Raw genomic sequence first — 72089 nt, 5'->3', positions numbered from 1 at the left:
AGATTTAATGTATTATGGTATGAATTATATTATGGAATACTTTTAGTATTATTTTTTTACGTAGTGAACAGTAATTTAAGAATAAAAAATTTTAATTTTATTTAATATTATTTTTTAAAATTGATTATATGAATTAATTGAGATAAATTATTATTTATTATATATATTAACATGTGAAATAAGTAATAAAAATTAGAGATTTTTTGAACAATAAGAAAAACGTTGGATAAAAAAAATTTAGGCAGAAGGTAAAATTGGAAGAAAGGAAGGTTGAAATATATTGAAGGAGTTCTGGTGGATTTCAGTTTCAACAATTCCCCACCCAAGACTCCATAAGTGTACCATCTACTTTTGGATGTTTCTTTAACTTCCTTGTCTCTTTGTCTTAATATAAGAAGATAATGCCAATTGTATGGTCATTGGGTTTGAAAACAAAACAAAACAAAACCACGTTTTGGAAGCACTTCGGACAGCTTTCTTGCAATTCCCACGCTTACCCCACTTGGAAACAAAACAAAACTGAGGGAATTGTTTTGTCTTTGTTAGGGCATGTTTGGCTTCATCTAACCTTTGGGAATATGTGAAAGGAAAGGGATGTTGAGAGGCCACCTCCTGATTCCCTATCCACCTTATGCCAAGACAAAAACAGTAGCATGTTGGCAAAGTTTCTACAGAGAGAGAAAGGCTCAACTTCTCATGAAATTCCATATTACACTGAAAGAGGGAACGACAACAAATCATTAAACGACAAAACCTTCCTTCACCCCCTCCTTTACAATACTCGAGCTTTTTAATTGAGGTTTTGAAACCCATTTTTTACTGTCTTCTTTTTTCATAAACCAGACTCCAGAGATTAAAAAAAAAAAAAACTATAACCCAGAAAAAGGGAAGGCTTTTTTCAAAGGAGCTTGAATTACAGATTCAAATCTTGGGAATCTTTATGTACTTTCATTTGGGCTCTTGATCAATTGCAAAACCCAGTAAGGATTTGGCTCAACCCTTCTGCTGTTATTACTAGGCTGGTCTATTGGTATTCATTTTTTCCCCCTCTTCTACTAATGTTGCAGCTTTTTCTTTTCTTTTGAAATTTGTATGAATTGATACTTTCATGAACTTGTCTTTTGAAAGAATTTATCTTTCATTGTTTTTTCCAGAAGACAATTGGGGTTGTGTTACATTTTTCTCTTAGATCCTAACCCTTCCATTTCTTAGACCTATTTATCCTTTTCTCTTTGGATATTTGATCTGATGCTTTTCTTAGACTTCTAATTTTTGGCATAAAAAATGCTCTAATTTTTTTTTTCTTTTTTTTGGGTCAAATCTTGTGAATGTTCACTATCTTCTGGTATTTGAGTTCATGAAAATTTGAATATTGCATTCAAGTTTGATATTTTCTCCTGAGAAAAGACCAGAACTTTTTATAGCATACATTGTCTTTTGGCAATTGTAGTATAGTTTTGCGTCTTATATCCAAAAACTTCAAGTCTTTTTCTTCTGACGTTGCCAATGTTTCAAGACGAATCATCGTCTGTAACATCATCTCCTCTCCAAGTTTTCTCCATGATGTCACTCTCGCCCAACTTTGGATCACCATATCCATGGCTTAAAGAGCTAAAATCTGAAGAAAGGGGTTTATATTTGATTCATTTGTTGATCACTTGTGCTAATCATATAGCAACGGGTAGCCTCGAAAATGCAAATATTGCCCTCGAGCAAATATCCCAACTTGCTTCTCCTGATGGTGATACTATGCAGAGAATGGCTGCATACTTTACTGAGGCGCTCGCTGATAGAATCCTAAAAGCCTGGCCTGGTCTCCACAAGGCCCTCAATTCCACAAGGATAACTTTGTTTTCAGAAGAAATCCTTGTTCGGAAACTGTTTTTTGAGATGTTCCCCTTTTTGAAGGTGGCCTTTGTTCTTACTAACCAAGCTATAATTGAAGCAATGGAAGGTGAGAAGATGGTTCATGTAATTGATCTCAATGCAGCTGAACCTGCACAGTGGATTGCACTTATTCAAGCTCTGAGTGCAAGACCAGAAGGCCCACCACATTTGAGAATTACCGGGATTCATCAACAGAAAGAAGTCTTGGATCAAATGGCTCATAGATTGACTGAAGAAGCTGAGAAATTGGACATCCCATTTCAGTTTAATCCCATTGTTAGCAAATTAGAGAATCTTGACATTGAGAAATTGTGTGTTAAAACTGGGGAGGCTTTGGCAATCAGTTCTGTTCTCCAACTGCATTCCCTTTTGGCTTATGATGATGAACTCCTTCGGAAGAAATCACCATTAGCATCAAAGAATTTGAATGGAATTCACTTGCAAAGAGCCTTCCAAATGAACCAGAGCGCTTTAGCAGAGTTGCTTGAAAAAGATATGGTTAATGGATATAGCCGTAGCCCTGATTCGGCTTCATCATCACCACTGTCTTCAACTGCTTCAGTGAAGATGGATAGCTTTCTTAATGCATTATGGGGTTTGTCACCTAAACTCATGGTGGTAACAGAACAAGATTCTAATCATAATGGATCTACTCTAATGGAAAGGCTATTAGAATCTCTTTACTCTTATGCAGCATTGTTTGATTGTTTGGAGTCTACCATCTCAAGAGCATCTTTGGAGAGACTTAAAGTGGAAAAGATGCTTTTTGGTGAGGAAATAAAGAACATAATAGCCTGTGAAGGAGCTGAGAGGAAGGAGAGACATGAAAAGCTGGGGAGGTGGATTCGAAGGCTTGATTTGGCCAGCTTTGGAAATGTTCCTTTGAGTTACCATGGCATGTTGCAGGCAAGGAGATTGTTGCAAGTTTATAACTGTGATGGGTATAAAATGAAGGAAGAGAATGGATGTGTATTAATTTGCTGGCAAGATCGACCACTTTTTTCAATAACTGCTTGGAGGTGTAGGAAGTAAACTATGGAAACATGTAGGTTCCCGGTATCTGAGCTTTTACTTTCATTTTGTCAAATGAAATCAAAAGGATTTTGTTCATCTTTTAGTGCATACTTTTAGAATGATTAGAAAGCACCCCCCATATAATCCTAGTCTTGGGTGAAATTCCCCTGGTAACTTTACATTTAGTTTTCATCTAAGGAAACTCAATACTGATATTTAGCGTGTAGTGGTTAAATCTTAACTTTTGAGTGCATGTACGGTTAGTTATCTTGCTCTCTGTCTTTGTTTCTCAGCATGATGAAATGAAAGTTTGATGAGATTTAAACAGATCAGTCAACCAGGAAGCTTGAAATGCTTGAAACTAGACACTATGTCCTGAATTATTTTCTATGCAATATCAGCCTGCAACTTCTGCTCCTAATGAATCTCTGCAAGTTCTCACTCTCGAAACGAGTGAAAACATTTTTTGGTGTTCTTACAGTTGCTTGTTTTCTCACTATTCTTGCATCCGAAAGAAAATGCAAGATATATAGCAGGTAACTTTTTTTTTTCTTTTGAGAGTCTAGCAGCAGGCTCTCCTGTATATCTCCAGTTTTATGCCTATGGAGGAACTTTATAACCTGAAACAAACTCATCACCAAACATTAGCATCTACAATTGCAATACGAAACAAAAATGAGATAACAATTACAAACGAAAAACAATGAAAAACATTTGAGTTTCATGTGTAATGATCATCTCTTAATTGCAACAAACTGAAATTCCTTTGACAATGAATAATCAAGGTTTAAGCAGTCGGCCAAACATCTTCCCAGTTTCTATAGCAGCGTTGGGATAGCAATCTTTCCAACATTTTTGGACGCATGCTGCTTTAATCGGCCCTGAGTATTGATCACTTTTGGGCACACAGGCATGATAGCATCCAGCTAGCAAAAGCAACCATTAAAAATTTGTGGTTATAGTTGAATCTGAAAAAAATTCTGTGATAATTCTCCCAAAACTAACCAAATCTATAAGATCAGAACTTAACTTCATTCAATGTTTAAACCCAAATACATTAGTCCGACCTTCAACTCAAACTTTTATTTTCAAACCAAATAACCCTACACTCTCTCAGCCCAATCTTAAATCCAACCCACTTATGCAACCCCAATCACTTAAATAATATCCCAATTATCCCAAATCAAGGACACTTGACAATCAACCGTCCACTATGGTCTTGATTTGAGGTAATTCTTTTTTTCGGAATTAGTAGTTTCCATTTTGCAATGATACAACTATCTGCAAACAGTTTACATTTAATCAAACATTGAAGTTTTTAGACCCCAAGCATTACATGTTTGATATTCCCTTCGTTTCAAATTGTTTAAACGATATTAACTTTCAAGAAATTTTAAAAAAAATCGATTTTAATGTATTTAATATTAAAATTAATTTTTTTATAAAATTAAAGGTGACTTCTAAGGTAAAATCAAGTAACACAAGGATGAGAAGCTCTATTTTGTTTTCTTTTATAATAATTTAGTGGGGGGCAAAAACAGAGGAATTTATTAAAAATTAAAAGAAATATACAAAAAAAAAAGAAGAAAATGAACAAGATTCTATTCGAACAAACAAGACAGATAAAACCAACAGCTCACGTATATTTACATTTAAGGACCAAACTTTATATTTTTATCACCAAAATTGCAAAAAGTTGCCTAATTATAGATATGAAAAGATTTATTTTAATTTTAACACTAATGTTGAGTAATAAATAATTTAGTTCCTATATGGTTCATCACTTGTGATAATTCAATTCTTGTGCTTAGGAATCATTTTATTTCTGGAATGTTGCCGTATTTTCTACTTGCATTATTTCTCTTTGCCGAAAGGGTCGGAGATCCCCACAACCTTTAAAGGTATATAAGCTTCGTTTATATCATTCATTCGATAAAATGTGTTTTTTTTGGCCGATCAAATAGAGTTAATATTATCGTAACGGTTTTATGTTCATCCGACGAATTTAAAAACGAAATAAAAAAAATGAAATTATCACCAATTTTTTTTTATTAAGTGCGATTGGTCACCTATTAAAACATATCATTTTAATAAAGTTTTAAAATTAATTAAAATTTATTAAAAAATAATTTTATGATATGCGAAATAATCTGGATTTAGAAGTCGTTACACGTGAAAAAGGATTAGCACCCTCACAACACCTGTAAAAAACGGTACCAATTAATCACGTGTTATCCTTTAATTTTGATAAAAATAGTCTAATTTTCGGTATTTAAAAAAATAATTTTTCTTGATTTTTTTTATTTATTAGAAAACTTTTTTTTTTCGAGAAAAATAAATTAAAACATTTTTATTGAAATAATTCTTAAAATGTTTCAGTACGTTGGTAACATTAGAAGAATTTTTTCTCACCTCGAGATTTCTTAAGCATCGTTTCTCGGAATGCCTTAGAATCTCATCTTTGGATGCTCAAATTTACTTTTCGTAAAAAATGTCATGCATACAATGCAAAATGTTACAATATTTATGCACACATTTTATTCTCCCTTGTTAGAAATTTTATTAATTATTTTATTAATATTTATTTTTAATTGAAATTTTAAAGAAAAAAATTTAATTATATTGAAGATTTTCTATAAATATTTCAATACACTGGTAATATTTAAAAAAAAATCTTTTTATCTAAGAATTTTTTAAAGCATCTCTACTTGAAATACTTTTAGAATCCATCATTGGATAAAATTTCTTTTCTTCCTATTTTTATGACTTATATTTTTAATTTATTAATCAATTTTTATTTATTACTTAAAAAAAAAAGAAAATGTTTACTGTATTGAAAATTTTTTTATAAATACTCTAATATACTGTAATATTTAAAAAAAATCTTCTTACCTAGATATTTCATAGGCATCATTATTCGAAATACTTTTGAATCTCATCGTCGGATAAAAATTTCTTTTTCCTACATTTTTTATTAGTTTAGTATTATTATTAAATTTATTTTTATATTATTTTGTTTTTAAAGTTTATTTTAAAAATTAACAAAATTATATAAAAAATTTAACCACATATTTCATCATTTAATTTAACAAATATAAATATTTTAATATGCATAAATATTAATAAAATAATATATAAAAAATAAGAAAAAGTCATAAAAAATTTTTTTTTACCTCAACCGGACTGGTCAACGATCCGGTCAACGTGCGGTTTGGTTCGAGGGTTCGGCTCGATCTGGGCACTGTCTGGTTGGTTCAGCAAGTCGGTATCAGTTCGATTCGGGTTCAACGATTTGGCTCTGGTCCAGTCAGACCGGTCAGAGGCTTATGGAGAAGCGGGTCGCGGGTCGCGGGTCGAGTGCGTGGACCCCGGGTCAGGTCACAGGGTTGACGCGCGGATCTTAGGTGCTTAAAATGACGTCGTTTTAGGTGTTTATTGAAACAACGTCGTTTTGGCTATTAACAGCTTATATAAAAGCTCAATTTTTTTTTTGGTCATTTCTTCCTTTCTATCGAAAAAAACCTGTTTTTTTTCTTTTATTTTTTCAGTGGACCTGGGCCTGTGGCCGTCCGTCGCGACAGTCGCCGCAGTCTTTGTCAGGGGCGAGCTCCGGCTACAGTCGTCAGTGTCAAAAAATTTTAAAAATATACCCACAAACTCCTTTCAACCTCCTAAACTCAAATTCGACCTTCTTTTCACCAAAAAGAGTTTTCACTTCCTTAGATCTGCTTTTAAAGTTTTGGTGAAACTATTTTTTTTGTATTCTGACTCTTTTTTTTTAAACTGACCATTTTTTTTCTTTTTTGTGCATAAAGCTCTCGGCGTTGGGTTCCTCACTACGGGGAGGACTGTTAATTATTTTTTGGATTTTTTTTTGTAGAATCTCTCCTTCGTTTTTCTTTTTCTTCTCCCCTTTGGGTGATTGGCCAAGAGCTCTATTTATAGAGCTCCGATAATGCCCCGTGCCTAAGGGAATGACACAAGGCTAGGCATGGGGGTGCAAGCATGACCCCCCATGCCTTTTTTATTTTTTTTGACAACATCTGATAATGGTAGGGTTAGGTGATCAGAGGGGTAGGGGGTAGGGCATGGTGGCAGTGGTGCCGAGGAAGGCACCACTGCCATCCTCGATTTTTTTTTTCTGTTCTTTTTTTTGTATTTTGTATTATTTTTGGTTTTTTTTTGTATTTTGTATTTTGTATTTAATAATAATATTATTATTTTTTTGGACAAATTTGATGTCTACAACTGTCCCTCTTTGCACATTGCTGATAATCAGTAATAGGGCAAAAACAAAGACAACAATTTTATTCGAAATCCAAATGGATTTTTCTTTTCTCTTTTTTTTTTCTTTTTTGTTTGAACATAGACTACTCAAAAAGTTTTTCTCGTCAAATCGAAAATGCTCCTCTCACTTGAGGCTCGACAACTTTAAAATCTCTTTTGAAAAAGCTCATCTCAACAGAGGTTCAACAACTTTAAAAATCATCTTGAAAAAAGCTCCTCTCAGCAGAGGCTTAACAACTTTAAAAATTCTCATCTTGAAAAAGCTTCTCTCAATAGAGACTTAACGATTTTAAAAATTTCATCTAAAAAAAGGGCTCCTCTTAGTAGAGGTTCAACAATTTTAAAAATCTCATCTTGAAAAAGATCATTTCAGTAGAGGCTTAACAACTTTAAAAAAATTCTCATCTTGAAAAAGCTCATCTCAGTAGAGGCTCAACAACTTTAAAAATTTTTACCTTGAAAAAGCGCATCTCAGCAGAGGCTCAATAACTTTAAAAAATTTTCATATGAAAAAGCTCCTCTCAACAGAGGCTCAACAACTTTAAAAAAAATCTCATCTTGAAAAGGGCTAAAGCTACTATAAGTAGAGGCTCAACAACTTTAAAAATCATCTTGAAAAAAGCTCCTCTCAGTAGAGGCTTAACAACTTTAAAAATTTTTATCTTGAAAAAGCTCATCTCAGCAGAGACTCAACGACTTTAAAATTTTCATCTTGAAAAAGTTGCTCTCAGCAAAAACTCAACAACTTTAAAATCTCATATGTTCTTCAAATCGAGTTCTCATCTTTGAACAAGTAAATTTCTCTCTTTTGAAATCTTTTGTTTGATTTTATTTTTCATTAGGAAATAGAAAGTCTCTGTCCTTATTAAAACTACTCATGGATGTATGTACTGAGTGCTCTAAATGTAATGCATGTAATGCAATCAAAATTATTCATTGTAGTAAAAAGGTTCTCGAAATCTCTTGCTTTTTAGCTTCTTTTATCAGAATTCTTATATGACCAATATGTTCTTAACATCTAACCACAATATTTTTCTTCTTCAAAAGTCTACAACATCAATATCTTGTCATGTTTTTCTCATCCTTTTTCATTTGCCTTTGTCAACTTTTAAAAAGTAATGCTAAGATCTTTCATGTTTGTTTTTCTTTTCATTATTTTAAGTTCAAGACTAATAAAATGCAAACACATTCGTATGACAGACAAAAAATGAGAATAAAAGAATGGATATGTGTTATTTTCGAAAGAAAGATAGCATATTTTATTAGACTAGTAACAAGTGCATGAAAAAGTAATTGAGTTGAAACAAAGATGCCTAAATAATGATCATAAGATAATCATGAACAAAATATTCCCAGATTCTTTTCCTAAAACTAAATTAGATGACTTCCTTGATCCTTTAGAGTTCATCAAACTACACTTACCCCTGTATAATGGAATAATGCTTCTTATTTGCATTCAAGCTACCTTTTTCAGGTTTTCAGCTTAGATGAGTCATTATTTTTCATTTTTTATCTTTTTTTTTTCTTTCAAGCAAAATATTTTTCACAGCATCTGAATTTATCGGGGTAGGTAAATCACTTCCGTCTATTTCTATCAAAATCAATGCCTCACTAGAAAAGACCTTTTTCACTACATACAGGCCTTCTCAATTTGGTGTCCATTTTTTTCGATTACCATGTTGATTTGGAAGGATCTTTTTCAGCACTAAATCTTCTTCTTTAAAGCAACGGGGATGAATTTTCTTGTCATGTGCTCTCATCATCCTCTTTTGATATAATTGATCATGACAAAGTACTGTAAGTCTTTTCTCTTTAATGAAGTTCAATTGCTCATAGCGATTTCGAACCTATTCTACTTCCTCTAATTCTACCTCCATCAGGACCCTCAACGAGAAAATTTCCACTTCAACCGGTAGCACAGCTTCCATTCCATATACTAAAAAGAACGGAGTGGCCCCAGTAGATGTTCGAACTGATGTTCTATAAACATGTAAAGCAAAAGGTAACTTTTTATACCAATCTTTATAAGTATCAGTCATTTTTTTTAGGATTCTTTTGATATTTTTATTTGTAACCTCTACTGCCTTATTCATCTTTGGACGATATGGTATCGAATTACGGTGATGAATCTTGAACTGGGTGCAAACTTCATTCATCATCTTGCTATTCAAATTTTTAGCATTATCAGAAATAATTGTCTTTGAAAGCCCATACCTGTATATTATCTCTTTTTTTATGAATTTACATACCACAGATCGGGTCATACTAGTGTATGATACGGCTTCTACCCATTTTGTGAAGTAATCAATCATTACAAAGATGAATCTATGTTCATTTGAAGCTTTTGGAGTGATGGGATCGATGACATCCATACCCCATATAGAGAATGGTCATGGAGGAGTCAAAACATACAATACTGTTAGAAAAGTGTAGATATTGTCAGCATAGATCTGACACTTATGGCATTTTGTGGCATAATTAATACAATCACTCTTCATTGTCAACCAATAGTACCTAGTCCTCATAATTTGTCTAGCCATCATATGACCATTTGTATGTGCCCTACAAACTCCATCATGGACTTCTTCAATAATCCTCTTCACTTCAGCTGCATTCACACACCTTAAGAGTACTTGATCTCGACCCCTTTTATAGATAATGTCTCCATCAAGAAAGAAACTCATAGCCAACATTCTAATAGTTCTCTTATCATTTTTTGTTACATGTTCTGGGTATTGCTGACTTTTAATGTATTGCATGATGTCATGATACCATAGTTTCCCATTAACTTCTTCTTTAACACCTGAATAATGTGCTGGTTCATCCTTCACATCCAGCTTGATGGGTTAAATTTTAGTATTTGCATCTATTTTAATCATTGTAGCTAGAGTAGCCAGTGCATTAGTAATTTAGTTTTCCTCTCTAGGTAAATGCTCAAATTGAACTTTTTTGAATTGTTTGACCAACTGAGAGATGTATTTATGGTACCGTATCAACATAGAATCTCTGGTTTTCCATTCTCTTCGCAACTAATAGATGACTAGAGCTGAATCTCCAAATACATCTAATACTTTGATTTTCTTTTCGATTGCTGCTTGCAGACCCATAACACAGGTCTCATACTCAGCCACATTATTTGTGCAATTAAAATTTAACTTGGCTATAATAGGATAATAGTGCCCATCGGGAGATATTAAAATTACCCCAATACCATGACCTAAAGCATTAGCAGCTCCATCAAAATACATCTTCCAAGACTCTTTAACAAGTTCATTTTCTTTAATGGCCATCACATCTTCATCAAGGAACTTCAGGTTCATTGGTTCATAATTTTAGGTAGCATGATTAGCAAGGAACTTAGTTACGGCATTTCTTTTTATAGTTTTTTAAGTCACATAAATGATATCATATTCTGAAAGCATAACTTGCCACCACACTATTCTTTTTGTCAATGAGGGCTTTTCGAAGATATACTTAATAGGATCCAGCTTTGCTATGAGTCAAGTAGTGTGATAAAGTATGTATTATCTAAGCCTTCGAGTTGTCTAGGCTAATGCACAGCATATCTTCTCTAATGGTGAATACTTAGACTCGTAATCAGTGAATTTTTTGCTCAAGTAGCAAATTGCTCGTTCTTTCTTGTCAATTTCATTTTTTTACCCCAACACATATCTCATTGAATTTTCATACACTGTTAAATACAAGATCAAAGGTTTTTTTGAGATTGGTGGCATCAACACATGTGGATTTGACAAGTATTATTTAATCTTATCAAAAGCTTCTTGACATTCATCATTGCATTCTCCTGGATCATATTTTCTGAGAAGCTTAAAAATAGGATCGCATTTGTAGGTGAGTTGAGATATGAAATGAGCAATATAGTTTAATCTCCCTAAGAAACCTCACACTTCTTTTAGGGTATGAGGAGGAGATAAGTTTTGGATGGCTTGTATCTTATCCAGGTCCACTTTGATTCCTCTTTTACTGACCACAAAGCCTAATAATTTTTTTGATTTAGCACCAAATGTACATTTAGCAGGATTCAACTTCAGCTGAAATCTTCTCAACCTATCAAACAGCTTTTTTAGATTGACTACATGATCTTCTCCTTCATGAGATTTTGCAATCATATCATCCACATATGCTTCTATTTCTTTATGCATCATGTCATGAAAGAAAAGTCACCATTGCTCTTTGATAAGTGGCACTAGCATTTTTTAACCTAAAAGGCATGACTTTGTAACAGAATATCCCTCACATGGTCACAAATGTAGTTTTTTCCTTATCATCTCGAGCCATCTTGATTGAGAAGCCATCCATAAAGGAAAATATGGAATGCGTAGCAGTATTATCCACTAGAGTATCGATGTGAGGTAGAGAAAAGTTATCCTTAGGGCTTGCCTTATTCAGATCTCGATAATCGACACACATTCTCACTTTTTCATCTTTCTTAAGAACTGGCACTATGTTGGTTACCCATTCAGGATATTTTACCACTTTTAAAAATCCACCATCAAATTGTTTTTTCATTTTCTCTGTAATTTTGAGCAGCATCTTTGGTTTCATGTGCCTTAGCTTTTGCTGCACGGCTTACATCCTGGTTTTAAAGGTAACTTGTGCTCTACAATATCAGTGCTGAGTCCTGGCATATCTTGGTAAGTCCACGTGAACACATCTACATATTCTCAGAGTAGCTCTTCTAGCTTTTATCTTTCAACTGGTAAAAGAGATATACCAACTTTAACCTCTTTTTTATTTTCATCATCTCCTAAATTCACTAATTCGATAATTTTCTGATAGGAATCAATTGACTTATCTTCATGTTCTATTAATTTTAACAAATCAAGAGGTAGTGTGTAGTTATCTAAATCTTTCTCATTATCAAGTTCATCAACATGAATTAAGTTTTCAAAATCAAATTTGAGATTATTGCCATGATTATCTTCGTGTTCATTGTTTGGGATCCTGCAAAGGGTAAGATGAAGAGAATATTGACACACAAAAATAAAATGACAAAAAAATGATGGAAAGAGAAAAATGAAAAGCAAGATGGAGATAAAAATAATAGAAGAAATACGGATGCATCTTTTAAGTCTTTTATTAAAATGACAAATATAAACACACCACAAAAGATCTCCTAATACTCGTAGAAAGTAATTAGGGATTTAAAGTTTCACAGTACATTACTTTTTCAAAGTTTTAATGATAACAGATAGCTCTACAACTTTCTAATTATCCAGCTCAAAATCTGGAGGATAAGGATACACGAATAGCTCTTCACTTCGATTATTCTTTTCTCCATCATCCACCATTTGAATGACCAGCTCTGAAAATTCTTCCATGAATCCCGCACTTAGGGCTCCCGATAAATTTGGATAAATATATCTTTTCGAGTGAAAATAATCATAGAGGTATGGAATGATCATAGACTCCGACTCAGGCTCATATCCCTTAAGATTAGCTATCCTCTTACCTCTTTTCTCATTCACCATTATTATTTTATCCCTTTTTGTTGGCTTATATCCCAAGCCAAATCTATCTCTCTTTTCATATATGGTTGATGGCTTCGTGATTCCTCACAGGTTCCTTTCAAGTCCGGTTTCAGGTCGTCATCCTATTTTGGTAAGCTGTTTGACTATCATTTTAGTTATCGTAGACAAGTATGGTGAATACAATTTAAATCTTTCAGCTATATATGTTGTATTGGTAATCTCGAAAGATCTATAAGAGCATTCCAGAGCTTCATCTGTTGATTCCATATAAGGAGTATTTATCAGTTGAGTTACCAATAAATCTTCTTCTCCTGCCACACATGTTAGCTTTCATTCAACAATGAATTTGACTTTTTGATGTAATGAGGATGGAACAGCACATACCATATGGATCCACGACCTACCTAATAAACAACTGTATTAAGCAAAGATGTTCATAACTTGAAATTTCATGTTGAAAGTGCATAGGCCAATCTACAATGACGCTTTTATATCTTCCAACACCTCTCTTCTAGTTTCATCAAAGGCTCTCACTATCATATGACTAGATTTCATATAAGATCCATCAACAGGAAGTTTTACCAGAGTAGTCACAGGCATAACATTGATAGATGAGCCATTATCAATAAAAACCTTCGCCATTATATGACCTTTGCATTTCATAGTAATGTGAAGAGCCTTGGTACTTCCTCTACCTTCAAGAAAAATCTCTTCATCACTAAAAGAGATATAATTTGAAATCATCAGATTACTAACAAGCTGTTTCACATATTCAATAGAAGTATTATGAGACACATATGCTTGATTTAGCACCTTTAGCAAAGTATTATGATGTAACTTTAAACTGAGCAATAATGACAATAGTAAAATTTTAGCTGGCATCTTATTAAGCTGTTTTATCATGCTATACTCGTTATATTGATAGTATAATTATACTTTTAAGGTACTACTTTATCATTCTGATATAAAAAAAGAATCAGAAACTTTAATTGTCACCATTGCTTTTTTAGCTTTGATGTTGGCTTCTCATCATAATAGATAGTTATCGATCTATGCATAAACTTATTCTTTGAATCAATGGTAGACACTTCAGCTTTCACCAACTCTTCTCTCTCTTGGTAAAACTCTATTCGACCCATATCCATTAACTTTTGAACCTTTTGACGAAATTGGTGACAATTCTCAATAGAATACCTTAGAACACATTTGTGATAGTTGCAGCTTTTAGTTGAGTTAATCACTTCAGAGCAATTTTAAGGTTCTATTGGCTTCAATATGTCGACTTTGACCAATACTTCGAACACCTTAGCCATCGGAGTCTTAACTTCATTTATTTTTTCCTTTACGTGGCTTTTTTGCCCATTAATTAAGGCATTTATTGATAGTCTGGTATGATGTGGTAGAGGGTTCCTATTAACATTTGGAGTCCCTTGTTGGTTGGCATCAAAGTTTAAAACTCTTTTATTGATTAACCTTTGCACTTTATGTTTCAAAACAGTACAGTTCTTAGTGAAATGACCTGAATTCCTACAGTGATAATCACAATGTGCATTGGGGTCATACCATTTGGAAAATGAAAGTTTCAAAAGTTCAACGATAACAGGAGCAAGCAGATGTTTCTCAACAAGTTGAGGATACAAATCTATGTATGTCATGAGAATGGGATCGAAAATGATTTTTTTTGGGTATTTCTTATGGCTCTCAAACCACTATTAAGACTGAATCTCTATTTTGGTCTGATAGATGCAGCAGAACGATTATAGATGGGTGTATGAAAAAATGGTTAAAAATGGGATGGATAAGCTGGTTGTGGTAATAACTGGTATGGTTGATATAAATGAGGGATGGAGGTAACATAGTTTACGGAAGAGTAATGAGTTTGGTAGATGGTGTAGGATAAGGTGTGAAACCTTTGAATTGTTACCTCATATAGTTCACTGCTTGAGCTTCATTCTCTTTCTTTTTAGGAGCTCTACCTTTTCTTGCTCCACTTGTCTCTCCTGCATCGAGCTTACCATTTTTATGGTATTTTTAATGATCTCACCTGATATCACTATATCTATAAAATTTTTAGTTGCATTACCTATCAATCTCTCATAGTATAATGCTTTTAGGGTGTTCACAAATAAAACAGTTGTTTCTTTCTCAGTGAGAGGAGGTTGAACTTGTGCAGCCACGTCTTTCCATTTTTATGCATACTCATTGAAGTTTTCAGTTACTTTTTTTTTCATACTTTTATAGAGATAGATGGTCTGGAACTAGATCTGTGACATGTCGATATTATGCAAGAAATACCTTTGTAAGCTCTTGTCAAGAACGAATACGAGTTTATCTAATTGAACACACCATTTAACTGCAGAACCCGTAACATTATCTTGAAATATGTGCATTAATAACTTCTCATCACGAGCATGTGCTGTCATCTTTCGATAATACATTATGATATGGGTCATCGAGCATTTTATGTCATCATATTTTTCAAATTCAGAGACCTTGAATTTAGGCAAAATGACCATATCTGAAACTAAACAAAGGTCAGCCACATCTGTGGAGCCATAAAAATTTATTCTCTCTACAGCCCTAAGTCTTTCTTCCAATAACTTCATCTTCTCCTAGGCACTGGTATCTTTCATTTTTTCAGGTGTTTGCATCCCTATTTTTTTTTTCTTGGGATCATCCAAATCAGGAACTAAGATTGGCTTAGGTGGTTTTTTCATCATAATGGGATTAACAAAATTTTGAAATTGTCTTGGAGCAAGTGTAGATATCATTCTTGGATAAGAATTAGGATATCCACCAGGAGTAGGAATCAGCACTCTAGTTCCTTGAGAAGGTTGGGTCGATCGTGGCTCAAACCCCAGAGGCTAAACAAGATCTACCATATCTGGTGATTGCTCTTGAAAGCTAGGATTTTCTTTCACTGCTTTTCCCTTGTCAAGTTTTCTAAGTATATCTATTATTGTACTGAAATCCCCTCTTAATTCTTCTTAAACTTTTTTTATTCTCTCAAATCAACTGGCATGTTCTTGTTCTATGATTCTTGTCTGAGTTTTGATATTGTATGAATGACGAGTAGGTTAGGTTAAAATTTTTGATAGGTGAGCTATTCTTAAACCTTTATTACCACAAATTTTTTTTTTATTTTGAAAAAGAAAAAAGAAAGAAAAAATTAGAATGCTATTTATTGAAAATTTTATTTTTTACTTATTTTATGAAAAATGATGTACATGATGCATGAATAAAAGTGAGAGATATTTGCTTTTGGATGAATTTCAATATTAGAAATTTTTATTAATTCTATACAACTTTTATTACATAGGATTTACCATCCTAGAGTTATACCTATAAAAGTGTTTAACTTGCTCGTAATGGTCTTTCATCTCATCTAAAAAGTTCACTTGGCGCTGTCCATATTCTCTTATGCGATTGACTTTTCTTCTTAATGCTTCTACCTTTTCAACCATTTCCCATGCTTTCTTTACTACTTTGCAAACTTGATTAGTCAAGTGTTCTATGTACTGTTGCCTCCCTAAGCTTTTTACTTTCCATTTCATGTGAGCATCTCTTTCTGAATCACATGTGAAGATCTAATCTTTTTTTCTTCTATGCCACTCATCTATTATTGTTGAAATATGGCTCTTGTGGTCTTGTAGTTGTATCTTTAACCCTTGGATCACCTGGTGAAGTGATTTTTTTTCATTCAGTACTTCGAAGTGCTTTTTTCTCTCTTTTATGAGCATGATTTTCAACCTTTCCTTTTCGTTTTGGCATTCCACCAATCTTGCTGAGGGTGTAGAGTATAATCCCTTCCAATTCTGACATTTTTGAAAAACTCTAGTGGTCGCCTCTTGCTTTTCTTGAGCTTTGCCCTTTCATTGGTTTATTCCCTCTCGGAGCTCATCCATTTTACATTGTCGACTAAGGTAAGACTTGGTGACTTTTCCAGTTTTGAATTGAACTCGTAACCTCTTATTTTTCTGGTGTAGATCTTTCAAATCATTATTAGTCAGATCCCATTCTTTTATGACTTTTTCTAATTTGCTCCATTGTATCTCTGCTTCATAGTTTAATTACCCTACTTTCTAACGAAGTCTCAAATTTTCTCTTCTTATTTTTTTTTTCAGCTTCTAATTCTTTTTTGACAAGCTCAACTTTTGATAATTACACCTTTTCTGAAAGATTAACTAATTGATATGAGTTGTCATTAGGAGGGAGTACTATGTCTCTAGATCGCCTTACTTTTCAAATCTGATAATCAGAAGTAACTTTGTCAATGAGAGACCCTAACCTTATTCTCCATGTTCTCTTTCATGCTTGGATCAACTGCTCCGAGGTTCTTGATGGATTCGGTTCTCCACAAATGAATTCTACTTGGACCAGGCCATGAGTAGTAGGAACAAACTATTTTGCATCAAATTGCCTAAACACCATTAATAGAGCATAACTTATAACGCCCCATAGCCCTAATAACGATATCCATGGCTCATTTTTTTCACGATACAACAAGGGTACACGAGGCATCCAAGGCGTCATCCATTGGATTTCATCCCCAGTAAGCCTTCACAAAAAAATAACCCACTTTTCCTTAGTCTTCAATGTCGACCATTGACTTTTATAAAACTTTTCGATTGGTGCTTTATTTCGAAGATATGGTTTCAAAAATGCACTATTCTCACACTTGAAATAACTTCTAACCCATACGTATAATAGAGATGCATATCCTATGAATCATCATTTTTCATTTCGTCAACAGAAATTCAATGACCTGATGGTTTCGGCTAGGACTGCTGGAGCGAGATTAATTGCTTAAGTTTCAATTTGCTCGAAAAAGTCTACCACAGTTATCTCAATATAACCCAAAGTCTTCGGACAGATTACCATGCCATACAATGCTAAAGCAAATATAGCCATACCTTGATCATCATTTAAATGATCTTGAATGAAGTTTCAGATAAAGTCCCAACGGATGTCGAGATGTTCACTTTTAGGCTTCACAAAGGAATCAATGGTCTCTACTTTAACCCCCATAAGCTTGGCTAACTTTTTACGATAACCTGATTTTGGCTTTCGGATAAATATTTTATCTAGACATTGTAGTTCTATCCCGAGCAAAATCGAATACTCTTTAATAGTTGGCACCAAATCTTTTTGATTAAAAGTGAAGCATCTATAAGATGGATCCTAAAATTATATAGCTACTTTGACCAACTGTTCATCGATCACTACTGAAATGAGGGATGCAATCTGTTCGTACTTTTTGTAAAAGCTTTCTTTTCTTTCTTCACTTAACTGACCTCAGACAACAGTTAACTTTTTTAAATCATTTTATGTGAGATCTGAATGCACTTTTTCGGGTAATTCAAATACATAACCGGTAGGCAAATAATCTTCATTCTTTTGTTGAGCTTCATTCGACCAAATATATATTTTATTATAGGACTCACATGGCACATTGACTGAGGATGGGCAAATATGTAGTTCTATGAGATCCATTAAAACTTCTTGAAAGAAATATGTCCTAGAGAAAATATCTTGATGCAAAACTGTATGATATGATTAATGCAAAAAAGAAAAAAAAATGAAACAAAATTGAGTTAGTGTGAGGATATGGTTTAAGGAAAAAATAGTTTTTTTATTTTTTAGTGTTTTTTTTTAGTGTTTTGAGAATTTTTTATTTGTTTTGTTTTGTTTTATATTATACACAACTTTTATTCTTAGGTATTTCTTACAAGAAAGTGGATGAGACTCTACATAAGATTGGTTTTCTAGGCTTATTATATGCTAGGTTTGGATTGATAGTGTCTAAAGGTTCTCAAATTATTTCTCACTGTCATCTATACTGGACTAGTAAGGCACCCCGATCCTCACCCATTACAGGCTATGAACGAAAAGGGTTCAATTTGAGTGAAAGTATTTCGCTTGCCATTACGGAGGTTATCACCTCACGAGAGCATAGGTACTTTACTTCCTTCTATAAAAGACGAAGCCCGAGTGTAGAGCTCATGTATGAGATGCATTGTGCCATTGTGTGCAAATATATCCTAATTTATTGAGAGTAATATATACAAAAAAAATAAAACATAAGAGGTATAGTAAAAAAAATGTGTGCGAATTTTTTTGCTTTTTATTTTCAATTTATTTTTTTTTACCTTTTTACCTTTTTATTGAAAATGAAAAATAAAAATCTAAGAAATTGATCAAAACTGTTTAAATCAAAATTTGAGGATAACAAGTAGTTAATTTTAGCTTGACTCTCGAAAACAAAAGGCTTCTTCAGTGGAGTTGCCAAGCTATCGTAACGATTTTGTGTCCGTCGGACGAATTTGAAAATGAAATAAAAATAACTGAGTCGCCACCAATCTTTTTTTAGCTAGGTGCGATTGGCCACCTATTAAAACATATCATTTTAATAAAGTTTTAAAATTAATTAAAATTTATTAAAAAGATAATTTTACTGTTTGCAAAACAGTCTAAGTTCGAGAGTCGGTTACGCGTGGGGAAGGATTAGCACCCCAACAGCGCTTATAAAAAAATGGTACCAGTTAATCACATGTTATCCTTTGATTTTGATAAAAATAGTCTAATTTTTTATATTTAAAAAAATAATTTTTCTTGATTTTTTTTATTTATTAGAAAAAATTTTTATTCTCGAGAAAAATAAATTAAAACATTTTTATTGAAATAATTCTTAAAATGTTTCAGTACGTTGGTAATATTAGAATAACTTTTTCTCACCTCAAGATTTTTTAGGCATCGCTTCTCGGAATACTTTAAAATCTCATCTTTGGAGGCTGAATTTTACTTTTCATAAAAAATATCATGCATGCAATGCAAAATGTTACTATGTTTATGCACACATTTTATTCTCTTTTGTTAGAAATTTTATTAATTATTTTATTAATATTTATTTTTAATTGAAATTTTAAAGAAAAAGGAATTTAATTATATTAAAGATTTTCTATAAATATTCTAATACACTGAGAATATTTTACAAAAAATCTTCTCACCTAGGGATTTCTTAAAATATCTTTACTCGGAATACTTTTAGAATCCCATCATTGGATAAAATTTCTTTTTTTCCTATTTTTATTACTTATATTTTTAATTTATTAATCAATTTTTATTTATTACTTAAAAAAAAATGTTTACTGTATTAAAATTTTTTTTATAAATACTCCAATACACTGACAGTATTTAAAAAAATCTTCTCACATAGAGATTTCGTAAGCATCACTACTCGAAATATCTTTGAATCTCATCTTTGGATAAAAAATTTTTTTTCCTACATTTTTTATTAGTTTAGTATTATTATTAAATTTATTTTTATATTATTTTGTTTTTAAAGTTTATTTTTAAAATTAACAAAATTATAAAAAAAATTTAACCACATATTTCATCATTTAATCTAATAAATATAAATATTTTAATATGCATAAATATTAATAAAATAATATATAAAAATAAGAAAAATTTTTTAAAAATTTTTTTTACCTGAACCGGACTGGTCAACGATCCAGTCAACGCACAGTTCAGTTCGATGGTTTGGTTCGGCGGTTTGGCTCGGTCTGGGCACGGTCTGATTGGTTTAGCGGTTCGATTTGGGTTCGGGTTCAACGGTTCGATTGGGGTTCGGGTTCAGCGGTTCGGCTCTGGTCTAGTCAGATCGATCAGAAACTGATGGAAAAACAGGTCGCAGGTCGGGTGCGCGGACCCCGAGTGGAGTCGCGGGTTGACGGGGGGATCCTGGGTGCTTAAAACGACGTCATTTTGGGTGTTTATTGAAACGATATCGTTTTGGCTATTAACAGCTTATATAAAAGTCCAAATTTTTTTTTTGTCATTTCTTCCTTTCTGCAAAAAAAAACCTTTTTTTTTTTCTCTTTTTTTTTAGCTGACCTGGGCTGGTGGCCGTCCGTCGCGACAGTCGCCCGGTGTCGAAAAATTTTAAAAATTTACCCACAAACTCTTTTCGACCTTCTGAACCCAAATAAGACCTTCTTTTCACCAAAAAGAGTCCTCACTTCTCTAGATCTGCTTTTAAAGTTTTGGTGAAACTATTTTTTTTGTATTCTGACCCTTTTTTTTCTTCTTTATGCAGGAACCTCTCGGTGCTGGGTTCCTCCCTATGAAGAGGACTATTGATTTTTTTTGGAAGAATCTCTCATTTGTTTTTCTTTTTCTTTCCCCCTTTTGGGTGATCGGTCAAGAGCTCTATTTATAGATCTCTGGCAGTGCCCCGTGCCTAAGGGAATGGCACAGGGCTAGGCATGGGGGTACAAGCATGACCCACATGCCTATTTTATTTTTTTTGGCAACATTTGACAGTGGTAGGGTTAGATGATCAAAGAGGTTGGGGATAGGACATGGTGAGGAATGGGTGTGGGGCATAGTGGCAGTGGTCCATCCTCGATTTTTTTCTTTTTTTTATTTTTTTTGTATTTTTTGTTTCGTATTTTTTTGTATTTTATATTATTTTTGATATTATTTTTGTATTTTGTATTTTGTATTTAATAATTTTTTTTGGACAAATTTGATGTTCACAAATATTAGTTCCAATATTTGCCAAGAATTTTATTATTGTTTTTATTTTAATATAGTTTACAATTAATATTTCCATTTCAACATTAAACTCATTTTCATACATTTTTTTCTTTGTACTAATTTATAAGAAAAAGTTAGAAGTGACTTACATATTGTAAATAGTGTTATAATTTCAAAACTTTTATTTTTTTTTACAAAAGAAAAGGTAAATAGTAAAATTACACGAAGCCAATCATTTTAGATTTGATAATTGATATATTTGTAGATATTTGTTTTATATAAAATATAAAAATTATTATATTATAATTTGTATCGATATATTAAACATAAAATATTTTTTTATCAAATTTATATATAATTTTTATTAAAATTTTAAATTATATTATTTTTATATTATATTACAATATTGTGTTTAAAATTATTAAATTTAATCATTTTATCTATTACTTTGTTAAGTTGCTAGTTCATCAAAATTTTGATTTAATGGTTTGGCTATAATTTTGTAATGCTTCTCTATTAATAATGTTTTCAGTTTTAATTAATAAAAAGAATACTAAAGTCACATTGAAATCGTCGAATACAACGAAAATATAAAACCAAATCTAGGCAATTTGCAAAGAGTATCATTAACAAGCCGCAACAATTATGGGAGTAGAGACGAAATTAGGACAGATAAGGACAAATTTATAGAAACTAGAAACGTACAATTAACGTTAGCAGTGACGAAGAATATTGGTATAGCATCTTTTGGTCGTCCTCCGAGGTTTCCTTTTTCTCCATGAGACTAAGTCTTTGTTCTCATGGAAATTACAAACAAGTCTTCTCTCTATCCAAAAGTAGCAGTGTCTTCGATTATTCCAAGCATTAATTTACATCATCACTCGGGAATTTTTTATGGTATATCCTTGAATTTACAACTTGCATTTCCTTTTTAATATATATATATATATATATATATATATATATATATATATACATCTATCAAACATGGTACATTTCATTCCAAGCTTGCCTAACCAACGTCTAAATTTCCATGCTTGCTGCCGCCTTCAATGGCGTTTCATTTCCTTCTCTTCTTCGCTTTACTCAATGTATGCATGCTTTTACATGTTTTGCTCTATCTAGTTTTTGTTTGGTTTAATTATAGTTCCACTTGAATAGTTTTTTTGAATCAAAGAGAGGTTGGTTTTATAGTTTTTTGTAAAAAAATTGTAATATGAGAATAAATAAATGGCATGTAATTTTAAAAAAGCCGTCGTAGAAAATTTTTTAACAATAAATTTGCGGTTAAACTGCATAAATTTCTATTAGATATGACTTTCGAAAACTCTAGTGGTAATTTTTTTGTCTTCTTAGTTAACTTTTGTCTGCTTTCATATTAACCTCACTAATTGTAAATTTCAACTATGTGGCCCAGCTTGCTTTTGCAGGAAGCCATGCTACTCTGACAAAGGAGGAGCTTCACTGGATATCAGTGTTCCCACACACTCTAATGCCAAAAGTTTTGCAAGATATTCTACCACGACCTGGTTAATTTATTTTCAATATGAACTCTTTTTTTTTTCCCTCAATTTGTTTGTTTGTTTGTTTTTTTTTTTAAGCTTCAATGGATTGCATCTACTAATATAATTGCATTAAGCGAAGCTTGGCATAGAGTAAATTATTTAATATCTAAAATTTTTATTATATAAAATTAAAGTTTAACTCAATTGATTTATATAAATATTTTTAATAAATGACATTCAACTGGTTTAAAATTTAAATTTCAGAATGCTCTCGTGTAAAAAAAAAAAAATTGTGTAAAAAGAAAAACTATTTTATCTATGTGTTTTGGGATTTCTTAATTTGTATAGGATTAAAGGGTTTAGCTTGGAATTGCAATAAGCCCGTCCTAGTAAATTCACCAATACCATCGTTAGTAGCAGCAAGGATGACCAAAATGCGAATAGAGATCACTTCCCCTAGATAGAATTTAGTGTTAGCTAACTTAATATACAAGGGAAACATGAACCTTCCTGTTGGATATGTTTTAGGATATCATAAATTTTGATGTAGACTTTTTAAATTATGTATGCAGGGCGAAGCACATTTTATAGGGGCGATATAGCTCCAGATCAAAAAGGAGTAAATGACGGAGATTTTGGTGCTTATACGTATGCATATAAGTCAGGCAACGAATCCAAAAGTAAAGATGCTCCAACAAACAAAGGTGTAAATGATCCAGAATTTGGTGCTTATTGGTATGGAGATAATTCAGGCAAAGAATACAAAAGTGATTATGCTCCAACAAACAAAGGTGTAAATGATCCAGAATTTGGTGCTTATTGGTATGGAGATAATTCAGGCAAAGAATCCAAAAGTGATTATGCTCCAACAAACAAAGGAGTAAATGACGCAGATTTTCTTGCTTATACGTATCAATATAAGTCAGGCAAATCAGAATCAAAAGATGAAGATGCTCCAACAAACAAAGGAGTAAATGATCCTGAGTTTGGTGCTTATTGGTACGGTGATAATTCAGGCAAAGAATCCAAAGGTGAAGTTGCTCCAATCAACAAAGGTACGTAAAATTTTCAGAGTTCGATAACTATAAGTACGATCCTAATCATAAAGATTCCGTGAAGAAATCCAGGGCTCCTAATCCGACCAATTTTTTTATCGTTTCAAATTGATTGTCATGCAAGTGTTGTTCTAAATCTGTCAAAAAAAATGTAGGAAACAGAAAATATATGGAGGGAAAGAGTAACCATGACAATGCCGCTATAAAGGAAACCATCTATTTCTTTCAAAAGGATCTGCTCCCCGGTACGAAGGTGAATTTACCAAGACTCGTACAGAAGAGGGACGGGGCTACATTCTTGCCTCAGCAAGTTGCAGAGTCAATGCCCATGTCAAACGACAAGTTACCAGAAATTTTGAAGAACTTCTCGTTGACACCTGAATCAAGAGGTGCTAATTCTGTGAAAATAACAGTTGAGAATTGTGAGAGAGCAGAAATGAAAGGTGAAGAAAAGTACTGTGCCACATCATTAGAATCCTTTATCGATTTGAGTGTTTCAATGCTTGGAAAAAACATCCAGCTGCTATCACATGAGCTTGGAGAAGAAACAAAAAGCCCACTTTTTACAATAGGTAGGGGAGTACGAAGCATGGGAGAAAACGATATAGTCTGCCACAAAATGAAGTACCCATATGCTGTATATTTATGCCATTCAATCAAGAAAACGGAGGTGTATAAAGTTCCATTGGTAGGCATAGATGGGACAAAAGTTAAAGCAGTGGCGGCTTGCCATAAAGATACATCAGCTTGGAGCCCAAACCACATTGCCTTTCGAATTCTCAAAGTTAAGCCAGGAACTGTCCCCATTTGCCATTTCCTTGGTAGAGATACCCTCGTCTGGGTTCCCAACTGAGTTGTTGAAATTAAGATCAGTAGTATAGCCTTTGTTTGCCAATAACCCGTAAGATGCTTGGGCGTAGGAATGACCAGAATTGGAAACGAATAAAAGAGTGAAATTAAAGAAATCGGTACTTTTATCGAACTGTCCTTGAAGTTTTGTCCAAGACAAAGTAAGAGGAAAATAAATAGACGTTAACATTTCGTGTATCGTGTTCAATTTTATAAGGTGTATGTAAAATAAAAAAATTATGGTGTGAAATTCATGTTAATATATTAAATAAAAAATATATTTTACGATTTTATCAAATTTATATAATGTTATTAAAATTTTAAATTATGTCTTTTTTTAAATACTTTATTATCGTGTTATCATATTATATTTTAAAAATTAACTTGTTATTTGTGCGATGTATAAATTATTTTTATATTATTTAACTATGAATAAAAATATAAATTAATATTATTGAATCATTTATATGCTCACAATATATGTAAAATATAAATAATATAATTAAGATATCAAATCATAATAAAAATAAAATTTTTAATTAAAAATTTGATAAATTTTAAAATATAAGATAAATAATAGTAGAGAAAAAAATCAAGAAGATATTGTAAATAATATTATTAAGTATACTAATAAAGTATTAAAATAGAAATTAAAAGTTTTATCATTTCAGATTAAGTTTGTTCAATTTGCATAATTTTTGAAAAATAAAATTTTATTAAACCACACAACTAAGTCCGTAAATCAATTCACACCCATCTTAGTAAAGATGAATCCACAAAATGATTTACATCTCTACATCATCTCCAACTTCTCTTATAATTTTTAAACACTTACAAATTTATGTAATTTTAAGATAATTTTATTTATTTAAGAGAAATAATGATTTTAAATGTTTAAATAATATATGTAATAATTTACTAGTGTATACATATTTTTTTATAAGAGTTTCAATAATATCATAATCTTTAGCATCTATATAGCTTTTTAAATATTTATGCATTTAAGTTGTTTTAAGGTTAACATCTGATGCATAATTATTTTCATGTAAAAATTAATTAAAATAAATACACTTAATTTGATAGTTAGATAAATAAATTTAATCAATTAAACTAATTAAAATAAATTTAAAAAATACATATTATTTAAATTCATATTATATGTTCGATTAATGAATGTTTTTCAAATTTTAAGCAAAGGAAATGGATTGTTCGTTGGTTGTTCATTTGAGTAGCTTGTTGATTAGGATAAAAACCACTTATCATTTAATCCAATTATTTTATCTATTTAATAGGATAAACAAAAATAACTTATGGTTGTGAAAAAAATTATTTTTATGATGACACGCAAGATAATTATTGGTTTTATGTTATTAATCAAATAAATGTATTTAAAAAAATATTAGTTATCCAAAATTTTTTAAATTTAAATGAAAGGCAAAATAATATGTGTCTAATTATTTATGCTTGAAATTGAGAAAATACATTTAATTTAATTAAACAAATTAAAATAAATTTAATTCAATTAATTTAATTAATTTAATTAAAATAAATACATTTAATTTGATAGTTAGCTAAATAAATTTAATTCAGTTAAATTAATTAAAATAAATTAAAAAATACATATTTTTTTAAATTCATAGTGCATGTTTGATCAATGAATGTTTCAAAATTTAAACAAAAAAAAATTGATTAATTCCTTTTTATCTCCCCAAATATGTGTATACGATAAACATGCGATAAAATTAATAAAATAAATATATATCGTTGACATCTAAAATACCTAAACTACTCAGTGATTAGTCAAGGTGATTGAGGATACCATCTACTTCAATCAATTCATAACTTGTCTCATATATGTGGGCTTGTTTCTACTCTTTTTTTTTTTTTTCTCATCAAAATAATAAGAAAAATATAATGAACTATAAATGGGTACATGTTGATTTCTGGCTAGTCAACAACAACATTAATGTTACATATACGATGAAGTTATTCTAGAGATCACTGTAAGAATCAAAACCCTTAACAGATGATAATTTGTGAAATTATTGCATACTGCATATTATATGTCTAATTTTATAATTGACATGATAAGAAAGATCTATGTAATAATTTTATTTAAAAAAATCCAAGTTTAAAATAGTTCAAAATAAATTAAAGAACATTGAATTTTTTTAACTAGATTCAATTTAAAATTAATTAACAATAAAAGGAAATTCTGTATTTATGTGTTTAGAATATCCTATTTAATTGATGAAAATTTTATATTATTGTCACTTAAATATTTCCTATCGCTTATCTCAAACAAAAAAAATACTGAATAAATAATTAGTTGAAAGATAAAAACATTACCTGATTAAGTAAATAGTCCATATAAAGATAAATGATCTACTGTCGTAATGTGCGATCGGTAAACCTGATTGTGGAACATAAAAAAATTTGAAAATTGAAAAAAAAAAAAGGAGATGTCAACAAATTTTTTGTTAAATATGATTAATCACTTAAAAACTTTATCTTTTTAATAAAACAAAAAAAAGAACTTAAAGTTTTATCAAAAAGATATTTTGGTTTTTAAAAACAAAATAGAGTTTGGGAGTATGATTATGTATGAAAAAAGATTAGCACCATTATAGAAGGATTAACACCCCTATAGCACCTATTTAAAAGCAGTACTAATTAATCATACATTATCTTTAGTTTTGGATAAAATTAGTTTCAATTTAATGTTTAATAATAATTTTTTTCACTTTTTTTTTAAAAAAATTAATTTTATTAACAATTTTTGTTTAACAATATTATGAAAATATTTAAGTTAAAGAATTACCTTAAAATTCTCCAGCATTTAAGCAAAATGTAAGGATAATTTTTTCCCCTAAGATTCATCGTGACATTCCTTTTAAAATAAAAATAACATTACTTGCAAATAATAATTGTTGATGACTCTCCAATATCTAAGTAGTTTACCAAGAACTATTTGTCTTGAAATGTTATTTTAGTTTTATTTCGAAGTCCATTTTTTGAATAATACTTTTGATAAAAAAAAGATTTTATGCAAAAAATTGATAATATTATAATTAACTAAGAAACAATAGTAACAATTAAAAATAAGAGCATGTAAAATGAATTGCAAACAATAATCTAAAAATAAAAATATGTAAATGAATGTCAAGCAAGACGATGAAATGCAATTTTGGATTAAATCCTTAAATATGAAGAGACCACCAGTACTTTTCAATTTTTAAGTAGAATTTAGGTGTGACTATTTATATTTAAAATTTTATTTTTTATTTTTATCCTTTTGTTTAATCTTATATTATTTGGTTAAGGAATCATGTGAAAAGTTTAATAAAATAAAATTTCCTAAGTACTCCATCTTCTAGGTGGCATTCAAGAACATATTATTTCATATGAGATTTTCATAAGAATCCTTAAAATTTTGAGATGTCTTGAATTTAGGGTCTAGTTAGATTTAAGATTAAAGGATAGGTTTAGGTTGGGCAATTTAGGGTTTTGGCTAGGTTTTGGGGTTTATGATTTTAGGGTTTAAGGTTTTTAGAGTTTCAAGGTTTATGATTTTAGGGTTTAAGGTTTTTAAAGTTTCAAAGTTTACGAGAAAAATGAGAATTATCGATAACTCGAATTTTTTCAGTCATCTCTAACGTCTAAATAGACTTTCAAAACAAATTTGGTTTCCATATTTCCCTTTTTCCTTAAAAGTTTTAATTTCAATGCAATATGAGATAAATAAATGATGTAAATGTAAACTAAAAAAAATTTAAACGACCAATTTAATCCATCTTATGCATATTTAATCCTATACTATTTTTTATCATTTCCTTTCTAAAATAAAAATTAAAAATGAAAGAAATTTTATTTATTATTTATTTTGTTCATAAAGGAAAATTTTTTTAACTTTAAATTTTTTTGTTTTGATTTTTTTTTAATTTCCTAACATCTAAGTGGAATTAAATTTTCAAAACACTCCAACCTCTAAATAGGATTTCCAAAATCTTTTATTTTATTATTATTATTATTATTAATGAGGATTTCTAACAAACCAATGACATAAACAATGAATCACACTATTTAGAACCCTTATGAACATAAAATGAGAAAGGCACCAAATCAAGCAACATATAACCTAACTAAAGGGCAAACTTTTTTTTATCCCTTTATAAACGACCCACATGCAAAGAAACAAACCTTAAGTTGTCAAAGGTGGAAGCTTTGAGCCTTTCCCAAACAAATAAGACAATAGCCATGCAAAAGAAAAAAAATAAAAAATAAAACACAAAAAGGTTAGAGCTTTAGGTTTCTGCAAGCAAGCCTCATGCAAAGACAACAAGCAAAAAAAACAAAACAAAAACTTTAAGTCTTTCCTTTCTCCATGCTTTGAATATTTCCAAGTCTTTTGCAAAAAAAGAAAAAAAGAAAAAGAAAGGTTCTTTTTGGTATAGAAACAAAGCCTAAAGCCTCCCTAATTGAACTAAAAGCTCTCTTGTTTCATAAGCCAATTTTCAAAATAAATGCAAACTTTCATGAAGACAAAGGAAAAAGCCCTTTTCTAGGAAATCACTTTTTAAAACTCCGAAACCTCATTTTCTTTCTTCTTTTTCCTTTAACTTAAACACTTTCATTTCTTTTACAAAAAATAAAAAAGATGCCACCTTTTCCATGAAAATAGAACGTGATAGCTTGAAAGCTAAACTCAAGCCTTTCTAAAAATAAAAAGCTAACCAAAATACTAGTCCAACTCAGGAGCCTTTTGTCCCTATTTTCTAATGGCTTAAAGTTTTCATTTTTATTTATAGTTTGAAAAGTTGTAAATAACAAAAAGAAAGGTAAACCCAAGGCTATCACATACAAGACAGTTTTTACTTTAAACCTTACAACCCCTTTGGAATGAAACAAAGGTGCCAAAAATGACAGTTTTTTTAGCTTTTTAAAAAAAAAAAACGTGTTCATGCTTTTATAAACCTTCAACCCATAAAAACAATATTTAACAAAGAAAGAAGTTTTCGATTTTAAGCTTTGCACGAATGAAACTTACATGGAAACCATATTTGCAAAGGATGGCCAATGGTCTCATTCATGAAATGAAAGAAAAGCTACCTATTCACATGCCTTTTTTTACAAGTCATGGCTTCTTTCCTTTTTAACCAAGCATTTTTTTTCTTTCGGTTAACAAAGTCTCCCTCTTCTTTTCATTGTTTTTCCTTTTATAGCCCCTAGACCAACTTGTTTTTGGCTAAAAATGAAAGTCCTAGCTTACTCATATTTTTGCTCTCTCATTTTGTTTGTTTGTCTTATAACTTTTTCTCTTTTTTTTTTTATTTTCTGAGTTCCTAAAACCTCTTTTCTTTCTTTTGTTTTTTTCTAAAACATTTTCTTTTTTTTCCTTTCTACTTTTTTCGAAAACTCTCAACTCTTCTCCCTTTTATAGTAAAAGATCAATAGAATATTCTCATATATTTTTTGTTTGCTTTCTCTCAACTATTGATTGGAGATCCTTCCTATTTAGTAGCCACCTCCCCCTTATTATTTTTTTGTTATAGATTTTGGTATTATTTTTTTTGGGCCATAAACTCTTAACTTATTTCTAGCCGAGTGTCTCCCTGTCTTTGCATGCTTTCTTCACATAAAATCCAAATAGATCTTTTTTTTTTTTTTTATTTCAATTTTTTTGGGCTTTAATGCTTTGCTTATCCTTTTGGTTGTGGGCCTTTTCATGCTTTGCTTCTCTTTTTCTATTATTTTTTTTGTTTGGACTTCATTCTTGATTTAGCTTTTTTTTCTCTTTATATCAACCCATTCAAACATCCCTTTCATCATGTAAAAATCGAAGGGGGTCTTTTTTTTTTAGCCTTTCCTTCTTTTTTCCTTTGGTTTCTTTTTTAACTTGGTTTTAGACCTTCATTTTTAGGATTGGATTGAATTTTGTAGCAACTTAAGCTTTTGTTCTTTGGTTTGGGTTTAATTTTTTAGGTCATTTTTAATGGCCAATTTAGGCTTTATTGTAGGCTATTAAATTTTAATCTTAGCTTTTGGACTTTTAAGTCCATATGACCTAATTTTCAATTGACTAAAATTAAATTGAACTGGATTTCAATCCATTTAAAATGAAAGAAATAATTAATTTGTAACAAGCCTAGACTAATTCAATTTAATTTAAACACTTAAGCTAGCTCAAAATAAAGAACATTGAAATGGAGCACTAACAATTGAACAAATTCAAATCGACTTGAACAAAATTAGATATTTACATTTACAGACAACACCAATAAAAATATAAGAATATATGTGTTTTTGTAGCATTATACATTGTAATATATAAAAAAATAAATAAATAGCTCCCGCGGTCCCTAAACTTTGGGCCAAATTCTATTTTGATCCCTAAACTTTAAAAAAATTTTAATTGAGTCATCAATTAGTCAAACATATATCAATGTAGTCCCTCCATCTATAGAACCATCTAAATTGATGGTAAATACCAACTGGCACCACGTGATTATCAACTAGCATCTCACAACTAGCATCTCACATGACAGATGAGGGATCAAAATAGAATTCTTTCAAAGTTTAGGGACTAAAATAAAATTCTCACTTAATTTAAACTTAAAATTAAGTTTTGAATATTCATTTTCTATTTAAAACAAAAATCAATTGAATAAGTTACATTATAACAAAAAATATATTTTTAAATTGTATTTGCATATTTTTGCATTATAGTTTTTGTTATAATATAACTTTTTAGATAGATTTTTGTTTTAAATAGAAATAAATATTCAAAACTTAAAATTAAGTTAAAATTTTCAAAAACTTTTTAAAAATTTAATACATTTTGAAAACAAAATAATTATGAAAATTCTTATTTTACTCATAAGTCGTGATAAGACATATTATTCTCTATCCAAATAATTTATTTTTTAAATTATATTTTTATTTTATATTAATATAAAGTTTTTATATTTTTAATATATTAATAAATCTATTTTTGAAAATGATCTAAAATTTTTTATATAATATTTTAAATGATATAGAGTTTTTATTATTTTGAAATTTTTACTTAATTTTTTAAAATAATATGTAATTTAAACAATATTATTTTCAAAATTTTAACTTAATTTTAATTTTTTAAAAATCTATTTTCTATTAAAAATATTATTTTATTGATAAATGATATCATAATAAAAATTAAAACATATTTTAAATTATAATATTTTATAAAATATATTTGAAATATATAAAAGTCAATTTTTTCTTGAATTATTTTTATATTTTCCTTTATTTATTTTTTATATAATATATTTAAAAGAGGAAAGTAAAAGATATTTAATATTTTAAAATATATATTTTACGAATACAAAATAATATTTTTATTATGATTTATGAGTAAAACAATATTTTTAATAGAAATCAATTTTTATGTTTTTAAAATGATATTAAAATTTTAACTTATTTTAATTTAAAAAACTATTTTCTATTAAAAATATATATAACTATTAAATTATATTTCAATAAAAAATATAAAAATATAATTTTAAATTTAGTATTTTCTAAAATATAAAAAATTTTGAGATAGTTTCGTCTTTGGTCTTTAAATTTTAAGAGAATTCTATTTTGATCCTTAAATTTTGATAAAATTCTATTTTAATCCTTCATCTGTCACATGAGATACTAACTGATGTCACCACGTGATATCAGTTGGCATTTGTTGTCAATTTAGAAGGTTATGTAAATGGAATGACTATTTTAGTATATATTTGAATAATTGAGAACTCAATTAAAATTTTTTAAAATTTAGGGACTAAAATAAAATTTAATCAAATGTTAAGGGACCACATATACTATTTACTCAAAAAAAAGTTAAAGTTAAATTAAGAAAGCTTACCTAAATCAAATAAAAAAGAAAAAAAAAATTCAAACCGTATATGAAAAAAAGAATAAATAGAGTAATGCTAATTTTATAAGGTCTGTGAGGAGATAAAATAGTATTTGAGAAATAAGTTGAATGTGAAGTTGGTAAAGAATTAAGTTCTAGGCTTTCTAATGTTAACATACAGAATGATAATATATCTAAAGGTTTGGATAATTGAAATTTTTTCATTTGAATATATCTAAAAAGATTTGGATAACCAATAATTTTTTAAATTCGTTTATTTAATCATAAATACATTTAAATAAATCTTACAAAAAAAAATAATGTTATCTATTTAATTATTTTAAATTTAAATTAATTTTTCATTTAAATTTTGATAAACAACTTTAAAGTTTTTAACTACAGATAAATTGAAAAAAATAAATTATTTTAAAATTTTTAACTACAAAAAAAATCATAAAATTTTAGATAATTCAATAATTTTTTAAATATATATTTTTAATAAATAATTTAAAATTAATAAATATTTTATGTCTCATTATAAAAAAAATTTTAAAATTTTTTTATGTGTCAAAAAATGAAGTTATCTATGTAAACATTCATACACACATATATATATATAAACGTTCACATTAACAAATTTTATTTAATAATTATGTATATTATATATATATATATATATACACTCATGCACACGTGAATGTTTATATAAATAATTTCATTTTTTGACATAAGAAAATTTCTAAAATATATAGATCTAGCATTGGTACAAATTGCTGTTAAAGCAATTGAATAGGATATTATTAGAAAAAGTACAATATTTTCTCTTTGCAGATTGATAACGTTAGAAGAGTGGCATGGTTTAATGTAAAATCCTTTTAGACGCTGCACCTACCTAAAACACCTAGGAGTACTCAAGGAAAAGGAACAGATTAATTCTTGTCTAATTTTTTTGGCAATTATTTCTTGTCTAATTAGAGTAAAACAAATTACTTAATCTGATCCACTATATATTTTTCCAATTTCCAATACATTTTTTTCTTTATAGTAAAACTTTTATTCTTGAATTAAGCTTTTCTGATATTCTAGTCTTTCAATTACCAGTTTCCATTTAAAAAAAAAAAAAACCAAAGCTTTTATATGGACTTTTTTTTTTGTCTTAAACTTAGATTTTCTTACTTAAAAGTTTAATTTTATCAATATAACTTCAATAATAAAATTTAAATATTAATGACATTGTATGTTTTAAGTTAAACATAATTTCAACATAATCATAATTAATCACATGTCCAACCATAGACTCATGCTTTGAACTTTTAATTTCTTACCCAAAAGCAACCGAAAATTTCAGCCCAATTATATATGGACTTCATTTCAGCCCAAAACTGAAAGTTTATTGTAAATGGTTCAAGGAGACGGAAGCCTGGTCCAGCTGATTGTGGTGGGGGTTTCGAGAGATTCTAACGCTGAAGCGATAGCACTATTCTCTGCTCCATTTGGCATCATTAGTTCTAATTTAGTTCAACTTACTGCTCTCAAGACTGCTTTAGAAATGTATGTGGGTTCAGAGAGGTATTGACTATAGAATCTGACTCTAATGTTGTTTTAAATTGGTGTTGCAAGAAGGACAATAACTTGAAAACTTCGGCCTATTTTGATTAAAATCGATCATTTGGGTTGTAAATGTGATGTCAAATTTAATTTCAGAAAGTGTTTAAAGAAACGAATGGCTTGATTAATAATTCCTTAGCTAAATTAAGCTAGCAGGGTTCGACAGATCAATAGTGTTTTCTTCCTGATTGTAACTGGTTTTTAAGTCTATCGGCAGGAGTTTTCTCTTGTTCATTTTATTATTGATATTTCAGATCATCTGGGTCCTAGTGTTTATGTATTTGTTGAATAATGTTCCCCTTTGTACTATATATGGACCTTGTTCTTGTCATATGGGTATTTTCAATTTCGATGAAAGTGTTTTGGATTGGTAAAAAAAATAATTTCAGCTCGTGCCTAAAATTTTTGTCCAAACTCACTTATCAAATTGACCTTCAAAGTTCGGTATTTAAGAAACTCAACATATGGCTAGGTCTATTTCAAACTTACAAAAATGCATTTAGCCGACATGCATGTCATTGAAAATTTTTTCTTACAATAAAATTACATTTACCTTTGTTAAGAACCTTTGTTCTTTCATTTTTTTGTTAAGCACATTTGTTCTTTCCTTTTAAATTGTAATTATAAATAAGTTTTTCCTAATTTTCAATCATAATTATTAATAAATAATATTGGATTTGTTTATTATGTAAATAAGAATTCTAATTCCATTGAATCACTTTCATTAGAAAATGATTTACTTGAATAAACCAAAAATTTAATGTTAAATTTGATAATAACATTACGATTCATTTGAGATATGGACATAATTTCTTTTAACTTTATATGTTTTCTTTAAGAACACTAAAACTAAATATGGATGAGTTTACAAGAAGATAAAAAAAAAAATAATAGAATCACATTTTTATAAAACAAACATGCATTCAATCCCACCGAAAAAACTTCTAAGCTTGGATATAATCAAGCATTCAACCGCTAGAAAGTTTTAGCTAATAAGAAGTTAATTAGAAAGAACAAATAAATAAAATAGAAAGATTCTTTTGTCTTTGTTTGGCTGTAGCTTCATGACATTTCATTTCTTCCTTCTCCTTTTCAGCTCTTTACTCAATAAGTCCAATAATGATCCAAAAAGAATATCCTGATTTTGTCTCAAACTAATAGTTTCAAAAATATTCTAAACAAAATTTCGATTTCAAGGCAGCAATTCCGACTTCAGTAGCTGTGATTTGCGTGTTACTGCCTTTTCGTTTTCTTTATTATTTATCTATTCTATTGTAGCTTGATAAGTGAAGCATATGGATTTTTCCTCATCAACTTTTTTTTTTGGCAGCTTGCATTTGCAGGAAGCCATGTTGCTTTGCCTGAGGAGGTTCACTGGAAGTCAGTGTTCCCACACGCTCCAATGCCCAAAGCTTTGAAAGACCTTTTACCGCCAGGTCAGGTGGTTAATTTGTTTTCAATTGAAACGCTTCTTCTTTTATATACACAAGGATAAAACGTGGAGAGCAAAAGCAAGTTGTATGGTCGAAATAAAAAACCAATCTTTTTCCATTAAATTAAAAAAAAAAAAAAAAAAAACAAACAAACCTATAGCGCAAAATTTGAAATCAAGAATAATAGAGAAGAAAATTAAGATGGAAAAGCACAAAGAGGGTTTCTTTTTTTTTTGCCTAAGAGAACACGTGGTCTTACACAAAAGTAGATGACTTGCACTAATCAACAATTGGCTTTCAATTGCAATCCCAATTGTTATAACATATAAATCTAAAAATTTATAGTTAGATTTAACAAAAAAATCATCATAAATTTTTTTTAATTAGGTGTAATTGGTCACTTAAGGAATTTATTCTTTTAAATAGCTTCTAAGCTTGACTAAGGGTCTCTAAAAGAATAAGTTTAGGTCTATAAGCTAGAACATGATTCGAGAGTTTGGTTACATATGAGGAATGTTATAGCACCACCACATGCCCATTCGAAGGATGATACCATATTATTTTAAATTTATCATAAGGTCTCGATTCTAATGATTTTAAATTTTATATTGAATATTGGAAATAAATTTTAAGATTCTTTCATCAATCTGATATAACTCTTAAAAATATTTTCTCACATCAAGAGTATTTAAGAATCTCATTTATTTTCTTGGAGAGGCTTCGTCGTCGGAAAAAGGTTAATTAATTTTATTTTTTTGGTTTTTGTCAAAAATATATCTAATTATTTCATAATTTAGGCCAAATTAGAAATATTTTCTCTTTCGAAAATTTTAAATTTTTCACCATTTGAGCCTATTTAGAAATTTTATTTATTTATTTATTTTGAAAAGAAAATAATATGACAATTATTTTTCTTGAAATTTCATTTAAATTCTTCTACCATTTGGGATAAATCTAAAAAAATTTTCTCACCTAGAGATTTCTTAAGAATTTACCATTTGAAATTTTTAAGAATCTCATCCTTGGATAATTGTCAAATATTTTCAACCAAATTTGGAAAAGAATACAATTACTTTTATTGAAATTTCATCTAAATTATTTCACAATTTGGAACAAATTTAGAGAAAATTCTCACTTAGAGATTTCTTAGAAATTTACTATTTGAAATTTCTAAGAATCTCATCCTTAGGTAATTTGTATTTAATTCCAAATTTTTTATTAATATATTTTTTATTTTTTATTTTTTTGTTTGAAAATAAATATTAATTATTGTTATTGAAACTTTATTTAAATTATTCTATAATTTGAGATAAATTTAGAGAAAATTTTTCACCTAAAAATTTTATAAAAATTTACCATTTGAAATTTTTATAAATTTCATCATTGGATAATTAATACTTATTCTAAAAAAAAATTTTATTTTTTTTTATTTTTTTCAAAATTTATTCATGCAAAAATACTAAAAAAAATAAACAAACACATAAATAAAATACTAAATAAAATAAATAAAAAATACCAAAAAATAGAAACGGCTTGACTAGAGTGGCTCGGCGCAACTCGGCTTCAAACACAGAATGTGGCTCGGGGGATGTAGCTTAAGACAAAGATTGAAAAAAGTCATCAAAATCTGAGAATTTTTCAAATTTTTTCAAAAAAAAAATCTTTTTTTTAACCCCAAAAATCTTTGAAAAATTTTTTTGATCGCTTTCTTTAATTTCTGCCTTTTTCTTTGTTTTTTCTGTGTGTGTTTGTATAATCTATGTGGGTATGTATTTATAGGATTTTGAATCAGATAACTCCAATAAAAAATCTCAATTTTTTTTGAATTCTAACTTTAAACTCAATTATAACTTTATAAATTAGTTCTAACAATTTCACACAAATCCAACTATTTATTTTTTCATTTTTTTAATTTTTAATTTTTTTTTATTCTTTATTAGCAAAAATCAAATGTAGACTCCCAAACACCAATTGACATTAAATTGATGGCGTGTTACTAATTTTCTGTTAAGAGCTGACGAAACTCACATTTTTTTTCTAAATTACTCTAATTCTCATAAACAAATTTGTCTTCCCAAAACACCTTTCACATAGTTTTTTTTTTTTTTTTTTTTACATTGATGAAATGTGGAATCAATATGGAAAATGGGATAGTTTTAATTGTAAGTTATAGATATGTCCTGGGATGATTTCTCACTATCCAAAGTTTTTTTTACTGCCTGCATATATTTCATTCTCTGTCAAACTTTATTTGCAATGAACTTAAAAGGTAGTAGAAATTTTTATTATTTTATCTAAAGATAAATAATGCACTTTTACATAAAATTTATGGTTGATATTTGTTTAAATCATATCTTCAGCTTCTTAGTTTAGTAACAAAGAAATCTTAAGAACACATGTAAAGTGTGAGTTTAAACCTGATCAACCTCATTTCCTATTCCAATGGATAAAAAATTTATTTACTTAAATCATTTTTATCTTTTTAATTAATTTTCATTTATTTTCATCTTTAATTAATTTTCATTTATTTAAATACATAATTCATCTTTAAATAAAGTGATAAAAACTTCTACTACTTTTTAAGGAATGGGGAAAATCTTTTCCAACTTATTTAGGGTAATTAATGTCAATTACTATTTACTAATCCATGTGTATGATTCATCATTTAAGTGGAAGAAAAAAAATCCAATGCATAGATTACACTATGCATAAAAAACCCCTTTTTTATAATTTTTTTTGTTAAAAAAATTAAAATTACATTATTTTCAAAAATAATCTCTAAATGACCAATAATAACTTTTAAATATATTAATGTCAGTTGTTCTTTACTTTTGGACTACATGTAACATTAATTTAAGCTCTTAAGTAATTTTCAATTAGTTGAATGATTAACCAGCAACAATCAACAATTAAATTATTAAAAAGAAAATAATTATTTGCTTCTCGAATAGGTACAATTAGGTCTTGTTTAGGAGAAATATATACCATGGCAAAGCTTAATAAATGTATGCCACGTGGTGGCCAAGTTTAATCCACATGTTTTTTTTGTAAAAAATGGTGTTAAACTTTCCCTCTCAATAAGGACTTAATTAAATGTAAATAATAATTTAGAAATTCAATTGGGTGCCAATACAAGTTTAAATGCTTAATTTAATTAAGTGCATGAACATTTTTGTATTTAAGCTGTCAAAATTGACGTGAACTTGAAAGCTTATCCAATCCATTGAACTCATTTTCGATCTAATTTGATTTTATCACAAAAATAAAAAAATAAAAAATTATCTAACTTGAAACAAAAATAATTCGAATTCAAATTATTAATTCAGTTTTAAAATAATACAAACTCCATTAATAAAAAAGATTAATTCAAAATTATATCGATTTAATTTTAAAACTCAATAATTTATATTCAAAATTATTTGAATTTAAATAATTCAAATATCATACTTAAGAGATCCGAATCTAAAATAACTTGAACACCGAATGATTTAAATTTGAAATAACTTAAACCCAAAATTACTTAAATTTTCTATAATTCAAAATCATATAATCCAAAATGATCCTACCCAAATCTGACCTAACCTACTCATTTGGTGCCCAAAACTACCTGAATTTTCTATAATCCAAAATAATCCTACCCAAATCTATTCTGACCTGCTCATTTGCTACATCTATACAAATGTATATATCAGTATTTGCGTATATATCATTTACGTATGCAGAAATTGGAACATGTTTTCTTGATACCATTTTGAGTAGTTTGCAAAATTAATTATGTTAAATTAGGCAATATTTTGCATTTTAGCTGGGGCATGTAACTATCAAGATTCAAGCAAGAAACCTAAAGGCGTGAATTCTCCTATTAGTTTGTTCATAATTTATGGAAAAAAAAATCCAAAGGCGTGAATAGCAAGGAATCCAAAGGCTTGAATTCTCCTATTAACCCATTCATAATTTATGGGAAGGAATCCAACGACATGAATGTGAAAGAATCCAAAGGCGTGAATTCTCTCCTATTAGTCCGTTCATAATTTATGGGAAGAAATCCAAAGGCGTGAATGAGAAGGAATCCAAAGGCATGAATTCTTATCAATCCGTTCATAATTTATGGGAAGGAAACCAAAGGTGTGAATTCTCCTATTAATTCGTTCATAATTTATGAAAAAGAATCCAAAGGTATAAATTCTCTAATAATAGTATTAAATTAGAAGAGACATTTCGAGGAAAAAAATATAAGTAAACTTTGCTCCAAATTGGCCACATAGATTCTATTCATGCAATATGTAATTGTCAATTGAATTAGTTTGAATTGCATTTTAAATACATCTCATCATTCAATAATTTTTCACTTCATATAAATTTGTAAATAGAAAATCAAATAAAAATAGAACATAAGAGTATAAAGTTTATGAAGATTTGGAGCTATAGATTACTCATCGAATCCTTTTCTCTGTTCAAATAAATTAAAACTAGCTACGTTTTATTGTCTTAAAGAAAATTATTCACAATGATCACTCTTTTTCCCTTTTTTTTAATATTTTATGACATTAAAGCATGCGTCGCATGCGTCACTAATCGCCAAATTATAGCAATCTAATGCAAGCTCTACCTCTTAATTTGCAAACCAAATGCAGGAAACAAGAATTCTTTGGCGGTAACCATGACAATGCTGCAATTAATGAAACTATGTATTTCTTCCAAGAGGATCTGCGCCCTGGTAAGAGGGTGAAGCTACCACTACTCACAAGGACATGGCTACATTCTTGCCTCATCCAGTTGCTGAGTCAATACCCTTTTCAAGTGACAAGTTACCTGAAATTTTAAAGCAATTCTCGTTCGAATCTGAATCAAGGGAAGCTAATGTTATGAAAGAAACAATTAAAGCTTGTAAGAGAGAAGCCATTGATGGGAGAAATGTATTGTGCTACATCGTTCGAGTCCTTTGTTGATTCGAGTGTTTCAAAGCTTGGAAAAAGTATCCAGTTGCTATCCAATGAGCTTCGAAAAGAAACGAAAAAACCAGTGTTTACTATCGGTAGGGGAATAAAAACCATGGAAGGCAAGGAGCTTGTTTGCCACAAGATGGCGTACCCATATGCTGTGTTTTTCTGCCATTCAATCGACAAAACAGCAGTGTATAGAGTTCCATTGGTTGGCATAGATGGGACAAAAGATCATGCTCTGGCCATTTACCACAAAGATACATCGGCTTGGAATCCCAACCACCCTGCTTTTCTGACTCTCGAAGTTAAGCCAGGAACCGTCCCTATTTGCCATTTTGTTGTCAGAGATACCCTCGTTTGGTTTCGCAAATGAACTGCTGAAAGATTCAAATAGAAAAAGGTTACCTTAAAATGTTGCACACCATAGGACTACTGTCAAATGTAACATCAAATAAGTTGCTTAACCTGTGGACTTCGTTCCAAGTATGTGTTGTGTGGCCCAATAATCATACAATGATTAGTTATGAAGTTTGTAACAAATATTTATGATTAGGTATTTCTACATGTTCTATGTGTTGCCTTGACGTTGTTTTCTCCTACATCTTCTCCTGCTGGAGACCAAAAAAGTATATATATGTATTTCTCTCATTCTTGCCAAGAAATTGGTGTTTATTAGAAAGTTCCATCAAATGAATTACATTGACAGAAAAAAAAAAAAAAAGAAGGTTCTCAACTATATATGACTTAAACTTCATGTATATTAAAAAAAAAGATTAATATGGATTATAAAAAATGTAAAACTTGTATTTGTTCCAATATTAAAAAAAATTAAAGAAAGCATAATTTTTTGGAACCACTCAGAAAGAAAAAAATGAATAACTTAATTTGAGACAAGAGAGTATAAATTTTATTTGTAATATGTCAACTTTAGAATTAAAAAGCTACAATTTAATTAATATTTCTTCGACCTTAAATTGAATAGTCACCTTTTCACTCTGGATTGTTTTAAAACTTGTAAATTTAAGATGTGTCTAACTCTCTTAACTATCAAGAGGTCAAGTGGTATTTCAAACTAAAAGGGGTTTGTGTTTTTTCCTATTTATTGAGAGAGTTTGTGTATTTCCCTGCCAGCATGTATGTAGCTATACCCTTCATGTGGATTCATTCAATATGCCTTGTTATACTCCTTTAGTGTTGGGAAATCGTTGAAAATGAGTGATCTTTGTCAATCGAGAATCAGAATGATATAATATATATATATATATATATATATTTATTTATATCTCTAAAAGAATTCAACATTGGGTTAATGGTTCGAATTGCATAGGAGCTATTACTGAATCCATGCTTGCTTTTTTTTTTTTTTTGTCCAATGCTTGCTAGTCGTAATTTTGGAGAGATTATAATTGACAATTTATAATGGTAATAGGAATTTGATTATGGTTTAATTTGGTTAAAAACTATTTATTGTAATGGTATATGATAAGATGATCATCTCATCTACAATTTGTTAAGATGATCATAATATAAGTTAATCTCAAATAAAATATAATAACTTGTGCATTCCAAAGTTACACTAGAATCAAAATACACTTAGAACAAGGTAATTTATATCAACGGTCCATCACCTTTTCCTTTATTTCAGTTTAGTTTTATCTATAATTTTAAAAATATTCTATTTTGATCATTTCTTCAAATTGTTTGGCTAAAATTGAGTAATGTCATGTTGTAAATTACATGATGAGGACATTCACTTAGACATTTCCCTTGAATTTTTTTAATTATTAACAAAATAATGTAATGAAATACCAAAATAAAATCATTTTAAAAAATTTCAGATTTAAATGAAATAATTCAAAAGTTTAAAATTAAAGTGAAACAAGAATAAAGGGTTAAGGACCAAGGATGAAGTTTACCAGTTAGAATATTTTGATAAAATTAATAGTTGATTTAGAATGTGAATTATTTACAATTTCTTGATTCATAAAAAAAAAAAAAAATAGAAAGAGAATCAATTCAATTTCCTAATTGAATTTTCTTATGAATTACATATTAATATTGCAAGCATAAATTACATCATAATCAAATAACTTAATTCAAGTATGTCAAATAATACATTTACGAAAGAAATAAATAAGCAAATTAACATAAAGTTAATCCTAATAGATTTTATGGGAGTTTTACATTTCCCCAATAATATTTATGTTACATGTTAAAACTACTGGCTCAAGATTGGAAGATTGAAATTACCAAATAGAATTAACTTGTAATTGAAACTCATCATTATCACCCAGCATTTGCAATCTAACATTGAAGATGCCCCTGCCATTGAGTTGAAAATCAGAAAAGCAATACTAATACCATGAGAATGAGTAAATTACAAGCTTATAATTGAAATCATATCAGAATTACATAAAATTATATTTTTTGGAATCCATATTAAATATTTATCGCTGATAATAATCACCTGATATCTAAATGGCTAATGCCTAAATTGTTCATCAATGATTCAGTAGGATGATGCTCGCCCTTCCAAATGACCATGGTGTCTTGTACCTTAGAGCTGCCATCCATGTATACTTTTGTAATTGGCAATCATTCCATAAATGCATTTTTCAACTAAAATGCTATCTACATTTTAATAAGCTAATGTCAAAATATTTGTCTAATGTTTTTTTAGTAGAATAATGGTCCAAGGCCCTAGTTTAACATGACTGTTGAAAGTAGTTTTTGCATTATAATCAATGCTAAATAACAAAATAAAATTGTAACTTTTTAGTCTAAAAATTTGGTTTTCAATCCCAAATCCAAAAACTCATAAGTAATTTGTGTTGGGAATAAAAAATATTATATTATCCTTACATTTCTAAAATTTTATTACTTTATGCATTTCTTTTTAGAAATTTTAATTACTCACTGTACCTTTTTTTACACTAATACTAAGTACTTAAAATTTTTAATCACACTTTTCTCACTATTTTTTTCAAAGTACTTTTTTTAGTCCAAAATTTTCCAACCACAATAGTAATGCTAAATTAATTCTAAGTTTTAAAACTACTTTTTAGTAAGAATAAAGAAAAAACTATCTACACATGTAAAGGAGATAAGAAATTTGGTGAATCAGAACATACCATCTTCCTGGAGGCAGTGGCATTAAGGTTACCTTCCCAGCAACTTTGATCCATTTCCTCTGTCAGCCAAACTTTGCGTAGCTTTGGTGTGCTTAACTCTCCTCCGCAATAGAAATTAATCAAACTTGGGCATTTTGTCACAGTTACATCTTCCAAAGATGGGAACTTCAAGGCATAACTCCCTGAACTGAAATATTGGAGGCTAGGTAACCAATTTAGCTCCAAACAGACAAGTTTGCTGAAAACAATTTCTTTTAATGTGTCTCCTTCTTCATCATTTGCAACAATTTCTTTCACCTTATTGCATTCTCTTATACTCATTTTGGTGAGTTGCACTAGACTTTTGGCTGTAGAGGATGCAATTATATGCTCAGCCCCATGGCAATTCCATACATCTAACGTTGTGAGATTTGAGAAAGATGACGATGATGGTGCCAAATTAAGCAAGTTGCTACAATGCCAAACGTCCAGATTTTCAAGACAAGGAGGAATTAGGTCATCTCTGGAGTTTGGTTTCCATATATGACGCAGATTGGAAAGGCGAACCAACTTCAAGCTTCGAAGTCTTGACAGGGTCCCAAGAGGTTCTCTCTGATCACCGACTACTCCTCCAGATGGGAATAGCTCTCTGAATTTACAACAACCAACATCAAGCTTCTCTAAATTGGTGAATTTTTGGATGAAACCAAATGGGAAAATATCTGATTCTCGATGATAGCAGTGCACTTGAAGAACTTTGATATTGGTAAATAGGTTAGCTGGAAAGCCTTCATGACTTAATATTGAGATGTCACTGCTGTCTACTGTAAGTTCCTCCAAGTTGTGAACAACCTGTAGAAATGCAGTGAAAAGAAAACAAGTCAATATATTCATTTAGGCTAAGATTAATACCAACAATGCAAGGCCTCTATGAGTTTCTGCACAGGTTATTCTGTTTAAGAATTATGGATATATTAATGCATGTTACCTTTTCTGCCAGGAAGAGTGGCCGAGAAACCCTCCTCATTTTCTTACTGCTGAGAAGTTCTGAAGTGAATATCTTTAAATCACCTAAATGGTAGGACACAATTTTTTTTAACATCGGCCACTCTGTAGAATGAAATCCAGGATAGAAACTTTTGAGGTTTTGTAGTTTCCAAAGTCGCAGAAAGGATAATTCAGGAAACACAAATCTAGTTTCTGGTTGACGAGTTTCATCCTTTGCAACAATCTCTTCCACCCCACAAGTGTCTAATTCAAGACTTTGAAGGTGCTGAAGGCCTCTTGCAACTGAGGCTGGAAAGAGATTTTTCAGACTCTCACATCCAAAAGCATATACGAAAGTCAGATTCTTAAAAGAGATAATTCCTTGGGGATCATTACTCCACACATGTTTCAGCATTGGTAAATTGTACATGTACAATTTCTTTAATGGAACCGCTGTCTCAGCCTTGTTTTCTTCGACATTGGGCCCTTGGACTTCAAATACTTCTTCCAATGAAGCAGAATCATTTACTATCAGGGTCTCCAAACTGTGAAATCTTCCTACCATATTAAATGGAAAAATGGTATGTAGTTGTTCACAATACTCAACTTCCATTGTTTTTAGTTTGCAAAAGGAATCTTCACATAATTGATTATTCCACAACATTCTCATGCTTTTCAAGTGGGAGATTGTCATCTTCTCTAAGCTAGGAAATGCTACCTGCATAATTAGTTGCATTGAGAAATCATCATACATATGATTAGTGATCGTTTGATATATCAACCAATCAAGAAATAAGACTTTGCAAAAATAGCAGAGTCTAATTAAATAAAATTCTAATGAAATAGAAAATGGAAAACAAATAAATAACTCACCATTTCATTGAAGAGAGGTTGAATGCCTAAGACCATGACTCTCATTTCATTCTTCACAAATTTGGAGATAAATGCCCCTAGTTTAGGGCAATGCTCTATCTGCAGTTGTTTCAAGGATGGAAACTGAACGGCCTTTCCTGAGAAAAAACTGGTCAGCTTTTGAAGACCTTTTATCTTTAGCGAGCTAAGTTTCGGGAACAATATTTCCTCCATCCCTTCCTCCCCTGTCATTTCTTCAATGATCTCCTCTATTAGCTTGCATTCACTTATTTCTAGGTGGATCAGCTGCACCAGGCTGTTCACCATAGAGGATGATAGTAGAAATTTCAAATTACCACAACCCTCCACAGTTATGCTGGTTAAATTTTGAATGCAAGTAGGCACTGACAAAAGCTGCTCATGCCATATCTGTGATGTGTTAATTGAGGACAATTTCAAGTTCTGTAAATTAGGAAATGTAACCTGAAAAAAAAAAAAAAAAAAAAAAAACCTTCTTGAGTTTCCCTGAGTAGACTATGTATAAGCTTTCGTATAAAGAACAATATATATATATATATGCTTCTTCAATTCACCGGACATCTTTTTTTTTTTTTTTTGAAGATCAATTCACTGGACATCTTAATGCTGATAAGAAGACAAAAAAAATGTCTTGCTACTTAGATATCTTGGATTTAACATGCAATGTAAATGGCAAACACCATTGTCCATAAAGAAGGATATAAAATAAGGATTACACCTTCCACATCACATCTGCTACAACCAATTAATGCAATTTATTGAAGCCTTTTTAGGAGGAAATTAAGAGATGAAATTTCCTAAAAAATGTATGCATTTAAGTTAAGATTGTGGTTGGTAAACTGTTTGAAGAAGGCTATGATATGAAAGCATGATGCATGACACATAGCAAGGACATTGGATTCTGTTTTTAACTAATGCAATTTATTGAAGCCTTTTTAGGAGGAAATTAAGAGATGAAATTTCCTAAAAAATGTATGCATTTAAGTTAAGATTGTGGTTGGTAAACTGTTTGAAGAAGGCTATGATATGAAAGCATGATGCATGACACATAGCAAGGACATTGGATTCTGTTTTTAACTATTGTCTTAAATATATAGAAAGCAACAGAAGAAATACCCTATGATTGAAGAGTGCTACAGTAGTGCTGCTTGCATTGAAACTGATAAGGTTCGGTAATTGTCGTAGTGTCAACAATTGCAATTGCCCAAATTCAATTGTGGTTGTTGCTTGATTCTCACCAACATCACTTCCACTTCCATCCGCAATGATCTCTTCCATGGTTTTGCAATCAACCACTTCAATTTCTTGAAGTTGTAGAAGGCCTCTGGAAATGGAGAATGAAAACAAATTCTCCAATCTATGGCAACTTCCTACTTTTACCACTCTTAATTTTGCGAAGGGTTGCTTTTCAAACTGACCATTACATATCTTCTCCAAGTTAATCAAATTCTGAAGATACAATGACTCCAAGACAGGAAAGGCATCAAGAGTAAGTGCCTTAATTGAGTTAATGATGTGCTCCATTTCCAAACCATTTTGGATATGGAGATACTTCAGTTGTGGAAACCCCGTCTGACTCTCATCCAAACCAAATAAAATATCCCTAACATCCTTCAATTCATCTAGATACAGATCTTCAGCTTTCTTTAACAGCATTTGAACCCCATCATTCATATGAATGCTTTCATTGAGCTTGAGCTTCAACATTCTTGTGGTTTCATACTTGTCTGACCAATCCCATGTGTTTCCTATTAATATCCTGAATCTTTGCAACTTCTCGGAGAATAATTTCTTTGGCATGGTACGGTAATCAGGAATATGCAAGTTTAAACTGGTCAGATGAGGCAAGTGATTCAACTCATCAAGGCTAGCATGGCCCCCCACGCTTTGCACATCCTCCCATTGTGTAAAACTGTTACCAATATACAGCTCTTCTAGTTGAGACAAGTTTGATATTACATTTGGGGGAATCACTCTCAGTTCGGAGCAATTATCCAAGTTTAACAACCTTAGCTGAGTCAATTTCCCTATCTCTTTAGGCAACTCTTCTAAGATGGAGCTGTAGAAGCTAAGGATTTCTAGTTTCTTCATCTTGTCAACCATTGCTATGTCTTGCAACAAGCATGACTCCAAACATAATGTTTGAAGGTCTCCCAACAAGCCAAGTGATGAAGAAGGCAATGACAAATTCTGCATTCCTTTCATATCTAAAACTTCCAGTGCTTTCATCCCTGAGAAAAACTGATCTGATATTCTCAAAAAGGGATTCCTGTTGTAAAGTTGAAAAACTTTAAGTTGTGGACATTCCAGCTGATCAGGAAGGCTAATGGAATCATTGTAAAACAGTGAGATCACAGTGCAGTTTCTTAGACTACTTGCATCTAGAAACTCTCTTTGTCCTATGTCATATCTCATAAAAAACATTTTCTTGTCCCTGGATGCTATTGATGCAGCAACATCACGAATTATATCATGCATTGTAAACTCCTCAGCCATAAAACCACCAAATAATAAACAGGAGGATTTGAGGTTTTGTACCAGTCTGTGTAGTCTCTGATGTGCTTCTTCCATTGTTCTAGTTTCTCCAAGCAAACCAAAAGCCATACCATATTTCAATAAGTCAAAAATGGTAGCATTGTATGGCATAAGACTACAAAGCAGGAAAGCAGATCTAAGTTCTTCATTTGCTAAATGATTGAAACTCAACTCTATAGCCGAGCGTGGATCTGCTGGCATTGTTGGGGAAGGACCTGTTAGCTTTTTCGAAGCAGTTTCCCATTCAGAGAAAGGCTTATTTTTCAAGGCCTTTGAGACCGCTACAACGGAAATTGGCAACCCTGCGCATCTCCTACATGCATTAATAGCTATAGATCGCACATTGGGATCTTCAACAATATCACCTGCCATTTTCTTAAATAGTTTCCAGGCTTCTTCTTCTTTTAAAAGATCAACTTGGAAGGATCTTTCAGCATCCATTTCAGTTAAGACATCGGGATCTCTGGACAATAGCAGCACCTTGCACCCCCTGTGCGCATGATCTCCAAAGGCAATTCCAACTTCATCCAACTTTAAACTCGTCCAAATATCATCTAAAATTATCAGAATTTTGCTCTCCTTCCTCAATCTAATACTTAGCCTAATGGCTCTCCCAGCTACTGTCTTCTCATCAAATTTGAGACCAAGAAAGTCTGCAATCTGTCCTTGAATATTCGAAACATCTGGCGTCTTTGTTACAACTGCTAAAACCACCTCATCAAACAATTTGTCTGCCTTGGCTTCTTTAGCAACTTCTTTGATGAGTGTGGTCTTGCCAACGCCAGCTTTACCACACACTCCAATCCTCTCCAAAGTAGCATCTTTTAAAGCCCCCAAAATCTCCTTCAGAATAACCTTTCTCGATTCAAAGGGCATGTAACTCTTACGTGATGTGGCCCATATCTCCTGTGGATCAATAGGGTAAGAAACATTTTTGAATTTACTCTCTTCATTCAGGAGTTTATCAATGATCCCGGCCGTCTCGTCTGCTTTCTTGCTGAGCTCAAAACGGTACTTCAAATTAGGACACAAGCCAAAGAAACATTTGGCTTTCTCTTTCTGTCGCATCTCTTCCTCCTTGCTTTTCTCTGGCTCCTGAGCGATCCCACTAGCACGATCCCGCCATTTCTTGACATGCTGTAGAATTTCTTCTCCGTTTTGTGTGGCACAAATCACAGAAGATTGCACCCTCTCCCATGCAGCTTTCAGGTCCTCAACTTTGTGATCCAGATTCTTCGCCTTGCTCTTATAGGAAAAGATGAAATTAGTTTCACGTATGATGTGTTTAATGATTAATTCAACAGCTTTGCATGCTGGGACTGGGTGAGCAACATGCTCCATTTTCCCCCTTTTTCCCTTTCAGTGACCACAAACAATTGATGAGAAGAAACCAAGAAAACGACTATAGAAACAACTGGAAGAAGAACATAAAAAGGACGTGACTTCTTTTTTTTTTTTTTTTTTGAATTTTTGAGAAGAACCGAGAGAAACAAGAACAAGCTTTTTTTTTTTTTTTTTTTTTTTTCTAAGTTCAGACAGCAAAGAAATAGAAAGGAAAATGGATGGCAATGTGAGAAGGCAAGAGAGCTAGGATATGGCAGCAGAAAATGTTCATGTGTTGTCTGATATGGGAGAATTGAGGTTTTGAAGCTATAGTTGAAAGTTGTAATGGAAGGAAATTTCAGGTAACAAATATAGGCAACCATTATTCTTTTCTGTCACTCTGATCAAATGTGTATTCTTTTCTTATGTCCTAGTTCAGGTAATGATGTTTGGGGAGGTGGGACAGATAATTTGACAAGGGTAATCCCTTGATATTCCATAAAGCATCCCATTAATTGCTTTTCCATAAATATAGCAATGCACTTCTCTCATTTCTTTGGATTTTGATGCAAATTGTTCTTTTCTTGCTCTTACTTTGATACTTTGAGCAGGCTCAAGAAACCTTGGCTCAGACAAAACATGTCTCACCTTTATTCCTTGAATCCTCTAATTGATAATTTGTTTATATATTGGTCGATCCCCAAGCTCCCTTCCTTTCTTTTTTCTTTAAAAGGAAAAACCATATGTAATGGCATTAATTAATTAATTAATTTCAATATAAGCCTAAAAAAAAAAACAAACTAACTAAAATTATCAATTGCAATCCATAAATATTTATTTTTTAAAGATAATTTATTAGATATTAATTTAAAAAGCATTCGATAATAGAGGAAAAACATCTTTTATATTTAAAAATTTAGGATAGATTTTTTTTTTATTTTTTTCAATGAAAATGTGTATATTTCAAAATAATGAAAGATTTAAATATTAAAACTATATATTTCACTATCAAATTTTAAGTGTAAATAAAAAAAAAATTTAAATCCCCTTACCATTATAGCCTCTTACCGCTTTGCAGGGAAGATTGCGAACCATTACGACCCTCAAATTGATGAATCAAAGTTTCAAACTTCCTATTTTTTGTATGACCATTTATGCTATAATGACTTCTGCAAACACAATCTACGATGTTATTTAATATATATTAATTTACTACTCAATAGAATATTAAACTCTTAATTTCAATAATCAAAGTTTCGAATTTTGATGTCCTCAAATAAATAAACTGCTACTTGTTTCTAGAATTGGTATCACGAGATTACCGATAATTGAATGATATCTGGAGGGTAGACTAGAGAGGAACCATCCCCCTACATTAGTCAGCTCTCAATAGGTTATATACCGTGAGAACAAGTCAATTAAAAAAACCACAATGGTTTCATCGAGTGCAGAAGAAGAGATAGAATTAGCTATAGTTCAACCACCTCTTGTTCATATCTGGCCAGGAATTTCAGTCCCCTTCCCATGTTCAAACAATCACTTCTACACAACTTTGAAACGAGAATGGGTGATAATAGGAAAGATGTCTCACTAATTTCTTAAAATAAAAAGATGATCACAATAGCAAGAAGCAATACTCCAAGTAGTTGAATATAAAAGCCGCACTTGAAAACTAAGCACAATCACTAGTTGAGAAACCATACAAGAAGAACAGGATGAGGCGCACCAGGCAGACCAATACAAATCCATAATTTCAGTCACAATAAGGCACAAGTTAGTATCTTCTCCTAGGACTCCTGGAGCGATGAGTTCGTCCAGATCTGAAAATTTTAGAAGGTAAAGGGTATTGTTAGATCCAAGTACTACACTTATTTTGCACCTACATAAGGATAGAACATATAAGCCTGACAGGTTACATCCAGCTAAAAGTTTCCATTTTCAAACAACAGAAATATGGCATTACAACTAAATCTGGGAAAAGGAAATGCATAAGGTAAATTTCAAGATTTGGGCAAGGTTGGCACTTGGCATTTAGCTTGACTTAAGCTGGGTTGTGCTCAAGTCATTTTAAGTTTCAGGTGGTCTTAGGCTCAAGTCATTCAAATTTGGATTGTTTCAGTTCAAGTATAAAAATGTTTTTAATTTATCTTAAGTTCAGTCAGGTTGAATAACTAGATAATTTTTTCACCAATTACAATTAATATATTTAACAGATCAATCAAAATTCAAAAGCACATTTATAGAGACAAACCTCATATTTTTTCTTTTGAAGGCTCCAGTACTGGGTCCATTGCTAAAGGCCCAATCAACATTGATAGTCTGTGTAAGAAGTTCTGCTCCATCCATTGCGGATATGGCATTCTTTGCTTCTTCAAATTTTTCATATTCAATCAGTGCGTATCCCTAAGTAGAAATGCTCACATTAATTTTACTTGAACAAAAATATACAATACTAAGAAAATACTGTAACAGAAGGCAAATGTTATTAACAGAATTATCCTTTATTTTCTTATCTTCAATCAATGCTATGAAATAAAAGTATTGAAATGTATCAAACTAGCATTAAGTAACAACATAAAATGATTAGAAACACTAAACTGCTTGATATCTTATGATATAACTGAATCCACACTCCCTAGTACATATGGAAAACATACAAAAAGAAAATTGTTAAAAATGCAGACATAGATAGCCAAAACATTTCCGATACACACACAGATATATATATATATATATATATATGCACACACAAGCACGCACAAGCACGCACAAGCACACACACACACATGAATACATAAAAAAATGTGCAATGTGAAGAGTTCCACCACCAAAAAGAAAACTTAACAATACATCATTGCACAAAGCAATGGTCATAATGAGAGCTAAACCAATTTACTAAGTTGCCTACCTTGACAAATCCAGTACGACGATCAAGATTTAAATGCAAATTCTTGATCTCACCAAATTCCCCAAATGTGTTGTGCAAATCATCCTCTTGTGCTTCTTCATGTACGCCAGTGACCAAAATAATCCATCCTTCAATAGCTGCACATTTATTAATGATAAATAAAAGAAAATATTACTACTAAGAAAAGAGTTTCCAAACATAAGGGGAAATCTTATTTCATTCTCGGAGACAATTGCCGTTTATCTTAAATTGAAATTATGTAGCAAAACAAGGGGTGTCCACAAAAAAGTCACAAACCTTTAAAATAGCTGGATAGGCAGAAGGTTAGGTTCTAACAATTCTATATAAAATATTTAACACACTCAATTGGGTGGTTGAAACATGGCCAAACAGATAATAGCTCCTTGAAGTAGAGCATACAGCTTTAAAACTCATCAACAATTAAAATTCAAATTTTTTTCCTTTTCTTTGGTCGGGCTTATTGTCCTTGATAGAAGGGAATTTCCTATATCCCCCACATGATGTCCCAACCAAATTCGGGAAAACAGGAACACAGGATCAATCCATACCCATACTTTTGATAATGGAACAAAGTGAACCTCAACAATCAGCCAAGAATATTTATCCACTTAATATCAACAAAATTTCTTCTGAAATCAAGAGGAACTTTATTTCTATATGATGTTAAATATTCTTGATTGAATTTTGTATCCTGCGCATCACACAGATTTAAAACTAGTTTTTATAAGAGCAGAAAAAAGCAACTACAGTCACGAATTTCCTCTAATTCTGATACAATTTCCTCTTGTAATTTGGAATCCTATTTAGTAAACTTCTCATTTCTTAAGAGTTATCTTTTTCTTTCTCAACTTGAAAACTGAATGACCTATTTTAAGTCCTATCCTAGAAGAGCATACATACTTCCTCAATAAATGGACTATGTCTAAACACAAGCCTCCAAAAGCCTCTCTTCCATCCCACCACAGAAATATTAACCATCCACAACTGAGAGACAAGAGCAGAAAGATACAGACTTTAAATCTGAAAGATATTACATCTTACAATTTGTGGGATGCACATATATCCTCGGCCAGAAAATTCATGAAGCATCTGCCATTAGACTTGTTCTAGTCTCATAAATGACCTGAACATATTATACGTCACTCAAGATCTCTAATGAGAAAGGTAATAAAGCAGTTCCTCTTAATCAAGGATTTCTACAAAGTATAATATAGTTAGAAAATACTCATACTGACTAAGTTAAGGAAATACTTTAGGAATCTGACATTTAAAAGGTTAGGAAGTTCCAATAGACAAGACAACTTGATATTACATCGTACAATTTGTGGGATGAACATACGCTCTGGGCCAGAAAACCCATGAAGAATCTGCCATTAGACTTGTTCTAGTCTTATAAATGACCTGAGCATATTATACTTCTTCAGTCAAGATTTCTAATGAGAAAAGTACTAAAGCAGCTCCTCTAAATCAAGGGTTTCTACAAAGTACAATATTAAGCAACAGTACTCATAATTCCCAACTCATTTTAATCAAATTTATTCTAAAATCATTGAGCAAATTTCATAGCAAAAATTAGGTCAATTTCATAATTATCTTGTCTTATAGGCCACAAAAAAAGTAAAAAATAAAACTAAAAATAAAACCCCAGAGAAAAGAAATGGATACAATAGAAATAAACGGAGAGAGAAAAAATAGGGTTTAGTGGAGGGACTAACATCTCTGAGGACCGGGTCCACCGTCAGAGCCGAGAGACTCGAAGTCACGGGAGGTAAGACGGGAGTGGCGGTCGGCGTCGTCCTCGCGGAAGCCACGGCCCTTGGTCTTCTTAGGGCCAGAAACAGAGGTGGAAGCGCCGCCAGTGATGGCAGACTTGAGCTTAGGCGTGGGTGCTTGAGGGGAAGCATCGCCGGCGGCGTCCTCGTCCATGAGGTCGTCATCTTCCAGCTCGTAATCCACGGTCTCCCCGTCAGCACTGGCCATCACGTGATCTTAACGTTCGTTTCTTCCCTTCTCTGATTCAAAATTCGTGAGCGTGTAGTGGAAAAGGTTTCGTTGATGGAGGATTTTATACGGGATAGGTTATATCTAAGAAGTTAACTCTTGATTGAAACTGAAATGTTTTTTTTACTTTTTTACTGACTTTGGATCTAAGCCCAATAGTTAATAATGAAAGTATCTGAACCTGACCCTTTCACTACTTTTCATAGGAACCATTGGGTGGTTTGCTCACGGTCGGGGCCAAGGGAGCCTTTGACCACAACGAACCTTTCAGTCAAGCCCAACCGGCCCTTGGATTTTGAAAATTTTTTTATATTAGGGTTAAATACAAAAACAATCACTATCAATTTGGTAATTAAAAAAATTGAATACTTAGTTTTGTATTTAAACTTTTATTTCAGTTTAGTACTAGTATCATACCTTTAATCAATTTACTTGCATGACATTAATACTTAACAAAATCATAATACGTAACGTAAATATCTAATTATCACCATATTATTTATTCTTCACATCAACATTTAAATAAAAAATTCAAAGATTTTTAAAATATATATTATTAGTTCAAAACTAAAAGATAAAAGAAAAAAAAAAAGAAAGACAAGGAAAGAATCAATAAGAGAGAAAAATAAATTTTTTACCAATGTAACAATAGTTAATGTAATAATGGTTAGACATTTATAACACATAAGGTGATTTTATTGGATATTTATATCACATTAATAACTTAATTAATGGTAACAATACGTAATACTAAAATATTTGATAAAATAAAAGTTTAAGTACTAAAATGAGAATTTTATTTTTTTAAGTATTAAAATGACAAAATATATATAGTACATAGGACATTTTACATATTAATCCTTTTATATTTCTGTTATGGGGCATTGGCTTAGGAAAAAGTGAGACATCTAGCTGAAATCTTACTTTTGTAAAATTTTTTTTTGGGAAAAGGTATAACCTTTGTAAGAGAAAAATAGAAATAGATCTTAGCTCGAAACTAGGACTTCTATATCTTGATTAAGTTTTCTTAGCCACTAGACAAAGAGGGAAAGAATTTATTTTTTGTAATTTGATTATATAGTTTAATTCACGAAATGTGATTCTTGGAGTTTTTTAAAATTTTCAATAATATGAAAAAGAAATGTATGAAGAATTAAAACTATACCTCCCAATAAGATGGTGTTTAGTTTGGGAAAATCCATAATTTTTTTCTCAAAATCTTACTGGTAGATATTTCATTCTACATTTAGTTCAGAATAATCCGATTACAAAAAAAAAAATGACAGATTCCCAATAATATTCAAAGTCCCGGATTCATAGATTTTGGAGGAAAAAATAGTGTTTTTTTTCAAATTTGACTTAAATAAAAAATTATAAAATAACAGTTACCCTTTTGAAAAGTATATATAAAAGTGAGTGCAACTAAGTTGTAGGTTTTTATTGCTAAATTTTTTTTTTGGTGATTGCAATTAATAGCATTTGACATGAAAAAACGCTTTAAATAATCCATCATTTAAGATATATTTTTTTAAAAAAATATCTTAAATAATCTTTTTTAAACTTTTTGAAGATCTTTTTTTTCCATGACCAATGACATAATCACCATGTGAAAAAAATGAGCAAAACATTAAAGTACTAGAAAGATGAGTTAAACTTGTGACCTTATAATTAATAACCATATATTTTAATCAATTAAGTTTTTTTTTATTATTTTATCTCTTAAATCTTATAAGTATTACAGCATATTATTTAAGAGCTTTTTTATTCCCTTGCAAAAAATATTAAAGTGCTAAAGAAAGGGATCAAACTCACAATCTTATGATTAATAATCATATGCTCTAATCGACTAAATTACTTTATTTTTTAATATTTTATTTATGAATCTTATAAGTAAAGAAAAATATTATTTAAAGTGTTTTTTTATAAAAAAAAAACCTTAAATAATACTCTTCAAAAAATTGAAATGAATTATATAAGGCATTTTTAGATAAAAAACGCTTTAAATAATCCTTTCATATTTTTTAAAGGGCATTATTTAATGTATTTTTAGACAAAAAATGTCTTAAATAATTTTTTAATACATTTTAAAGGGGATTATTTGAGAGTTTTTTGTTCAAAAATACCTTAAATAATCTTCTCATATTTTTTAAATAGCATTTTTTAATACTTTTTTTTATAACAAACGCCTTAAATAATCCTCTCATATTTTTAAATGGTATTTATTTAAGGCACTTTTGGACTAAAAATGCCTTAAATAATCTTTTAAAAAAATAAAGAGAATTATTTAAGGCATTATTCAACAAAAAACACCTTAAATAATCCTCAATATTTTTGTATTAATGATATTTTATAAATAAAAACAGCAATCAAATAAAATATTTATCTTCTTTTACTATTAAAAGCATTATTTGTCATTTGAATATTTATTATTAATAAAAGTTAATAAAAAATTATCATCATATGTGTCAAGGAGATTATGATAGTTATTCATAAATTAATATATGTGGATTCTTTCTAATCAAACGAGTGAATCTAAATACATGATGCTCTGAAAATAAAAAAAAAAACCCCAAGTATAGCATTTTTTCGGGGATCGATTTTTTTTTTTGAATCTAAGATTTTACGAACCAAATACTAGTTTAAAAAATTTTAGATTTTGGAGGAAAAGTGAGAATTTTATCACATTTATCCTCACTTAATTGTATTTTTTAAATTATATTATCATTTTTAGTCTCTTAAAATTACAAAATAAATAAAATAATTATTTTTTAAAATTTTTTAAATTTTCTTATAAAGTATATTTTTTAAGTAAAAAAATTAAAATGCGTTGAAAATATAGAAATTTTAAAACAAAATTATTTTTTAAAATGTTATACTTTTTAAAACATTATATTTTTAAGATAAAAAATTATAAAATTATAAATTATAAAAATTTTCATATAGACAACATTTTTAAAAAATATATATTGTTTATTATTAAATAACACCTACTCATTAAAAAAAAAAAAAAACTTTGAAACTTAGACCACATTTTTAAAAAATAAAAAACGTTGTTTTTTTCCCTATGATTAATCTTTAAAACATTTTAAAAAAATTACGTATTTAAAAAAAAATTATCTTTTCCATGTGATTATACCATAAGCCATAACTTACAAGAGTTTGTTTATCACTACAATTGAGAAGCCTAAGATTTTAGAAAATCTCCAACAATCTAATGCCAATTATCAACTTGTCTTACATCCTACAAATTAAACCAAGCTACTCGGAGAAAATGGTGTCGAAATAGTTCCAGACAGCCATGACAAGCTGACCATGAAGATTAAACTACACTCAAACTTTATTAGAGTGAGAGACCAGTAAAAGCTTTCAGCAAGAAATAATCTAATCTAAGCCCATCTCTCAGCTTCCACATTTGGAAGGTAAGTTACTTTATAAACCCAAATGAAGCATACGCATATGAAGATTGAAGCCGAAAACAATTTAAATAGGAAAGCCCCTTTGTCTTTGTCTTTGTCTAAAAGAGAGGGGAGAAAATATATATATATATATATATATATTTTTTTTTTTTAAAGATAAAAATATAGTTTTTTTTCTGTCTAAAAAATTCAAAAAGATTATTTTTTTTAGATACAAAATGTAATCTATTATAAAAATAATTATTTTTTTAAAAAAATTTATACTTTTAATATAGGCTACATTTTTTAGATAAAAATATAATTTATTATAAAAATAAATATATTTTAAAATATAGACTACGTTTTTTAGATAAAAAGTGTAATCTATTATAAAAATAATTATTTTTCAAAATTTTTTACTTTCAATAGTGATTTCGTTTTTTAGATAAAAAAAATATAATATATTATGAAAATATATAAAGAAAATAATTATAATATATTTGCATAATTTACATGCTAAATAAATAATTTTAATAATTTTTTCTATTAATTTCACAAAATATTAGATAAACCATTTACATGTTAAATAAATAACTAAATTAATATTTTAAATAAATAAATAAATAAGTAATTTAAATATAAATATTTATCACATGTTATTCAAGTGATATCAATTAATAATATAATTAAAGTAATATAGTAATAGATATTACTAGATAATTATTCATTCCCTAATCAGACACAACTAAAACAAACACATAAATTTAAATTCACTCGAAATTTACTAGGAAAAGTGGTTAATATGAGAATAATTTTCTCTTCCAAAATGTTAGATTTTATGAACTAAATACCTCTCAGAGTAACTTTTAAATTTTATCTAGATTAATATTTTTAAAATGATATATTCTCTCGTATTTTTTTGGCCCAATACATTTTCTCGTATCAAAAACTATATTTTAATATCTAATTATTTATAAAAATTATATTTAAATAAAAATACATAAAACAACTTTTAATTACATGGAATATTTTGAATTTTGTTGAACGTAGGAATCTAAAATCATTTCTCAATGCTCATCACTAAGCTAAGTATTGATAATTGCGCAAGAATTCAAAATGATTAAAAAATATATAGAGCTTAAGTGATATTATTAATATTAGAGCTAATTAAGCTGACTCAAGTAAAAAAAAATTGTTTTACTTGTTTTCAACTAGAACATAATCCAGTATGATTTAATTAGAAATATCAACAATCAAATTTATCCAACCTAAATCCTACTTAAATTGATTTGGTTTTAAAAATTAATAATATTAATTTGAAATCAATCAAATTTTATAATCAAAATCTAAATAATTCAAGTGTTAAATTCAAATTATTTGAATATGAAATAAATAATTCAACTGTCAAAACTCAAATTATTCAAATATGAAATAATAAAAAATTATTAAACTCAAAACGCTTAAACTTCTTTCTAACTCAAAATATCCAAATCCAAGGTAATGAATCCATCCAACTATTATCTAAATCATTTTATGTCGAATCATTTCAAATTCAATTTGTTTTAAGTCAAATTAATTCGAATTTAAATTATTTTAAATTCAAATCAATTCAAATTCAAATTATTTTGATCTATAATCAGTTTAATTTAACCTTGTAAACAACTCTACTTGTTACATAACTTGTTAATATTTTATTATAGTCTGTTTGTTATAAAATTGAACCTTTATTTCTTTAAATAATTCTGTTCTTGATCTATACCTTTTTTGTTATCTACAAAGAAAAATACCTATGTTATTTATTTTCTCCTGTGCTGCTATAACCGGTTTCTATGAATCCATTGCCATCAATTCTTTGATTCTTCAAAACTCGTCTGCTTTTGTATCTTAGAAAATGAAAATGGCAAAAAAAAAACAAACACACACACACACACATACACAAAAAGCAAATTTTGTTGTTTCTCTTCAAAAGATCTGCTATTATTTATTCAAAGTCCTTCAAGATAAGAAAACTAACACGTTTAAGAAAGTAAGTATAGATAAAAAAAATATTACAAATTAGCCCAAACAGATACCATACAGTTTGAATGAGTTGGATCCAAGTATTGGTCTGAGTTTCCTAACACGTCGAAGAAACGGGAGCTGCAAAATTGTTTTCCAGAAGCAAGTAAGAGCATGCATTAGAAAGAAACAATAACCCGCACACCTACACCAGGAGGAAGAAATATTTCTGTTAGAAGAGACATTCACGCAATCCCTTTGCCTTTCTGTTCTGAATTCTCACTGCCGATCTTGTAGAACTCCAACATTTCTTCTTCCACCGGATGAGTCTTGCCTACTATGACAAGGCAATGCAGAGGTTTGCCAAAATCAACTATCCGGAGTTGTCTCATTGTGCCTGCGACTATCATCCGATCCTCACTTCCCAGCCGAGCAAACCCAACACAATCAGTGTCTTCATCATATGCTACAAGGTAATGCATAAATACAATATGCTTAGCAGAATTGTTCCTTCATACCCCTCTTTGCATTTCCCTCAATACCAGTAAAAGGCAAAATAAAACTAGCATCTTTTCAAGCATATATAAGTAATACTAGCTTGAGAACATAATGCCTCTAGACATATTACATTATTCATATTCGAAACTAATACACAAATAATAGATTCAAACCAAAAGGCCACTTAAAAAGAGAAGCAAAAAAAGGGAGAGGTTTATGGATAACTTCCCCACAAGAAAAAATTTTTTTTGATGGCATCAATCTGCATACTAGAAATAGCAATCTAAATTATGCAATGGTTATCAAAAAAAAAAAACCCTACCCTTTATAATTTTCACTCTCCTTATTATCAAAAACATTTAAATGATTTTGCAGGTGCAAACCATGTTGTGACATTATAAAGGAGTTAATAAGAGTAGGCATGGCAATATTTTACTTTTCTAGATACTCAATTTTTTGTAGAAGGTTAATTGCAAATGCAGATAAGGAGAAAGAGTGGAAATGTTCATGAGTCGGGACTTTCTGATCCAACTAGAACATAATAGGACTTTGGACAAAGATCATATGATGTTCCCTCCTGCTGTGCCCACATCCTAGATATTTTAGTTCAAATGTGGAGCACTAAATGATAAAAGATTTTATTTTACATGTTTCATTGCATTTGACTATACATCTTAAAACATGCGTTAAGTCCAGCATCCTTGTAGACTCAAAAAGTGGAAAATGCATACACAACAAAGAAATATCTGAATACTTCAAGATAGTAAAAGCAGTTGAACCTCACCAGATTCACCATGCTTTTGTTCAATCTCCAAGAGCTGCTCAATGGCAGTGTTTATTGTCATGTACCTAGGTGGTTCATACTGTTTTCTTCCCCTGAAAATATTTGAGGGAAAAGAATGAAAAATAATCAGTCCAAGCAATGGCAGAATAGTTGAACTGTATGCAGCAAAAAAAGTACAAACAAAATAGTTGAACTGTATGCAGCAAAAAACAGTACAAACTACAACTTCTAATACAGACCTGCACAAAGATTCCAATGTTGGTTCCTTTACACGAATATCTGTATGAGAAAGGGACTGAATCAATTTAAGATTCCCGAATCATGTAGAACATACAAGATTAACCTTTAAATTCACACCATAAAATGTAATGATTTTAAAAGGCCCGTTATTTGAGTCTCTAGTGGATAACTGGAGAAATACTAGGACCCATAACAAATTGAAAATAAAATGTGCATCCGCATGCTATGCTCTGGAAAATGTTTGAGCTTATCATCAGCTAGCTGCAGTTAGCTAATATTTTAACAGTAACCATCTCCTGAGTCCTGACTGCCTGATTGTCTAAGGTTATGAAGATCTTTGCAGATTTAATTAAACAAAAGCACACTCAGCTCCTATAACTAGTGCATGTTCAAGTAACACGTAATTACAAAAAATGAGAAGATGCAATTAAAGACTTTAAAAGCTTATTTACGTACAAAACAACCTTACCTAATAGGCAGAGTGTGTGCAATCCAAGATTACGATTTCTTTGAATTTTCTCATAAAAACTATCAGGTCTCCATGTTTTGGTAAAAAAAGGTATTGAAACTGTCTCCCCATAACGGTAGAGTTGCAATCCACAAATTCCAATTGCATTCATAACGGATGCATTATGCACTACCTTGACATCAACCCCCAATGTCTTTGCTCGAACAACAAGATCAGTGTGTGTTGTGGCTCTGCAATTTTCCCAACCAAAAGACTAATGAGAAAAAGAAGCAACTCAGAAAAAGATTTTCAGGTGAATAAAGACCATCAGCATAATTGGAGCTCAATACACACAGCATCTCTGAAGAAAGAAAAAGGACCATAATTAATTCCCACACACTAGGTTCTACCAGGTTCAATCGTTATTCTTTGATTAAATATAGCTTCGTCCAGATTCCAAGCCTTAACTGAGTTACTCAGCAGTGGTGTTTCAAATATTAAGACTTCAACCCACAGAGGATGATTTGAGAGGTAGAAAGGACAACAGGAAATAGAAGAATCATATTCACCATGTTCTGTCGAGAAAGGCTGGCCAACAGATTTGAATAGCTCATCAAACTAAAAAACAATAGGAACTGGCATATAAAATGGTCCCATGTAGAATAAAAATTCCAATGAAGGTAGTCAGGCATTCCTACTTCTATTTACATACTGGGCAGCCTGCAAGAGAAATTGTAAACAGATATTGCACACTTCCCAGAAAGACGACCTAAGATAACAACTCAATGATTTAAACTGTATTGAAAGCATATGTATTTGATGAAACTAAGCATTTTATGAATAAATAAAAGCAATCCCATTTATATGTAAATAGAATATAAATAGAAATTCATGAAAAAGATAACTAAAATCAATGAGAGCATCTAAGAATATTTTATCAGGAAGAAAAAAGAAAGAAAGTCTGGCAATACCCAAAAGGATCACCAACAACAAGGAAAGCCACATCAGACCCATGAGCTTCTGAAAGAATATTGTCTACCTTTTCTTCAACCATTTCTCTATCTGCAAGTATAATTGGTTTTCCATACAATTTCTCCTGACATTTTTAAAATTCTCGCACAAATGAAAATTCAAAAAACTAAAAGATAGCAAAATTATCAGTAATAGAAAGAATATTTGTAGTACCAGAGTGGAAAGGCCATCTGTAGAAAGACCAAAGGATAGAAGAGATGTATAGGCCTCAATGTACACCTTCTCACATTTTTTCACAGCATCTAAACCTCTTAGAGTAATGTCTCTCTCATCCCCCAAGCCAAGACCTATAATATATAGCATCTCTGTATGCTAACCTTGATTAATGATCAAAAGGGGAAAAAAGAAAAAGGATAAGAATCAAACTATTAACAATGGTATTTTAGTGCATTAAAATGGTTTAGATTTAATCCATAGATGATTTATTACAAGTGATGCACTGATCTATCAATTTCATTTCCATACTTACAAATTTCATACTAAGACATACTTCACCATAAAATTTGAAAAGGTATAACAACTTGCAGTTATAAATTGCCAAACCAATTATTCTGAGCATTAAAACAGAAACAAAATTGCTCCAACAACATTTTAACACGAAATTCTATCCCAATTGCTTTATAACCTTAAAGTTGAATCAATAGCCTACTTAGAACTTAGCTAAACAAAATCTTCATACAACAAAATAATCAAAATCAGAGGCACTCTTGTAATAAACACTCCCTATTTGTTAAATACTTGTTAACTCAAAGCACAACGAGTGCTTCTACCAATTTGCCTCAATAAAAACACGAAAAAACCATCATTACCTACTGCAAAAACATCAATCATCTCCTTAATGACCACAAATTAAGTAATCAAATCATTAACAATTCCAACGAGAAAACTCAAAAACAACTTATGCCCATCAGTGATAACAGCGAGAAAGTCCTCAATAAGAGTTTTTAAGGTATTCTTTAAGAGGAAAAATGGGTCTTTAGTTTTTCGTTCAAGAAGCTCAAATGCTTGGTCTTAAATAGAGGTCCCATAGGAAAAACCCCATTCTGACAGTTCCAACTCAAAAACAAAGCAACCCAATGGGAAAGTTAACATATCTTGCAATAACCAGAAACATAAATGAACTAAACTTAGTCCTCAACTTAAAAAAACAACTAATATATTTATGAGAAAAACAGTATGAGATACCTCCATAATAATAATCAATTTCTACTAATAGAAACTTAAGTTAAATAATAAAGGACTATCTCTTACCTGAACTCTAAACCAAGAGAGAAGGTGTTTGATGCGACGAATGTTGGCGCAGTGAACGGAAAGAAAAAAGAGTGAGGGAAGGGAGGATGCGAGCTTGGCTTCGGGCTGGTGGCGGCTAATGAAAATGTTTTTCGATTTTGGTCAAATTACATATATTTCCCCAAAATTTTCCATATTACTCATGTAACACCTACGGGGTTTTATTTTTTTCTTTTAACTATTAAATAGTTCCCTACTTCAAAATTTCAAACTTGGATGTTATGAAAAGACGGTGAAATTAAAATAATGCGTGGAAAGGTCAAAAATGGGGAGGGAAGTAAAGTAACAAGTCTATACAGTAGAAAATTGTAAAAAAAAAAGAACAGTATGAGTGTAATAAGTAAGAGCACAATGCTCATCGTGAAAGAAACGGCGAAACTCCGCCGTAGTTTAAATAAAGTCAGAGAACAACATGGGTGTGCGAACCCCATATGTCTCCAAAATAATGGGAGTAATAATAGGATAAAACTCTTTTATAAGGACTCTCTTGTTGGTGGATATGGTTAATGATATAATTGATTAAGTTTAAATCGATTCAGTTATAAATATTATTTTATATATATTTTTTGGTTTAGCTCGATAAAAATTTAAGTGCATTAAATGCATTTTTTTTAAAAGTTTAAAATCATAGTTACTATCACCATCAGTAGCTATTTGATACATTATTTAATTTGATAGCGTGAATTTTGAGTTGAAAATATGAGATTTGAATACAAAAAAAATTTAAATTTGAATCTCATAAAACTCTATAAATAAAACTTGTTACCTGCAAGAAAAAAGAATGATTGATTAAAAACCGATGAGGGCTTGCATGAAAAAAAGAAAGGAATCAAAACACTAAACAAAGCACAATCCCCTTGGAACAAGGAACCCAACACCACCTAGCAAAAAACACAAAAAAAAAAGGTAAACTAGAAAAATAAAAAAAAATTTTGGTTGAATCTTTCAAGCCAGATCTACACCATTTGGGGCCTTTTTTTTCGTAGAATTAAGCTTAAATTTGGAATTAAAAGGTCGTAAGGAGTGTTTTGAGAGATTTTTAAATTTTTCAACATCGATGATGACAGTGAGAAATGTGGTGGCTGTCAAGGCAAATGGCCACCGACCTCGGATCGATCTGAAAAAAAAAAAGAGGAGAGATGAAGGTTTTTTTTCTGAGAGAGGAGTGAATGACCAAAAAAAATTTGAGACCTTTTTATATAGACTGTCAAAATCAAAATGACGTTATTTTAATAAAGATCAAAATGACATCGTTTTAGCACTTGAGGATCGACGTGTCAACCTGTGACCAGACCCGAGGTCTGGGCACCTGACCCACAACTGCTTGTTTCTCAGCCTCTGATCGGTTCAGTTGAATCGACCCAGACCGAACAGCCCTAACCAAACCGAACCACTTACTCCAGATCGAACTGCACTTTGATCGAACTATTGATCGGTCTGGTTAAGGTAAAAAGTTTTTTTTTATAGATTTTTTTTTTGTTATTTTAATTATTATCTTAATATTTATGCATGTTAAAGTGTTTAAATTTACCAAAATAAAAATTTGTTGTTTTATAATAATAATTAATAAAAATATATAATAAAAGTTTTTGATAATTATATTAATTTTATAATAAAAATAATAAAAATGTAAGAAAAGAAAATTTTTATCCGACAATGAGATTTAAAGGTATTCTAAGTAATGATGCTTATGAAATCTCTGGGTGAGAAATTTTTTTTAAATACTACCAGTGTATTGGAGTATTTATAAAAAATTTTCAATATAATAAAATTTTTATTTTTGTTAATAAAAATAAAATTTATTTATTTATTAAAAAATAGTAATATAAATAAAGAAAAAATAAATTTTATCCATTGATGGGATTCTAAAAGTATTTCGAATAATAATGTTTTACGAAATCTTTAAGTGAGAAGTTTTTTTTTTAAATATTACCAGAGTATTGGAATATTTATAAAAAAACTTCAATATAATAAAAATTTTTTCTTCAAAAATTTAAATTAAAAATAAAAATTAATAAAATAATTAATAAAATTTTTAAAAAAGAAAATAAAATGTGTGCATCAACATGGTAATATTCTGCATTGCATGCATCACATAACTTTTTTACGAAAAGTAAATTTAAGTCTTTAAAGATGAGATTCGAAGGTATTCTGAGAAATGATGCCTAAGAAATCTCTAGGTGAGAAAGAATTTTTTTAATGTTACCAACATACTGAAACATTTTAAGAATTATTTCAATAAAAAAGTTCTAATTTATTTTTCTCGAATAAAATTTGAGCACTAAAAAATAAAATAAAATTAAAAAAATAATTACTAATAAATGAAAAATCAAGGAAATTATTTAAAAAATTATTTTTCAAACACTAAAAATAAGACTGCTTTTATAAAAAATCAACTGATAACATGTAATTAATTAGTACCATTTTAAATGGGCGTTGTGAAGGTGTTAATCATTCTCCACAGGTCAGACTATTACGTAGACCCTAAAATTATCCTTTTAATAAATTTAATTAATTTTAAAATTTTATTAAATGATATATTTTAATAGGTGGTTAATCGTACCTAGCCAAAAAAGATTTGTGGTGACTTCGTTATTTTTTATTTCGTTTCCAAATTCGTTGGGTGGACACAAAACTGTTACTACAACAGTATTAAGCTTAAGCTCGAATTTGAGTTCAATTCCAAATTCGAGATTCAAAACTCAACTCGAACTCGATCGAGTTTTATTTTTTTAACTTAAGCTTGACTTGAGATAAAAATTGAGCTACTCAAACTCGTTCTATTATGCTCGATTAACATGTAAAATAAACTCGATTCTTATATATGATAAAAACTTGATTATTTGTGTTTGAGTTCGAACTCGAGTTTGAGATATTCTATCAATTAAAATAATTAAAATATATTAAAATATAAAAGTTCAATTAAGTTCATGAGTTACTCGAACTAGGTATAAAAATATTCGAATTCAGTTTAATCCATAAATCGAGCTATTCGAACTCGAGTTCAACTTGATAATAACCAAGCTGAATTTAAGTTTTATTTGAATCAAACCCTAGTATTTTACAAATATTAATATATCATTTATACCCCTAGTTATGGCACCTACATTGTGACAGAAGAGTTTTCAAATAAAGATATAAAAGTGGGTTTAAAGGATAAGAAAAGCCAAGATGAAGGCGTAAATAACAAAAGAGAACTTCAAGTTTCACTTAGTATTGAAGAACGCAAATGAGTTAAGGAGAGATGGGCTTAGTCTCTGATTGTTAAAGTATTTGGTAGAACTAGGGGCTATAAATACTTAGTAACTAAGATTGAACAATTATGGAAACTCCAAGAAAGATTGTGTATAGTTGACTTAGGCTATGACTTTCATTTTAAAGTTTAGATTAATATTTGATACACTATTAGTATATAGATTTTATATACTATCAATGATTCGAATGATTCATTTTATTAATAAAGTAAATTAGATGATATCACTTCATTAATAAGTAAATTTTTTTTAAAATAAATTTTTATATATTTATTTTAAGGGTTGGTATTCATTTATTAATAAGATGATATCATCTGATTTATTGATAGTGTATAGAATCTATATACTGACAGTGTATCAAACATAAACTCTTAAAGTCTCAATTGGCAGAGAATTACAATTACGTTCTTAAAGGTGACACATGGTTCATTGGTGGACACTTTTTAACAATTAAAAGGTAGGAACCAAATTTTAAGGAGTCAAAAGTGACTTTTTCTTTTGTGGTGATTTGGCTAAGGTTATTTGAACTACAAGTCGAGTATTTCAACTTTAAAATAGTTAAAAAGATTGGTAGATGCATAGATACTCTACTCCACATCGATGGGAGTATAATGGCAAGGGAGAGAAGGAGATATGCAAGAATATGTGTTTAGTTAAACTTGAATAAGCCATTTCCAAGTTATATTAGGGTTAAGGGTAGACGACAAACTATTGTTCATGAGAGTATTGGGACCCTATGCTTCAAATGTGGTAGGTAGGGCCACCATAAGAAGCTTTGTCTAGAAGAGAGAACATCTAACAATGCTAGTCCAACCAATGGTGACCAACAACTGTTGCAAGCAACCTTAAATGTAGCACGAAAGGAAGGTCATGTTGAGGAGGGTTTCAGACCATGGATGGTGGTTCAAAGCTTAGCACAAGTGCGAGGGATAGGGCAAATGGCAACGACTCGGACAGTGTGGAGACCACTACATGTCGGTTTTGTTAAAATAAACTTTGATGGTGCATTCATAGGGACAAACGGTTCAGTGGGATTGGGAGTCAAAGCACGGGACCACACAAGTTAGGTGCTAGGGGCAGCAATTACTAAGTTGTATAACGTGCACTAGGCAAGCTTGGTGGAAGCATGCGCAGCGACAAAAGCGGTGGACATGGCAATTTGAGATGCCTTAAACATCATTAATAGTGTTCGATCAGAGAAGGATGACCTGTCAGCCATGGGACACATCTTTGCTAATATTAATGAAAAAGGTAAGCCCTTTTGTTCTTTAAATGTAGGTCATGTCAGAAAAGAAGCAAACGAAGCTGCCCACAGATTAGCCAAAATAAGTCTGCAACAACATTCGAATGAGATGTGGATAGAGGAATGCCCCACAAGCATCGTGGATATTGTTGAGACAGAATCACTTGAGTAATATATGAATATTGACTTTCAAAAAAAAAAAAAAAAGCCTTAGGCAAATCTAAGAAATTTTAGTGTTAAGGCTTTTTATAGAAAAAGACAAGCAGGCTTTAAGCACACATTAGTGTTTTTAGCTTTTTTTTTTCCTTAATTTTGAAGTTAAATATTTTTTACAAAAAATATTTTGTCTTAAAGTATAGTGCTGAGTTTATTAGATTTATTTCTTAATTGTCTGAATAGAGATGATAAACATATTTCATTATTTATTATTATATATTAAAAATATTTTAGATTTATTTTTGTGATTTAATCAAAGTAAATATCTTAGCCCTCCTTTTAAGATCACATGTATATGGTCTTTAATTGTATTATTGAATTTTAGTGAAAGGAAAAGATTTTATAAATATTAAGTTTTATAAAAAGATTTATGAAATATTTATTTTGCATCAATATATATGTATATAGATTCATTTAAAATGAGAAAATCAAGAAAGTTTAAAAAAGTAATTTTTCTTAAAAAAAGATTGATAACTTTTTATGTAAAGTAAAAAAAAACATTTAATTATCTTTTTTCAATTTGTTTTTCATTTAAGTATATTTAATTTTTTATTTAATTAAATGATTTTTGAAAAAAATATTTATGTTTTCAATAAATATATAAGATTTTACATAAGTTATCATTATCTGATTAAATTATAAAATCATTCTAAAATAAATATAAACAGTAAAAGGTTTTATTGGGAATCTTACATTTGTATACAGATAGGCTGAACCAAATCTAAGCATATAACATTAATGGCTTACTATTACCAAAGTAATACAACAAAATCTATATATTTATTATGAATTTAAATTTTGTAGTTCAAGATTTATTAAATTAGAATTCAATATTTTTTTGACAATTTTATATCGTTATTAGCATAATTCTCGTGTGTTGCCATAGGTTAATTTTTTTTGTCATATATATTTATCGATTTTTATTGTAAAATTTACTTAATAAAAAAAATAAAAAATCTAAATGGGGTGACACATGGATATTTTAAGTGGTCTCCTTTTTCTCACAAAATTTATCTAATTAGAAAAATAAAAAACCAAAAACAAAAGAAAATCAAAAATCAAAAAATCAAAAAATCAAAAAATGAAAAAAAAAAAGGAAAAGGAAAAAAAAAGTTATAGATGGTTCAATCTCATTAAAGTTAAAATAATAATTAAGGTATCAAATAATAATTTTATTAGTATAGTGTATATATAATGAAACTAATAATAAAATACAAAATTTTGTATATACTCAAAATGGGTTAAGACAAACTATTCTAAACACACTTTCATCTTGATCTCATTTTTTTAAAAAAAACTTAACATGTCTTATTTTGATCTTGACTTAAAAAATACCTCTTATTGGATTGGAATAGATCGAAATTGGTCAAATACGAATTATTTTTTTCATTTCTATCAATTAATGCTTTTGTTACATAATTTATCTAATTAAAAATGTAAAAAAATAAAGGAAAAGAAAAAAAAAAGGGGTGCAATGTGGATACTTTTATTGGTTTTTTTTTTCATAAAAGTAATTTAATTAAAAAGAGCATTAAAATAAAATAAAAAAAATAACAAAAACAAAAAATGGGAAAATGGAGCTCATTGGAAAATTACAAAGACATCTAATTGGGTTTAAAATATTAATATTTTAAATTAAGATATTAACCAATAAGTTTATTAATTAATAATAAGTAAAAGAAAAAAAAAGGAAAAGGAAAAAAAAGATAATTAAGGTGTTATGTGATTATCCAAATTGAGTTTAAAATGTGAACATATTAAATTAAGTTATAAAATAATAACTCTATTAATATAATATATATAATTAAATAGATAATAAAAATATATACTTTTATATATACCACAAGGTGGCTTGAAATAACGTACTCTAAGTTCGCTTTTGAGCCGTCCCCAGTTTCTTAAATTAAAAACCTACACGATTTGATTGAATACCAATTTTTTACAAAAATACACATATCAAATCGAGACGGATCGAAGTTCATTAGATAATGATTATTTTGCCATCTCAATCAATTAACTCATTTGTTCTAAAATTCATATAATAAGAAACACAAAAAAAACAACAAAATGGAAAGGAAAATAAACATATAAGGTTTTATGTGAACACATCCTTGATATTATTTCTTACAAAATTCATCTAATACAAAAATAAACAAAAAAAAACCCTAGAAAAGAGAAGAAAATAACCCTGCTATTGATTATAGTTGGTTCCAAATCCATCGAATGCACATTATTTTGCCATCTATATCCGTCATCTTTTTTTATTACAAAATTTATCTAATTAGAAAAACAAAAAAAAAAGTGAAAGAAGAAAAACCAAATTTGGATGTTAAGTGGATAGCTCTAATGAGTTTTTACAAAATTTATCTAAATTAAAAATATATATATAGAAAACTTGAAAAAAAGTAAAAAAAGAAAAAAAAAGAAAGACAAATAAAAATGAGTAAAATTTATATAATGGATGGATGGATAAATTACATTTTAATTATGTATAAATTAATATTTTTATTAAATTAAGAAATTAAATAATAATTTTATTAATATAATATATAAATATAAAAGTAAATAAATATTTTAAACTACAATTATATATATATATATATATATCAAAGGAAGACAAAACATCTTGAACACATCTCTACTTTGATCCTGCTTTTAAAAAATAAAAAAACCTCGATCATACCTCGAATTTTTAAAAAGTAGCACAAATTGGATTGAATAAAACAAAATCTATGAAATATGAGTTTTGTCATACCTTCATCAATTACATTTATTTACAAAATTTATTTTATAAAAAATGTCAAAAACTTTAAAAAGAACAAAGAAAATGATGGAAAAGAAAAAAATGAAACCAAATAGAGAAGCCACGTAGATTTATTAAATTAAAATGTTAAATAATAATTTTATTAACATAATACATATATATAATTAAAATAAATAATAAAATATGTATTTAAAAATGTCTGGACTAAACAAAATACCTTAAACTTATATTTTGATGTGATCTTGATTTTCATAAAGATCTATATTTGATCTAAAATTAAAAGAACACACCTATGGAATCTAAATAAATTGAAATATATCAAATACAGACCTTACACATAAAAAAAATAATTAGTAATATCAAATAGGTACCACATATAAAAATTTTAAATATATAAAACATATTGATTAAATGTTAAATAAGAAAAACAATGCATTGGAGTATCACATAGCACCCCATAGAACTTTTTACATATGTAAGATTTAAAGTGTAGACAAAAATATTACGTAAAACAAGAAGTCAAATGAAAATTGTCATAACGTCTAGATCCGACGATCTATCGCTAGACATTAATTTGAGGAGTCGCTACAAATATTTTTTTATTTAGGTTCGATTGGTCATTTAATTGAATATATATTTTTTTAAAGGAAACCCTAAG

At 29.7% G+C, this 72089-nt stretch overlaps 4 protein-coding genes and 2 pseudogenes across 8 annotated transcripts; 3 read left to right on the top strand and 3 right to left on the bottom strand.

The window, feature by feature from the left end:
- The first annotated feature begins 572 nt into the window (after positions 1–572).
- On the top strand, positions 573–3233 carry LOC111302014 (scarecrow-like protein 3 pseudogene; annotated as a pseudogene). Its single transcript, XR_016327095.1, has one exon. The product of XR_016327095.1 is annotated as a scarecrow-like protein 3 pseudogene (transcript).
- Positions 3234–23095: 19862 nt separating this feature from the next.
- LOC149515266 (BURP domain-containing protein 6-like) lies at positions 23096–24918 on the top strand. Its single transcript, XM_089742460.1, has 2 exons — positions 23096–23781; positions 23937–24918. Exons 1-2 carry the CDS (start codon positions 23289–23291, stop codon positions 24632–24634), a joined length of 1191 nt encoding a protein of 396 aa, XP_089598586.1. The 5' UTR covers positions 23096–23288; the 3' UTR covers positions 24635–24918.
- Positions 24919–33908: 8990 nt separating this feature from the next.
- On the top strand, positions 33909–40997 carry LOC149515265 (BURP domain protein RD22-like; annotated as a pseudogene).
- Positions 40998–42499: 1502 nt separating this feature from the next.
- Positions 42500–50508, bottom strand: LOC149515264 (putative disease resistance protein At1g63350). 3 transcript variants are annotated; one of them, XR_016327094.1, is made up of 6 exons: positions 46598–49501; positions 45464–45925; positions 44592–45308; positions 43625–44455; positions 42961–43056; positions 42500–42815 (listed from the first exon to the last, which is right to left on the bottom strand). XR_016327094.1 is itself a non-coding variant. In XM_089742789.1 (6 exons), exons 1-6 carry the CDS (start codon positions 50392–50394, stop codon positions 42798–42800), a joined length of 4695 nt encoding a protein of 1564 aa, XP_089598915.1. In that variant the 5' UTR covers positions 50395–50508; the 3' UTR covers positions 42500–42797. The 3 variants fall into 3 exon arrangements, 2 of the variants coding, with proteins under 2 accessions (XP_089598915.1, XP_089598914.1); XM_089742789.1 differs by lacking the exon at positions 42961–43056 and adding an exon at positions 50392–50508 and having other exon boundaries at positions 46598–49261; XM_089742788.1 differs by lacking the exon at positions 42961–43056 and having other exon boundaries at positions 46598–49736.
- A 296-nt stretch (positions 50509–50804) lies between these two features.
- Positions 50805–54442, bottom strand: LOC149515263 (RNA-binding protein Y14-like). Its single transcript, XM_089742790.1, has 4 exons — positions 53984–54442; positions 52248–52384; positions 51591–51742; positions 50805–51159 (listed from the first exon to the last, which is right to left on the bottom strand). The coding sequence occupies exons 1-4, from the start codon at positions 54246–54248 to the stop codon at positions 51114–51116; spliced, it is 600 nt and encodes a 199-aa protein (XP_089598916.1). The 5' UTR covers positions 54249–54442; the 3' UTR covers positions 50805–51113.
- A 5169-nt stretch (positions 54443–59611) lies between these two features.
- LOC111303931 (putative diphthine methyl ester synthase) lies at positions 59612–64071 on the bottom strand. 2 transcript variants are annotated; one of them, XM_022900464.2, is made up of 7 exons: positions 63916–64071; positions 62818–62976; positions 62604–62728; positions 61654–61883; positions 61184–61223; positions 60945–61036; positions 59612–60128 (listed from the first exon to the last, which is right to left on the bottom strand). In XM_022900464.2, the coding sequence occupies exons 2-7, from the start codon at positions 62965–62967 to the stop codon at positions 59908–59910; spliced, it is 858 nt and encodes a 285-aa protein (XP_022756199.1). In that variant the 5' UTR covers positions 62968–62976; positions 63916–64071; the 3' UTR covers positions 59612–59907. The 2 variants fall into 2 exon arrangements, with proteins under 2 accessions (XP_022756199.1, XP_022756198.1); XM_022900463.2 differs by having other exon boundaries at positions 62818–62981; positions 63916–64065.
- Positions 64072–72089: the final 8018 nt, after the last annotated feature.

Source organism: Durio zibethinus, chromosome 13 (genome assembly GCF_047325235.1).
Source record: "Durio zibethinus cultivar Kanyao isolate XHJ-2024 chromosome 13, ASM4732523v1, whole genome shotgun sequence".
In the NCBI taxonomy this organism is placed as follows: domain Eukaryota; kingdom Viridiplantae; phylum Streptophyta; class Magnoliopsida; order Malvales; family Malvaceae; genus Durio; species Durio zibethinus.
This window is presented reverse-complemented; position numbering and strand designations above follow the sequence as displayed.

Coding starts and splice junctions, on each gene's coding strand:
- LOC149515264 (XM_089742788.1), bottom strand. CDS start 49,357: ATGGAGCATGTTGCTCACCCAGTCCCAGCATGCAAAGCTGTTGAATTA. Junction 45,926..46,597: donor TAGCACTCTTCAATCATAGG/GTATTTCTTCTG, acceptor TTTTTTTTTCAG/GTTACATTTCCTAATTTACA. Junction 45,309..45,463: donor AACCTCTCTTCAATGAAATG/GTGAGTTATTTA, acceptor CTAATTATGCAG/GTAGCATTTCCTAGCTTAGA.
- LOC111303931 (XM_022900464.2), bottom strand. CDS start 62,967: ATGCTATATATTATAGGTCTTGGCTTGGGGGATGAGAGAGACATTACT. Junction 61,224..61,653: donor GCACACACTCTGCCTATTAG/GTAAGGTTGTTT, acceptor TTTCTCATACAG/ATATTCGTGTAAAGGAACCA. Junction 61,037..61,183: donor ACATTGGAATCTTTGTGCAG/GTCTGTATTAGA, acceptor AAATATTTTCAG/GGGAAGAAAACAGTATGAAC.
- LOC149515263 (XM_089742790.1), bottom strand. CDS start 54,248: ATGGCCAGTGCTGACGGGGAGACCGTGGATTACGAGCTGGAAGATGAC. Junction 51,743..52,247: donor GTCGTACTGGATTTGTCAAG/GTAGGCAACTTA, acceptor ATTTCTACTTAG/GGATACGCACTGATTGAATA. Junction 51,160..51,590: donor TTCAAAAGAAAAAATATGAG/GTTTGTCTCTAT, acceptor TAAAATTTTCAG/ATCTGGACGAACTCATCGCT.
- LOC149515266 (XM_089742460.1), top strand. CDS start 23,289: ATGTATGCAGGGCGAAGCACATTTTATAGGGGCGATATAGCTCCAGAT. Junction 23,782..23,936: donor AGTTGCTCCAATCAACAAAG/GTACGTAAAATT, acceptor AAAAAAATGTAG/GAAACAGAAAATATATGGAG.